Source organism: Talpa occidentalis, unplaced genomic scaffold (assembly GCF_014898055.3).
Source record: "Talpa occidentalis isolate TD23 unplaced genomic scaffold, MPIMG_talOcc4v2.1, whole genome shotgun sequence".
In the NCBI taxonomy this organism is placed as follows: Eukaryota; Metazoa; Chordata; class Mammalia; order Eulipotyphla; family Talpidae; genus Talpa; species Talpa occidentalis.
The window spans coordinates 152,755,682-152,823,566 of record NW_026555331.1 but is presented as its reverse complement, the minus strand read 5'-3'; the positions used below and the strand labels follow the sequence as shown (position 1 = coordinate 152,823,566).

The 67,885-nt window shown below is 57.8% G+C and overlaps 3 protein-coding genes across 9 annotated transcripts; 1 reads left to right on the top strand and 2 right to left on the bottom strand.

Annotated features, from left to right (window-relative positions):
* Positions 1-23,592: 23,592 nt before the first annotated feature.
* Positions 23,593-30,073, bottom strand: AOC1 (amine oxidase copper containing 1). Its single transcript, XM_054691928.1, is given in 6 exon segments — positions 23,593-23,881; positions 24,108-24,240; positions 24,558-24,843; positions 25,085-25,498; positions 25,501-26,677; positions 30,044-30,073. Coding segments are annotated over 6 exon segments (2,307 nt in total). The 3' UTR covers positions 23,593-23,614.
* A 14,482-nt stretch (positions 30,074-44,555) lies between these two features.
* TMEM176A (transmembrane protein 176A) lies at positions 44,556-49,276 on the bottom strand. 3 transcript variants are annotated; one of them, XM_037515534.2, is made up of 7 exons: positions 48,921-49,276; positions 48,324-48,518; positions 47,688-47,798; positions 47,498-47,554; positions 47,114-47,332; positions 46,434-46,563; positions 44,556-46,085 (listed from the first exon to the last, which is right to left on the bottom strand). In XM_037515534.2, the coding sequence occupies exons 2-7, from the start codon at positions 48,513-48,515 to the stop codon at positions 45,838-45,840; spliced, it is 957 nt and encodes a 318-aa protein (XP_037371431.1). In that variant the 5' UTR covers positions 48,516-48,518; positions 48,921-49,276; the 3' UTR covers positions 44,556-45,837. The 3 variants fall into 3 exon arrangements, with proteins under 3 accessions (XP_037371431.1, XP_037371439.1, XP_037371444.1); XM_037515542.2 differs by having other exon boundaries at positions 44,564-46,085; positions 49,035-49,193; XM_037515547.2 differs by having other exon boundaries at positions 46,008-46,085; positions 46,434-46,544.
* On the top strand, positions 49,262-55,225 carry TMEM176B (transmembrane protein 176B). Of its 5 annotated transcripts, none has more exons than XM_037515668.2 (7): positions 49,262-49,438; positions 50,774-50,982; positions 52,347-52,457; positions 52,776-52,832; positions 53,069-53,242; positions 54,029-54,148; positions 54,469-55,225. In XM_037515668.2, exons 2-7 carry the CDS (start codon positions 50,779-50,781, stop codon positions 54,553-54,555), a joined length of 753 nt encoding a protein of 250 aa, XP_037371565.1. In that variant the 5' UTR covers positions 49,262-49,438; positions 50,774-50,778; the 3' UTR covers positions 54,556-55,225. The 5 variants fall into 5 exon arrangements, with proteins under 5 accessions (XP_037371565.1, XP_037371550.1, XP_037371558.1 ...); XM_037515653.2 differs by having other exon boundaries at positions 50,771-50,982; XM_037515661.2 differs by lacking the exon at positions 49,262-49,438 and adding an exon at positions 49,656-49,788.
* The last annotated feature ends 12,660 nt before the right edge of the window (positions 55,226-67,885 follow it).

Here is a 67,885-nt window from a genome sequence, read left to right as displayed (position 1 = left end):
CCCCACCTGGCATGCTTGCCCAGTGTGGCTCCCCTTATTCTGCAGCGGCAATACGAGGCTTTAAGGCTGCCCCGGCTGCAGGCTCAGGTGTGCTCCAAATCCAGAGCAGCCCTGGCTCCCAGGTAGAAACAATCAAACGCAGCAAGTGGAAAAATGATGCTATGGAAGTTGCGTGCCTGCTCTGACGTAATCTAGGTCACCGTGAGTCATGTGATTGTTCTCTGTGGGTGAGTTAGAGGTACCCGATGAATCACACAAAGTTGTGGAGCAAAGTTTCCAAAAGGGAAGCAAGGCAGACAGTGTGAGGGACATTGGCTCCTGGCCGCGTCCTTACCCCGAGGTCTCACGGCCTGAGTGCGTTCCTCTTCCTCTTTAACCTGATGCCTGATTCTAGCTGCTCATGTTATAGTTCTTGCTGTTAAATATCCTTTAGTCCTGATTTTACCCAAATAACCACGGTCAAGAAGTAGAACTCGCCTGCTCCCAGGAGCGTCCTGTGGGAAGCTTCCTAGTCATGGCCTGTGTGTGAAAGACCCAACAAGAAAAGCTTCCTGAAGTTGGGCGGGGGTGGGGGGGGGAACTGGAGGCACTGACTCTGCAGGAAAAGATGACTGTACCCGCCTGCACTGAAACAAGAACGTCTGTTTATCAAGAGCCACCTTTCGGGAATACTAAAAACACCCCTCAGTGGTGGGTCGTGACAAGGCACAGCCAGAGCCGCCAGCAGCTCTCGTGGGAACCAATGAGTCGACAAGGAAGTGGTGACGGGATGGCATTATAATGTAAAGAATAAGATGTGTATCCATGAATCTGAAATAAATGATTGGATCCATAAATAAAAGGGGAGAAGGGACACATTTTCCATATGAAGAATTCCAGTGTTGGCCAATACTGCCCTCTCCAGAAACATGAGTTGGAGAAGATTTGCAGCTTAATGCCTTGGTTCTCAAAAACAGAAGATGGAAAGGGAAAAATAATAACACGACAGCAGAGAAACCTTAAAGATCGCACCTTAACCAGATGCTCAAGGTTAATAATATGGTGCTAAGTCATGAGATTTTATGCCTACGGATGTGGGAAGGGTATTCACATCTGTGATACCCTCCAAGAGATATCTGAAATCTAGTCATTCAGAGACATCCAACAAACCCAGTTGGAGGGACAGTCTACCACATACCCTACCGGTGCTCTCCAAAAGTGTCAGGATCATGAAAAAGAAGGAAAGACTGAGGAACCGTCACCCCCTGGAGAAGGCAGTGGAGACATGATGCCTGCACGAGCAGTGGGTTCTGGGTGGGTTTCCAGAATGGAAAAAGAGTATTAGTGGAACAACTGGTGAAATTGGAATCAAATCTACTGTGCCATTGATGGTGAGGTAGCAATGTCAATTTCTTGGTTTTGACAAATGCACTATGGCCACTTAGGATGTTGGCATTAGGGGTGCAGATGAACAATGGTGAGACTCTCTGCATTGTCTTTGCAATTTTTCTGTAAAATCTAAGATTATTCCAAAATAAAAAGTTTATTAAAATGCATTTTTAAAAGAGTAAAAGACTAAGCCACAGAATGGAAGAAGATATTTGCAGTGTATATAAACTACAAAAGATTCACATTTAGAATGTAAAAAGAGTCTTTACAAATCAATGAGAAAAAGGCAGACAAACCAATACAAAAATGGGCAAAAGAACAGAACAAGCTCAGTACAAAAGAGAAAAGTCAAATGGCCAAAGAAGAGACCAAAAAAGAAGTGTTTTATCTCATAAGGAGAATGCAAATGGATTATTTTTTAAAAATATTTGCTTCATTACTTTCCTCTTCTTCAGACACTCCAATTATGCGTCAGTTGGCGCTCTTACCCCTTCAGTCACATCTGCCGTTTTCTCTCTTTACTTGTTGTTCATTTGACTTGCCTTGCTGAGTTGTGTCCTCTTTGTCCCTTTCTGTATTCATCAATGTCTATTCTCTCTTCTGCTGCTTCCATTTTTATCTTCATTTCTGTGGTGATTTTATTTTTGATTCTACTCTTTCCTGATTTTTGCCAGCCTGTTTTTCATATCCTTCTGTTTTCTCACCATCTCTTTCTTGAGCTGTTGCTTCATTAAGTTTAAAAAATTCAGGGCAAAATATTTAGATATGCTTTTCATCTTTTCATTGTAGTATATTCCTTGATGACTTTTTCACTCTGTCATTCTTTCATTTTAATGCTGTGGTGTTGTGTATAGGTTTTATAGAGATCTAAATATTGCGCTTATTTGAAGCAAGCAAGTCTTCCTGACCAGATATTTCCAGGAGGTTCGTGGGGGGTTAGCATCTAGGACTTTTCCGGGTTGGCAAAAATTAATTTTCAAAAGTCTTGAATTTGTTATAACTTTTACTTTTCCTCACTCAATGGAGAAAGGAGGGTGTGGAGCTGGATTTAGGGGAGGAGCGGGATCCCCTAGCAAGCCCAGTCGATTTAGAACTGCCTTCTTTTAGGAAAGTGAGTGGTGAAGACATTTGCTTTGGAGTCACACAGGTTTGGGCTTAAGTACATATTCCAGTACATTGGGGTTGTGTGAACTTGGAGACATTGCTTACAGACTCAGAATCTCAGTCACTACATCTATAAATTGGGGGGGTGATATCGCCTCCCCAGAGGTGGTTATAAAATTTAAAGCGTATGTGGAAAAGGCTTGGGAAATCATTAGTACAATTAGACAATGCTAATTGCCAGAGCAGGCAAACTTCAAAATCTCAGAGGTTTAATGTAACCACGGTTTATTCCTCATTAGCGCTCCCGCCGGCGGCTCGGCTCCACGCTGTGAGTGGGATCAAGGGCAGCCCAGGGAGTTGGAAGATGCACCTGCTCCTGGCGCGAGGACGCAGCCGTCGCGTGGCTGGGCCCAGTGCAGGGGAGGCGGGAAACTGAGGGCACACAGCTCCTTGGGGAGCTGTTTATTTTCACACATCTCGGTTCTCTAGGCCATCCGCATGATGCCTTTTTGCCTTTGAATTACTATCTCAGAACAATTCCTTCAGTGCAGACAGTATTGCCTCTGCTCTAATTTCGGGAAAGGAAGTGTTCACACCTTCAGACTCTGGCCAGGACTGGGGGAGGGTCACCTGGGGACGGATGGGAAAGTGACATCCTGAAGTAGATTCCTAAATATCTCAGAAAAACGAAAGGATAAGAGAGGGTCAGAGAAAACTCTGTGGGGAAGAAGCCAGGTAGTGGAAAATCCAACTTCCTGGGTGTGATGTGGTGACAGCATCTGGAGAGGTGTGAGCCTGCGCCTCTGAGTCATATACACTGTTGTAAACTGACACGGCCTGGATAAAAAACAGTACTATAAAAGGAATATGAAATCGCAAATACAATAAAATAAGCATAAACGAGTCTGTGCGTGTGTGTGCGTGTGTGTGCACACACACGTGCATGCACACATACACACATACAAACACACACACACACACTAGCTACATGTCTTTTCCAGCTCCGTAGGCAGGCTTCCTCATGCCTACTTATTTCCTCCTGGTAAATTTAGTAAAATAAAAGATCACATGTTTTAAAAACCCAGTCACATCATGAATAACACCCAGAAAATTGCCTTGCACACGTGGACCATTCCATGGGCATTTGTTAGATTGAGTTCTTATCTTGTAATAGAACAGAGATTTCTGTTTCCTCACCCATGGAAGACAATAGAATTGACTTCGCTTCCTGTGTTTCCAGATAAGCTGCTTGACCTTGTCCGTTTCCTTAGTTAACAAGCGTAAGTAACATCAAAACGCCCAGTTTTGAGGGCAAAACAAGTTTTTCAAGCAACGAATGATTATTAGACAATAAATATGTATTGAGTTTAACTGTCTTGTAACGGATGACCCCACAAAAGCCATGCTCACAGTTCACGCCTCGGTAATACTAATGAGTCATTTTAAGTGTTCTTCCTATTTCTTCATCATTTCTCACAAGATTCTGTCATCTTTATTTTATTTTATTTTTTTAAGATTTATTTATTTATACAAGCACTGGGTATAGTCAGAAGTATGGGAGGGTGAGAGAATTCACCAGAGCCAGTGGGTTCTGGGTGGGGAACAGAACAGGCAGACTGACAAAATACACTGCTGAGGGGAGCAGTGGGCATGGCAGGAGAGGTCTGCGCACCATGTGGGACCCTCAGCTGGCTGGCTGGGATCGAACTGGTGCTGCAGAGGCTGCAGGCAGCTTTGCAGCCCAGTGCTCAACTGCTGCGCCACCAGGGCAGGCCCTCTGTCATCTTTATTTTATGTCATGTGAAAAATAGAAATATAAGCAACAGCAAAAAAGAAAATGTAAATTCCTTAGTCTTGGATTCCCACTGGATTTGTACAAAACAAAAATCCCCTCCAGGAAGCCCCGTGGCTGGACCTCTGCCCCAGAGGGTGTCGGGCCTCCGGTCAAGCCTGCCTTCTGGCAGCTCCCACCCACTGGCCTGCTCTCCTTTCAGCTGCCCATGGCCCACCCGCCGTGGTGACGCAGAAATGCAGCTGCTGCCTTTCGCTCACCCTTTTCTTCTCCAGGTGAAACAGTGCCTCTGTACCTCACCCCTTCCTTGTGGGGTGCAGCCTTGAGAGGCTGACAGCGAATGGCAGCCTCCCCAGTCGCCCAGAAGTCACTACAGAGCCACAGTCCTTGGCCCTGGAGGGAGAAATAGGGGCACCTCAAGATTTCAAAGTTTGATCAATAAAATTAATGCAAATAGTTAGAGACAGAGCCCCTCTGGCCAGACACAAACCCGGGGGTCATTAGCCAAACGCCCCTGAGGATGTCGTTAGTGGGGCCAGGAAGGATGTGACAGGAAAGGGGGTTGGGGCACACATGCACTGCAACTCGGGGAGTTGGAGACAGGAGCTGACCGGTCCATCCAGGGCGGTTGGGGCGGGGATGTCACCTCTGGGTGGTGTGAGTGATGGGGTCCCGGAGACCGGGCTGCTGGGGGCTGTCACCCCTTGTCACAGCTTGGGTCCCGTCCTCTAACGGCTCTGTCTGCTGGGAATGACTCCCCGTTCACCAAGCGGGTCAGAGGAAGCCTTTTATTCTGGGGTCCCTGGTACTGGGAAGGAGAATGTTCTGGTGGGAAACACAGGGATTCTGGGCACTGGAATGGGGTCCTGTGCGCCGAGAATGGCTCTTGTGTCTGGTGAATTTCTCAGTCTGTTGTGAGCTGGAAAGCTCTTCCCTGTGGATGATCCTGGGAGTCGCTGTGTGGTGACAGCTGCCATCCTGGCTCCTGCCCATTCTTCCTTATCAGAACCCCACGTGTCCACATAGGGACACGCACTTTTCCAGAATTCTTTAAGCTAAAGTAGCCATGTCCATGGTCTGGCCAGGGCCGTGGAGAAGGCAGCCGGGTGCATGTGCTCTTTTTCTGGGTAACAAGGGTAAAGCCCTACTAGGAAGAAGTGTTTTTCCCTTCCCCTTCTTTCTACCTGGAGCTTGGATGTGAGGGCTGGAGGCACAGCAGCCATTGTGTGACGAGGCCAAAAGGCACACTCAGGAATGTCAGAGAGAGAAGAGAGCGGCCTCTGGCTCCTTGATGACATCCTTGAGCCGCAGCACCTGCCCCAAATGGCCTTTCCCCGAACATTGTCAGGACATTCAGGCCATCGCTGTTTAAGCCAGGGTTGGCAGGGCTTTCTACTCTACACGGAAGCACAAATTATTCTCTGACACAAGTTCTAAGTAGAATCTCAGCGCTAACAAACTGAGAACAAGGCATGAGAGTGTGTTTCATTCACAAGGTGAGGCTTGGGGCTCACTCTCGGGGATCCCGCTCACTTTTTTTCCTGATCGTGAACATAACTCCTATATGTTGAAAAGATTCAAATGAAGCAGGAAATCATGAAGAATAAAGAAAAAATTACTCTAAAGTCCACCACCCAGCGCTGAGGGTCGAGGGGAGTAGTGCCCTGCCGTCCACGCCGCCATGTGGACAAGCGAACGTCCGTTCTACGGTCTGATTAAACATAGACCCTCTGGACACGACTTACCTTCAAACTAACTTCAGCTATTTTAATATGTAGACATTATTATTTAATGAAGCGTGCTATAACACAGCTGGCCAGCCCTCAGCTGGTGTCTAATTTCTGCTACTGTGGACAGAGCTAAGGCGAAAGGTCTTGGAACTTTTTTGATCATCTCCTAAGAAGTCCCTAGAAGCAGGGCTGCAAATGTGCCGGGTCTCGGTCACTTCTGTGCTTGAATACACGCCCCACGATGGCTTTGGAATCTCACCCCATTTTTAAGCTCCTATTACGGGCTGGATGGTGCTCCCCCCGCCCCGCCCCCTCTGCCATTAACTGTTAAATTTCTAAGCGCGCCTGGTACTCAGAATGCGGCAGTGTTTGGAGGGAGAGGCTTTGGAGAGGGGATTGAGACAATGAGCTGTTTGTTCTCTGAATGTCACTGTCACCCAGTCTACCTGTGCCACCTACCACCATCACAACAGCTTCCTGTTCATCACCTGTGGCGTCATATCAACTCCCAGCAACCTCACAACAACCTTCCCGCCTCACGCCACTGCCCAAGCGAATGGGACAGGGACCTCGCCAGGAGACATGAGGGCACAGACGGCAGAGGGCGGACCTGCGAGGACACAGGGAGGCGGCGGCATCTCCATGCCAAGGAGGGGAGACTCGAAGACCCTCCTGCCCCCCAATTGTGGACTTTTCCGGGTGTAAGAAATAGAAATTCTGGCCATAAACACCAGTCTGTCCTAGGGGGCCCCTGGAGCCCCAGGTGCACCTTCTGGAAGCTCTTGGGGGGACGTCTCCTTCCTTGTAGGCCCAGCTCTCTCAGCCAGGCGGGGGGCAGAGTGGACTTTCTTAACAAGACCCCTTCCTTTTCCAGTAGAGAGAACGGGAATCATAGCCGGCAGCCCCCCCAACTCTGTGGTCATCCCAAAAGACCCTGAACTCCATCCCCCACCCCCTCTGACAGGAGCAGACAGAAAGAGGCCAGCGAGCCAGGCATGGCCCAGCCACATCACTGCCACCCCCTCCCGCCTGCCCCTCCTTTCTGCTCAAGCTGACTGACAGTGAGGAAAATGGGCCTCGGCGTCCAGGTCCTCATTAGGGGCGCTGAGAAAAGGGCTTCCTCCGCTCTCCGCAGAGATGCTGTAAAGTGGCTGTCCTGCCGAGCCCTCTTACGAAACAATACAAGACATAAAAAGCAGAGAACATTCTGTGCTCTCTTCCACGTGTGCTCTTGCAAACTGCATTAAGTACCTTGGGGGCCAGGACACCCTAGGCCTCAGGGCTCAGTCCTGTTAGTGCCGCGTTCCACGTCCCACGCGGGTGCAGGGGGCATGGTCACCCCCAGCCCTCCACTTCTGCCCGAGGGTCCGGAGGTGCCTGGCACAGCGGCTTGCTTCATTTCCTCCTGGGTAACGGGAAAGGGAGATTATTTATTTTTTTTAGTTTTGTATTTTTTTCTATTGAAGCATTGTGGTAAGCACACGTGCCATAAGAGTGAACATTTGAACATGCTACGTGTGCAGCGTAGGGACAGCAGGGACAGTCCATTTGTTTGTTGCAAACCATCACCACCCTCCACCCCAGAACTCTCTCCACCCTGTCAGACTGAAACCCCAGCTGTTAGACCATAACTCCCCACCCCCGCCCCGGGAAACTGTTCTGCTTTAGGGGTTTATGGTTCTGATGACACTAAGCAGCTTGTAGGCAAGGACACACACCTCTTTGTCTCTCGGTGACCGACATTTCACTTGGCATAAAGTCCTCAAGGTCCACCTGGTTGCAGCACACATCAGCCTTTCCTTCCTTTTCAAGGCTGAATAATATTCCATCGCATGTCTGTCCCACACTTTGCTTATCTATTCATCTTGATGGGTTTGGGGTTGCTTGCACATTTTAGCTGTTGTGAATAATAACGCTGCGAACACGGGTGTGCAAATGTCTCTGAGATCCTGCTTGCAATTCCTCTAGGCATATACCCAGGAGTGAAGTTACTGGATCACATAGTAATTCTATTTTTAGCTTTCTGAGGAAACACGAAACTGTCCTCCACAGCAGGCCCATCTTTTTCACACTCCCACCAAAATGTGCCAGGCTTCCAGTTTCCCCTCTTCCCCCAACACTTGCTCTCTCCTGGTGGCTGTGAGGGGGCCTCTCACAGGGGCTGGGACCTGCTCTTGCCTGACGGCTGGTGACACACGTGCTGTCGTCCGTGTGTGAGTCTCCCTGGGCCGATGTCTGTCCAAGTCCTTTACCCATTTTCGAATCAGTTTGTTTGATTTTTGGGTTTCTAGTTTCAGGAATTCTTCCCATATTCTGGGTGCTGGTTGTGTATCAGATCTATTATTTACAATTTCCTCCCATTCTGTGGGTGTCTCAGTGTCTTTTGATGCACAGAATTTAAAATTGTTGTGAAGTCCAACTTGTCTGTTTTTTTTCTGTTGTTCCTTTTACCTCGGGGTCATAGCCAAGAAGCCACAGCCAGCCGGATGGCGAAGGCTCCCCAAGCTGCTCACTGTCTCCGTCACCTTCTCCAGACCCTCCTCTAGTTCTCCAAGCATCTTTATTTTTTTTTCAAAGATTTTTTTATTTTTGCATACAAGAGCTGGGGTGCAGACCAGAGGTACGGGGTGGGGGGTGAGAGACAGTGGGGAGCAGAACAGGCAGACTGACTGAAATCCACTGCTGGGGGAGCAGTGGGGAGACAGGAGAGGTCTGCTGTGCCATGTGGGTTGCTCCCTGGCTGGGGATCGAATTCGTGCTGCAGAGGCTGCGGACAGCTTCACGGTGCTGGGACCCAACCCCTTGCGCTCCAGGGAGGCCCCTCTTTGAGCACCGTTAGGACGGTTGTTTCAAGTCTTGGTCTGGAATGTTTGCTGTGAGGTCTTTTCTGGAACAGATTCTGCTCAATAATTTTTCCCTTTGAAGGGACCACATGCTCCTGCTTCTTGCTTCTTGTGCTTCTTCCTTCCTTTTTTTGAATCCTGGGCATTAAACCTAACGACGTGGTAACTCTGGGACTCTCCCTTTCCCCCAGGTTTGCTCTTGTTTGTTATTTTTGCTGTTAAATTTTGATAAATCGCCGTCTCTGTGCCAGAGCCCCCTGAAGTGCAGCCGCGACGCTCTTAGCTTCTCGCCTGAGCCTCCTGTGGGCGCGAATGGTCACTTGCTAACTTGCCCTGCACACGCCGCTGTTTTCGAGTGCCTGAGTCTTTAATGTCTGATTGCTGAAAGGGGAAAAGGTGAAAAATAAAGGTGAGAGGAAAGGGTTGGCAGCCCTTAAAATCCCTGAGAGTTGCTAAAATCGGGGTGAGGACCCTCACAGGTGGGGGAGGCACAGCCATAATGGCCGCCGGCCCCGGCCCACCCCGATGTGGTGAGGACACAGATCCCCAATGTTAGGGCACAGACACCTGCACTCGGCGTGCAAGCTCTCCAGGAACGTGGGCACCGCTGCCTGCCCCGGGGCGAGGGTGGAGGATGGGGGCCTGGGCACAGGTGCGCTGTGGCAGGAGCTGGAACGGATGGATTCAACCACCATTTTCCAAGTTTCCCTGCACACCGCGGACAGACCCTGCGCTCGCGGCGTGACCTCAGGCAGCCCCGACCCTGCCGTGTCGATGTGGAGACGCTTCTTGGTGCCCCCGACCTGCATCTGCCCAGAATCCTCTCTGAGGAAAGGGCCGTTTGATTCCTGATCTCCCCAGGTCTCTGGCAGGTGGCGCTTTGTCCTCTGCTCATCATTCTGTTTTCCTCCATAATGAAGCCCCTCTCCACAATTCCTCCCTCCCAAGAAGCCTGCCCTGGTCCCCAGCCTTGCTCTCTGCTTTCTCCACTGGCTTCTCCAACAGGGAGTTCACACACGCTCTTCTCACACCTGCCCTCCCGTCCAGCGCTGCCGGCTGCCGCCCCTCGGACTCCAGGTCGCAGTGAACACCCCCTTGACGTCTGAGGCGATGGCCATCCCCCCTTCCTCCGCGCGGGCCACTCTTCTGGCTCTCCTGCGTTGGCTTCCCAGGCCTCCTTCCAGAAAGGGCTGCTGCTGCTCCGCGGCTTAGTCTGTGTCTTGAGTTGGTTCGTGTCCTCATGTCGCGGGAAGGTCTCAGTCACTTGCAGATCTTCCGAAAGCATTAGTGTGAGCACAGTTCTCTAGCCCGCGTGCACACGTGTGTGTGTTTGCCTGGGATGGAGCCACACAACTCTTGCCTACTCTGTTCCAGCTTCTCGCCATTCCAAGAGCAAGACAAGCCCCTCACCTCCAGACTTCTGCGTCTGCGGGTGCTCCTCCCTCCAGGCCTCTCCACGACCCCTTTCCTCACCTCTTCAGGTCTCTGCTCAGAGGCCCCTGTTGAGGACTCCCCACCTGTGTAAAGTGGCAGCCCCACCACGTTCCTTTTAATTTTTCTCTATGAACTGAGGCAGAAGCTCCAGGGACACGCCACGCGCGGGCAGCAGGTGTAGCCCAGGAGGTGCGCGCCTCGGTCGGGGGCAGGAGCGGGGGCGTCACTGGGGTTATCGGTGGCGAGTGATGGAATCCATCGGTCTGATTTAAGAAGAGATTTGCCGAGGCCATTAGCTACATGAGGGACTCCTGGTGCTGGGAGGAAGCAGACTCGGGAACGAACTTCTGAGGACGACTCTGGGGTCACGCTGCCATCGCGGCCTCCATAAAGGATCTCTGAGCAGGAAGCGCCAGAAGCCGCTGGAGGCCACTGCCAGGCCCATGTGTACCCCCCCCCACCCCGGGCGCCCCACGGGGTGTCCCCACAGGCATCCCTGCCACCACCTGCAGCGGGAGCTCTGCACGTTACCCCCCACCCCCCACGACCTCGTTCTCAATCCAAGTTTTGAAGGGGCGTCCTTTATGAATTTTAGAATAAATTGGAGTTTCAAAAAAAAAGTAAGTCGAATTTCATTAGGATTCATGAAACCGTGGGAGAGCTCGGACGGACTCACAGTCCACGCGGGGCTGCCCGCGCTGCAAGATGCATTATTAGATCTCGTTTACCAGAAGGCGGAAATCTCCCCCCGGGAAGGAGGCACCTCCGTTCCATTTTCAGGTATTGGATGACCCTCGTCGCGCCTGTAGGCGGCAGCCCACGTCCCGCTCCGCAGTCTCGGTGGTCGGAGAGGAAAGGCCCTGATTTTCGCGAGTCCGTCTCCCGCGCGCCCCGCGGTCCGGAGTCCCGGTCACCTGCGTGTGGACGGTCAGCCTCTCTGCAGACCGGGCATCCCGTCTCTTCCCTTCCGGCCCTGCTCCTCTCACTTCTGGCTCTTGCTTGACGAAGGACGTTCTTCCGTGTCCCCTTGAGGCACGGCATTTGTGGGGTTTTGACACACAGCCCCTAAAAGCTGAGGCGCTTCTTTCCCAGTGCGAGTTTTCTGAGTTCCCCTGGGGTCTGAGCTGGGACAGACCACCCTTCCCCGGGCCCCCACACCCTAATAGTTGACATCAGCCGTCACTTCCCGACTGAAAGCGTCTTACGTCACACGGCCTGTTACAGACAGGATGTCCCCCTCACAGGACGCACCCTCGTCGCCGCCGTGGAGGGATGTGGCCCAGGGGATGATGTCTCCTGCCCCACACCCAGACGCCCTGGCGCACCTGTGGGACAGGAGGGGGCCTGGACCAGGGCGTCCCAGCTGCACCCTCGGGCCCTGCACCCTCTCTCGGCCTCAGCTTCCTCACTTGCGCAGGGGGGAGATACCCGCGTCTCCTTGCCAGCGGCGCACTCAGGGTGCTCACAACTCGCTGCACCCCCACTTAGCAGCGGGAACTGTCAGTGGCCCACGAGTGACCCCAAGGGAGTATCATGAACACATTAAAGCCGTAATTTCGCAGACACTCTGCCGATTGCAAAACGCTCTTGATGAGAGGCAGAGAACACAGGCCCGTGCTCCCAGGCTTCCTTCTGCCTCAGCCGCAGGCTGGAGAAGCAGGGCTGCCACGAGGGACATGGTGGCGGTCAGTGAACCCCTTTATTTTCTGGGGTTCCCGACGTCCTCTGCCATGAGCTCACGGTCCCTTTTATGGTCATTCCAACAAAGCCCAGGGTGACTCAGTGGCCCGGAGCTCGGCCTCCGGCCACACCGGGGCAGGCGCTGGGGCCTGGCCGGGAGGCTGCAGCCTGTGTTTAGCTCCGGCCGGTAACCATGGGGACCTTAAATGTCACAGCCGACAGGAATGAGGCGAGCGTGTGGAGGCCTCAAAACCTAGAGGCGGACGGGGGCAGAGAAAGCCGGCAGGAGGGTCAGCGGCCGGGAGAAGCAGAGGGCCCCCCTCCCAGTCAGGTGGGGTTGGGGGCCAGGAGAGGAAGCCAGAGACAGCACGGGAGAGGGAGAGAGTCAGGCACAGAGAGAGGGAGGGAGGGAGACAGACAGAAAGGGGAGAGGATGCCAGCTTGGGGTGAAGCTTCTGCGGGGGACAGGGCTGCCTGGAGTGTTCTTGGGGGCCCTGCCCTTCCCCTTGCAGCTCCTGCCCGCCACCCCGAGGGCCGCTGACTGCTCTGGGCCTTTACAACCAGGCACGGGGCGCAGAATGGCTCCAGGGGCTGCCGTGGTCTCTCCTGCATGGAGAGACCTCCCTCCAGGTGACAACGGACTGGACCTCAGAGGCCTCAGGCGAGGGCCCAGGCGAGGGCCCTGCGCTGGCCTCTGGCAGCAGCTGGTCCTGGTCCGGCTGCCCCCGAGCCCCGGCGGCTGGTCCTGCCCAGGGTTGGTCCCTGCGAGTAACGCGAAGGGCCGCTTCGGTGGTGAAGAGCTGAGACGAGAGGCTCCGACGGTGACGGGAAGGAGGCAAAGGGCGTGTCCCCGCGGAGGGACGCCCGCCCACCCCCGCGTCCCGGCGGCTCTGGCTGCCCCGTCTCTCCGACTCGGTCTCTCGCTGTTTCCTTCCCTCTTGGTCTCGACCCCGCCTCTCTGTGTCTCTGTCTGACTTTCTCAGCTACAGTCTCTGGCTTTGGTCTGTCGTCAGGAATGCACCCCCGGCTCGCCTGCGCCCCACGTCCACTCCGCCAGCGCTGTGGCCCCACCGCCTCCCCGTCAGTCCTGGCCCGGAAGCCCCGGCGCTGCTCCCTCTCCTGCCTTCTCGGTAACAGTCATTCCTCAACAGGGGCCTTTATCTCCTGGATTATTCTGGAATCTGCCTCTCCTCGCTAACCCTCCCACCCCTGCCCTGATTTAGTCTCTTATCTCCTCTTGCACGAGTATTTCCAGAGTGTTTGGGATGGTCTCCTTGCCGAACCCCCCCTCCTGGCCGGCTCCTGGCGAACAGACACTCACAGAGGCCCTGGGGAGCCCGGCCCAGCTGGCAGCCCCAGTCACTCCCAAGGCCGAGGGCGGGGCCTCCTGGACTTGGGGGGCACCGGCCCCTCCCTCTGCTTCAGCAGGTCACAGGGTAACTCAGCCCTGCAGGGGGAGGCCTGGGGCTCTCTACCCCCAGCCCACTGGGTCCTGCCCTCTGCGCCCAGCCCCACCCACGCGTTCCCACCATTTCTTAGTTGTTTCTTTTGGACTTCAAGTGCCCCACGGAGCCATGCGGGGGTGTCCGCTGCCCCTCTGTGGTGTGGCCCAGAGATACTCAGCAAACGTCCAAGGAGCCGGGGCTGGGTGTGTGGGGGCTTCTGGGGGGAGCCGGGGAGGGGGCTGGGCCACCCTGGCCACACCCGGGCGCTTCTGCCTCCTCTGGGTGCTGGGGCGGGGAGGGGACCAGGGAAGTGAGGGTCTAAGCGCCCCGCCCCTCCCGCCCCACCTGGGAGTCCAGGCAGGTGAGACGCTCCCTCGCACAGCAAGGGGGGCCTTTCCCAGCAGGACATGGGACACGGAGCCCCCACTCAGTTTGCCGAGGTCCCCATGTCTCGCCACGTTGGCGCGGGCCCTGGACATAGAGAGGAGCCCCCGCTTCCGTCTAGCAAGGCAGGCAGGTGAAGGGGCGGCGGAGACTGCGGCGCAGTGAGCCCCGCTGGCGCAGGTGCGGGGGTGCAGGGGGCCCCTCTCAGCCTGAGGTCCAGGCTGAGAGGCGTGGACGGCTGCAGGGACGAGGCGAGCCGAGGGCATGGTGAGCTGTGGGGGTGTGTGGTGCTCCCTCGAGGAAGCGGCAGGGGACTGAGGCCCAGAGCCCGGGTCAGAGGCAGCTGTGAAGGCGCGCGAGGCGGCTCAGAAGGAAGCAACGGGGATGAAGGGCCGGGTGGACACGGCTCCCTGCAGGGTCAGCCAGCCCAGCCGCAGCGGGGGGCCCAGGGCCGGCTCCGCGCTCACGCTCCCGCCTCGGGTCTCCGGGTGGCGCCCGTGCCCTGGCTGCGGGCGGCCTGCTTTTGGGTTGGGGGAGGGCACGTGGGCTCGTCCTAGGGCGCAGGCTGCAGGGCCCAGGAGGAAGCTCTTCTTACCCTGGGTTTCCAGGAGGCAACAAGAAGCCCCCAGCAGCGCTGGGCGCCTCCTGCTGACCTCTGTCCACAAACGCCCGGCTGGCCACAGCAGACTGGCCACAGCAGGTCAGGCCAGCGTGGAGGGTGGGGAGACGCATCCTGGAGGACCGTTACTCTGCTCAGCAATAACCGGGTGTCACCTGCTCCCCGAGCCTGACTCGCCCTAGGGCGAGAGGGAGGAGTTAGCCTGTTAGCCTGTGAGAGGCAGGGAAAGCGGGGCTCCACCGGGCTCCCCAAGAGCTCCATGGGCCTCCCCAAGGCTGCCCCACAGCACAGCAGGCAGCCAGGGCAGCCCGCCCCGGAGGTCTCCACGAGCCATACTGAAGAATTCGGAATTTTAAAAATAAGAACAACGGGAGCTCGTGGAGCTTGAAGCTGGAGGGTGGTGGCGTGACCTGGCCCTTAGAGAGATGCTCTGGGGGCACATGGAAGGGGTCTGAGGGGGGTGACTGGGCATGTGTGGGCGGGAAGCCCGGGGGGAGGGAAGGGGCTGATTCAAGAAAGGCTCAGAAGTCTGCGGGGTGAGGAGCGGGGGCAGATGTTGGGGGAGAGGGGCCAGGAGATGGCTTCTTGGTTCTCCCTGGGGTGTCCGCCAGGAATCACAGGGGGCAGGTGGGTGGGGTCTAAGGGAGGGGGAGCAGCTCCCGACTTGTTGATGGAGACGCTTGGGGGAAGCTCTGGCAGACAGGAGGTCTTGGAGTTGAAGGGAAGACCCTGACATGGAATCATTTTGGGGTCATATCCACTAAAGATGAGGGGTCCACAGCACCCAGTCCCACTTTTGGAAATCATGCAGCATGAGGGCATTTTCAGAGGCGTAGGACAGTGTGTGGTGGTCATGCCAGCTTTGGCCCTCCGTCCCACCCTCGTACCCCATTATTTGTGGGTAGTAATGCTCCAGGAAAAGATGCCGGCGCCCCGTCTGGCCAAAGAGCTGCGCACAGGAGAACCCTGGGGAGGTGCCGGCTTCCCTGCCTTTCCCTGCCTCTTCTCTGCCCTGCAGCTGGGACGCAGAGGGGACGACTGGAGCTCGGGCAGTCACTGTGGACCAGGAGGCTGAGGGCCACGTCCTGGGTGGCAGCATGCAGAGGAAGGAGGCTGCACCTGCAGTCCTGGGCTGCGGCCATGTGGAAACCAGTAACATTTTTCTCCTGTGAAGCTACTGGTGTTATATTGTTATGACATTATTTATTATATTTGAACTGAGCGCAAAGGAAGGAAGGATTCTGCACTATTTGGTTGAGCTTTAGTTCAGACCTGGGCACGTTTCCAGTCTCCGCTGGTTCATCCCCGGTGAACAGGGACAGACCCTCCGCCTTGGGGGCCGACGGCCCAGGTGCGCGGCGCCACCTGCTGGACCCGCGGCTGACAGCGCACCTGCCCCGAGGGCCAAGCCGGCCTGGGGTTGCTGTGGCCACCCGCCCAGCCCCCAGACGCCTCTCTGCAGGCGCCCGCACCCCGGCCTGCTCATCTGGCCTCACACCCGAATCATGTGTGAGCCGGTGTGCTCCGGAGGCCTGGGCCCGCGGGCCTCCCAGGGCGGCAGGGATTTCTACTGCTCCGCAGCTCAGGGTGTCTCAGAGCCCCCGGGACTGTGTCTAGCTGTCCTGCCGGCCGCGCCCCTCCTCCCCGGGGCCCAGAGCGGCTGCACTAAATAAAGGATTCCACGTGACCTCCTTCTGCAGACGCGGTCTCAGAGCACTCCTTGGAGCAGGCGAGGAGGAGGCAGCTGACTCACTGCCCAGCGGGACTCATCACTAGGGCCTCACCTGGCGCAGCGGGCAGACATCTGCGGACCTTTGAGCCACGGGCGCAGTGGCCCGCCTGGGTCGGCTTCCTGAGGCTTCCTCCTGCCCGCTGCGGCCCTCACCCCGAGGCCCCAGATGTCCAAAGTCGAGTTCACACGACAAAGAAGCAGTCTCAGGGGTTAGAAATGACAGAGGTCCTCTGGCCAGAACCTGGGGGCAGAGCCTGACACCCCAAGTACCGTCACTGTGTACTCCGCCGCCCCCTGGGCCCGCTGCCTGTGGCACGAGCATCTCTCAGCCTCGACGTTGTCTCTGCTGGGGCCTCTGCAGTAAGCGTGGCCCCAAGTCCTCAGCAAGCGGGCGTAGGCTGCGGGGGAGACGCACAGTCAAGGAGCAGAAGCGCCAAGTCCACTCCCGGCGGGGGCAGAAAGGACTCTCCAGTGTGTGGGGGAAGTGGACGGTGCCTGGGAGGGTGGGGCTCATGTCAGGCTGGGGAGGGGGCTGGAAGAGCAGGGGGCTGGGCTGGGAGCCCAGAATCCAGAAGGCCAGGCCCCTGGCCTCCTAATTCTTTATCCTCATTATACTTAAAATGACAAGATGAGAACATTGTTACAGAATCCCTGCGGGCTCTGAGACAGGTTTAGAGGGTTTAGAGGTGTGAGTGAAGAAGAGAGCCCCAGGGCTAGATGAGGGGGTGGCTTCATGCCACCTCCCTGTCTCCCCAAAGTTCCTGCGGGGTGTGGCTGCCCCTCCCAGGAAGCAGCAGGTTCTGGTGTCCCTGGATGTCGCTTCCCTGTTATGTAAAGCAGCCGGATCCAGCCCTGCCTTTGCGTGTCCCTGCTGGGAGGCCTCAACACCTCTGGAGCCTGCTGGGCCGGTCAGGAGGTGGGGGGCGGGGGAGGATCCTCCTTTTCACTCTTCTGACATCTCTTGGTGGGGTCGCTGGGGTCCTCTGCAGTGAGGGCCTGGGGGCTGGGGCAGTGGGCCCAGCTCTGACTTCTCTGACCACCGCCCCCAGCCTGGCCAGGTCTGGCATAGGAGGGTTGGAGCCTGGACTTCAGTCCCGTCCTGGGGGGATGCACAGGGGCCAGTCCCGCCATCCCAGGGCCCGAGTCTCCGGCCAGTGCAGGTGGGGGGTGGGGATAGCAAGGCTCTACCTCCGGCACGTCTGTCCCCCCAGACAAACATATACAAAGTCGTCCCCGGCAGCCGGGAGTGCCCTGTCGCTGCCCCTGTATCCTGGGGTCTGTTTGCTGTCAGAGGACTTCGGGCCAGCCTGGCCACGTGGGCTGGACGTGCCACGGCCCCGGGTGAGTGGTCTGCCCAGTGGGGTCTGGTTAGGAATCCTCCTCCAGTGACTGGACGGGGCCGCGGGTCCCCACCGCCCGGTCGCCTGTCTGAGCACCGCTCCTGTTTCCGGGGGGCCGACGTGCCTTGAGTCAACGTGACGAGCAATCCGTGATGCGGCACAAAGTGGAACCCCGCCCCCTGCCCTTGCTGTCTCCCCTCGCCGTGAGGGTCCTGAGGTCTGTCCTCCCTCTCCCCTCGCTGTCTGTCTCTGGGGCCTGCACACCAGGAGCGCTGATTTAGTCTGTGTCCAGCACACCACAGCATTTAGGCTGTGTCCAGCACACCACAGATTCCCCCGGGGCGGGCCTGGGGGTGGAGGGAGGAGGCTGGTCTTCTCCCACCCTCTTCGGCTGTAGGTAGGCCCAGGCGTCCAGCAACCCTCCCCTCCCCAGCACCTGACCCTCCAGGTGCCTGGATTCGTGTCTCTGTGCAAGGACCCCAGGGTCCTGACACCAGGTCTGGCTGGGCCTTCCCTCCAGCCTCAGTGGCAGGGTGGTGGGGATGGGGTGGTGGGGGTTGGGGGGGTGGAGGCCTGTCACTTCTGGTGCTGTCTGGGTGCTAAACAGTCCTCTTAAATTCATTTAAAGCCCTCATCTCATCCCACATCAGCTCAGTCTCCCTTCTCCCAGTGCAGCCTGACCTGAGGGCCAAGGTCCTGCCCTGGGGAGGGGCAGCCTCTGCTTTCTCCTCCTGCTCCCCCAGCCCCCCCTCTTCTTCTGGGCTGCTTCTGGGGCCAGGCAGAGCTGGTAGGGGCTTGGGGGAAGCTGGCCCTGCTGGCATGGCCCTCTTTCTGCCCTGGTGTCCGGGCTGGCAGTTTGGCAGGTGAAGGAAACCTGTTAGGCTGAGGACCAGGTGGAGTTCAGGGAGCTGTGAGGGGCCCTCTCCTGCTCCGGGCGGGCGGTGGGGGATATATCTGGAGAGGGCGGGGAACTCATGGTTGAGCCTGTGGGGCTGGGTGAGCTTGCAGATGTCAAGGCAGCACATGGAAATTTAGGGGTGCTGTGTGTCCAGTGACTCTGGCTCTGGGCCTTACAAAGGCATGGGGAGAGTCTCGTTCAGAAAGAAATCTGTTGCCTTTTCCATCCTTCTTCTTAACGAGCTGCCCGGCATCTGCTCAGGCGCATGGTCAGTCCGAATCTGCTCAATTACTTCTTGGCTATAACTTGTTCCTGCAGTGACTTGACATGCACATCTGAAGCCTCCTGCCGGCCGGCCGCTCTCTGCGGGGAGGCCAGCCGCCGGGTCCAGCCAGGTCGTCTGGCTTTGGCTCCCATGCTGAGCCTCCTTCCCTCCTGCGGACATCGGTCACTCTCGCATCAGAGCCAGGAGCTCCAGGGTGGGCGCGGAGGTCTCTCTTCCCTCTGCCTTTGCTTGCTTTAGGGTGACTTTGTTCTTCTAGTGACGCAGCTGGGAAGGTTAGGTTCCTGACAGGGGATTTCTCCTTCAGGCATTATAAGCACAAGCCTCGTGGAAGCACTGCTTTCGCGACACCCTGTAAGTTGCGGTAAACACATCTTTATTTTCATTCTTTCTAGAGAATTTCCAATTGCCCCATGACTTCTTCCTTGACCCACTGGTTCTTTAATATCCACATATTGTGAATGTTGCAAATTTCTGTCTGTTATTGATTTCATTTCACGGGGTCAGAGGACATGCTTCGTTTGACTTGAACCCTGTGAGCTATATCGAGGCTTGTTTTGTGACCTAGAGAATGGTTTATCCTGGAGAGAGTTCCATGTGCATTGAGAATACAGGCTCTGCTGCTGCTGGGTGGAAGATTCTAGATATGTCTGTTAGGTCTTGTTGCTTAGTAAAGAGTCTTCTGGAGCCTGGTTACTTTCTGCCTCATTATGTCCTTATTGAAGGTGGGCTACGGGAGTCTCCCACTTCTGTTGTTACATTATTTATTTCTGTCCTTAATTCTTTCAGTTTAGTATCATGTATTTTTGGGTTCTATTATTAGGTGGACATACGTTTATAATTATTATAACTTCTTGATGGATTGGTCCTTTTATCATTATAAAATATCTCTTCATGCCTAAAACATTTTTGATTTAAAATATATTTTGGGGGACCTCGCCGGTGGTGCAAGCAGTCAAGTCTCAGCACTATAAAGCTGTCCGCAGTCACTGCCGCATGAGTTGGATCCTCGGCCAGGGAGCTACCCACAGGGCGCAGCAGACCGCTCCTGTCTCCCCGCTGCTCCCCTCAGCAGTGGATTTCAGTGGATCCACCTGTTCTGCTCCCCACTCTGTCTCTGGTGATTCCTCTCACCCCCCACACCTCTGGCCTGTACCCCGGTTCTTGTATGCATAAATAAATAAAATAAATCTTTACAAAAGTCTGTTTTGTCTGATGTTAGTATCGCTACTCTGATTTTCTTGAGGCTGCTGTTGAATGAGATCATGTTCTATTCTTTACTTTCAACCTATTTGTATCTTTGAATCTAAAATGCATCTCATAGAGACAGTGTATTGTGTATCTTGCTTTTTTTAAAGTCCAGCCTGACAATCTCTGCCTTTTCATTGGCTTAATCATTCATATTTAATGTTACAATCGATATAGTTGGTCTCCCATCTGCTGGTTGCTATTTGCGCCCCCCCACCCCGTGTTCCTCCGTTCCTGATTTTTTTTTTTTGCATTAAGTGGCTATTTGCTAGGGTAGCTTTTTAATGATTTTTGAAACTGGTTTCTTGGTTATTTTCTTTCCAGATATTTTATGGTTTACTATATATATCTTAATTTATCAGAATTTGCTCCAGATAGACTAACTTGATTCCAGGGAGTGAAGGAAATGGCATCTGGCACGACTCCCAGGGCCCCGCCAGACCTCCCGGTGGGCAGCGGCTTGGCCACCCTGCGGGGGGTGGAGCCTCCCCGGTGGGTGGGGGCAGAGTCGGGAGCTCCATCCTCTCAGCTGTCCTTACCTGGCCCAGGTGCGCTTGGGGCTGGGGAGCCCTGGGGCCGGCCCTGCTGGGGAGCTGCTGTAGCTCTTGGCTGGGCTCTGCGGGGGGCTGGAGGGAGGGGAGCCAGGGGACCCCGGGTTCTCGGCTCTGTCCGTCCCGAGCGCGCCTTCTGGCAAGCCCGCTGCTCGCCCTCCCGGGTCAGAACGGAAACCCCGCGGGCTGAGCCGGGTCGGGGGCCGGGAAAGAAGCCGCGGGCATGTTCGTGCAGACCCCGGAGGGGGCGCCGAGGCCTCCCGGGCGGTGGGGGGTGAGATTCAGGGACAGACCCCGCGAGTCGCGGGTCTTTCGGGGAGACCCTCCCCGCGGGAGGGCGGAACCTGGCGCTGCGTCTTCGGCCCCCGCCGCCTGGACCCGCGCCGGGGCCCGCGGGGCAAACGCGGGCGCGCGGGGCGGTCGGGGGCGCAGCAGCGCAGCGGCGCCATCTAGCGCCCGGGCCGCGCCGGTGCCGCTCCGCGCCCCGAACCCGCAGAGAGGGGGCGCAGGGCCGGGGGCGCAGAGAGGGGCGCAGGGCCAGGGCGCGGGGCCGGGGCTCGGGGCGGGGCTCGGGGCGGGGCTCCGGCGCCAGGGCGCCCCTGGGCGGTGGGGGCACCAGGGCGGGGGCTCCCGCGCGCCCCCTTCTGCCGCCTGGCGCCGCGGGCGAGGGTGCGGCACAGAGACCCCCGCGCCGCCTCGGGGGTCGCGCGGCGCCCCTTCCCCCGCGGGGTGTCCGGCCCGGGCAGGCGGCTCCTGCTCCACGGCTGCCCGTGGGGGGCTGGCGGGGGCGACGCCCCCGGAGTGACACTTGTCCCTGCCGGCCCGGCCAGCGCCGCCCCAGGCGCAGGAACCCGAGAGCCGCGCGCCCGACCACCCCCCGCTCGGGGGCTGCGTGTGTTTTTAAAAGTAACCTTGTCTTGGAGAAACTACAGACTCACGCGAGGCAGCAAAAATACTAGAGCGAGTCCACACCCCGTCACCCCGACTCCCCGGGCAGCGCCTCCCGCGGCTGTGACTCAGGAGCAAACCCCCCGGCGCCCCTCCGCGAGGCCGGGCCTGAGCCTGTGCTCGTCCACCGTGCGCGCAGGTGCGTGTCAGGTGCGCGCAGGTGTGTGTCAGGTGCGTGTCAGGTGCGCGCAGGTGCGTGTCAGGGGCTATTCTGTTTCATCTCAGGTGTGGATTTGTGGAACTGCCGCCACAATCCAGGCGCAGAGTCTCCATCACACAAAGACCCTCTTATCCCCGCCCCCCCCCTCCCGGTCCATCCTCCCCTCGTGGTGGCTTCTGGCTGGAGCGCGGCCCGCAGGAGCGCAGGAGCCGTGGGGGCCGCAGCGCTCCGGGACTGACCTCTGCTGGAGACGCGGGTGCGCGGCGCGGCTCGGCCCTCACCCCCCTTGCTGCTCGTGGTTTCTGTCCCTCCAGGCTTGGCCCGGCTCTTTGTCCACCGAGGGCGCGGGGCTGCTTCCTGTCGAGGAGGAGATGCGCCGCGGACACGGTGAACAGGCGTTGGTGTGGACAGACGTCTCCGCTCTCGGGGATGCCCACCGGCGGGACTGCGGGTGCGGGGGCGAGGGCGCGGAGTTATAAGAAACTCCAGCTCCTTCCAGAGGAACTGCTGCGCCTCTTGCCGGGAGCCTGTTTCTCTGTCTGCACCAGCACTGGGCATGATGACCACGAGCCAGCGCAGCTCTCCTGGCTGGCGGGTTGCGATGCCGCCGTGGCTTTAATTCGCATTTCCCTGAGGGCTTGTGTTTTAACTTGCTAAGTAATGTTGTGCCATTCCTGGTTCTCTGGCTCACACCCCCCACCCCAACGTTCCTTCTAAACATCTCCGGAGGTAGCTCTCTGCCCCTGTGTTCATTGCCTCCGCCTGTGGGGGCCTGGGGAGGTGGCACCGCTCAGGCCTCTTGAGGAAGGGGCTCTGCCCAGCTGAGGGCGTGTGGCCAGCGGATGCCTCAGCTGTCGGCTGCTTGAGGCTCAGCTTCCGAGCGAGGACACCCACTAATGTGGGAGGTCCCGGGGCAATGACGGTGCAGGTCGCCGTCTGAGGGCGGCCTCCCGGCCCGGCGGGACTCCGCCCGGCAGGCTTCGCTCCTGAGCTCTTCGCGGGATGACAGAAAAGGTCTGATGAGGCTGTTGGCTCCTTGTGCCCAATTCTCTTTCCTTCTTTCCCCCCATGATGAAATTCCCCCCAAAATCTCACTCCATCTCAGCATCCTAGCACCTGCTTCCCAGGAGCCCAGCTGGCGTGGCCGGCGCCGGGCCCTGCGGACTTACCCACCCCAGGGGTGGGCGTGGAACTGGCCCCAGCTCCCCGCGCCCACGGCAATGCCGTGATGGGCTTCTGTGCCCATCTCCTCCGCCTACTCTTGGGGGAGAAGGTTCCCGAGGGGAAGCCACAGAATGGACTTTCTGAGTCCCGAGCGACAGGCACGTTCAACTTGACCAGGCGCGTCAGACCCTCGGACTGTCCCCGCAGGCTCTGCAGCCGCTGCCTCGGCGCCGCCTGCCTGGTTCCCGCCCCAGCTGTGTCCACCGTGCCCACCCCTCCGCCCTCACACGCTGTGCCCGCCGCCGGCCCCGCGCAGACAACGCCCTCTCCCCTCCCTCTCCTCACCCCTGCGCCTGCCCGGCGTGGCGGGGCCTGGGAGATCCGCCCTGCCCGCTCTCCCGGGAGGTGTGACGTCTCCGGCCTTTGCTATCACAAGCGACACCGCAGGCCCCCCCGCCCCCCTGCACGCCCGCCCCGTGTTCAGGGGCAGCTCCACAGAAGCCCTCGGGGCCATGTCGGCATCGGAGGCTGGAGGCCTCGCAGCTTTGCTGGCTCTTCTGTCTCCCTGGGGCTGGTCTGGGGCGCGGGCTTGGTCCCCACGGCCTCCCCGGGAGGGAGGGGGCTGCCAGCTTCCTTCTAACCAACGGGCGGGGGCGGGCCAGCCTGGCGTTGCCCTGCCAGAGCCGCTGTGCTCAGACACGCCTTTCCGGGGTGCGGCCGGCCCAGGAGAGTGGCGGCCGCTCCAGGTGCCCCGGGTCATGTGCACCCCCACACGGCTGGTGCAGGTCTCACCGCCACTGTGTCTCCCCCAAGAAGCAGCACACGGCGCCGAGCCCTGCGGCCTTTATTGTCCCTCTCTGGGTGCTGGGGCTCCTGGGGGGGGCGGGCCCCTCACACGGGCCTGTAGGTGCCATTGTAACTGAAAGGCGGGGGCTTCAGGCAGTCCTGGTCCTCGGGCATCCAGCGCTGGACGAAGTTGGGGCCGTGGTCCCGGGGCCACACGATCACTGTGTCTCTGGACGCCACCGACGGGTCCTCTGGGAAGAAGTTGTAGGGCCGGAGCAGGAAGCCCACGGAGTTCCCGGGCGTGGCGGTGTTGGGGATGTCCTCGGAGTGGGGGATGTGCAGGAAGCCCACCGTCACCCAGGCCACCAGGTCCTGCGGAAGAGAGGGCGGGGGCTCAGGGGGACGGTGGCTTCCGCGGGCTGGATGGTGCCTCTGCGGCCCCGACATTCCCGGCTGGGTCTGGGAACTTCCTGCAGCCCCTCGGCCCCCGCTTTAAGGAAGGCAGCTCTGGGGACTGCGGAGCCTGCCCCCGGGGGGTGGGAGGGCACAGATCCCTCGTGTGGGGGGCGGCTGGGGCTGGAGGAAGGTGGGGCCGTACCTCGTCTTCAATGTTCTCGTTGTTCTGAAGAAACTCCTCAAAGACCACAGGGGGATCCCAGGGGTCGTTCTGGTTGTAGATGCTGCTGCTGCTCAGCTCAGACTCCCGGTACTTGGTCACGGCCAGGGGGTACCTGCATGCAGAGGAGCAGGTGGCCTTGGGCCCGGGGTCCTCCCAGCCCCCTGGGAATGTCTTCAGGGTCGGTGACGGGGAAGGTTACCGCTTCCCCCAAAGGAGAGCGCGCCACCTGCGAGTCAGCAGCCCTGACCACTGGCAGCTGAGGCTCCGGGGCTCAGCACACCTCCCCGACACTGGGGCACACGCCCGGGCACGCACGCACACAGGCACCCCGACACACAGCGCAGAACCTCCCGGCAGGAGCGCAGACACACGCACACGGGAGCCCTGGGACGCGGGAGGAGCCCCTCCCCAGCCTCCCGTGCCCCTCACCTGGCCCAGGTGACAGCTCGCTCCTCCTGCCAGCCCGGGGGCAGCACCTGGTCGGCCATCGAGTGGATCTGCAGCCGGTAGCTGCGCTTATGGCCCCAGCGGTTCGTCTGGGGGCTGGTGAAGAGCAGGTACTTGGGCAGGGGCTTTCTGAAGCGGAAGGCCGCCTGGCGCTCCCGGGAGTAGCCCCTCTGCTCCAGAGTCGGCTGCACCAGGCGGTGTCTGGGGCTCCAGGGGTTGGTGATGTTTTCGAGCTTCATCTGCAGGGTCTGGAAGCTGTTCCTGGAGCCTGCAGGTGCGTGAGAGAAGGACGATGAGAGCCGGGCCTCCTGCTTGGACGGGCTCCCTCTAGACAGCATCCCAGAGCAGACGGGGCGCGGTGGGGCTGTCGGGGGCCACAGAGCTAGCTGTGGTGCGGAAGGCGAGTTCTGCCCCTCCGGGAGATTCAGTGCAGTGTCCCGGGGAGGGGACGTTACTGCTCAGTAAGGAGGTCTGTCTGGAGGGCTGTTCCCGCCCCCCTCGGGTCCTACCTGCCACATCCAGGTCCACGCGGTAATGCACCAGGTGGGTGTGCATGTTGCCAATGAGGTGCGTGTGCAGGCGGGTGCCGTGGCGCAGCCCCTCGGGGGTGTAGAAGGTGGCGTGGACGTAGCCCGTGGCGTGCATCTTGGCCTCCATCACGCCGCTGGGGTAGAAGAGGAAGTCCCAGATGTAGTCGTAGTTGTAGACTGTGGAGGTGGTGCGCAGCACCAGCACGCGGCCCGGGAGCCCAGCATAGAAGTTGAAGCCCCCGCTGAAGTTGGAGTTGAAGTGCCGCCGAATGGGCACCCCGGTGGGCATCTCGAAGATGCAGAGGGCCCGCGGGTAGCGCACGGGGCCGTCGGAGTCGTAGTGGTGGAGCGCGTCCCGGAAGGTGGCCGTCTCGGGGCAGTCGATGCCGGGGCTAGCTCGTGGGTGACGCTGCCCAGGCCCCAGCCCACGTCGATGTACTTGGTCTGCATGCCCGCGGGCGTGTGCCCCCCGTACAGCGCCGCCGCCTCCTGCACGCTCACCTCGTAGGCCACGCGCTCGCCGCCGAAGCGCACGTTCAGGACCTGCAGCCCCGAGGAGGAGCGCAGCCGGAAGGCGAAGCTCCAGCCCCCGTAGAGCACGACGTTGCCCTCCAGGCGGTAGCGGGGCCCTTCGGGCTGGACCTGGCGCGGGCCGGGCACGGCGATGGGGCTGGGGAAGTCCCCGCGCACCTGGTAGGAGGAGAAGAGGGGCGGCTCCTCGGGGGTCTCTCCCACCTGGCCCATGGTGCTCACGTCCTCCAGGACCACGGCGTCCACCTGCCCAGCGTGGTACTTCTGGGCCAGCTCTTCTGGGCTCCCGTAGAACTTGCCGTTGTACCAGACCTGCTCCACCGCCCAGGCTCGGGCGTCCGTGCTCCTGTGATCCACCAGGAGCTCCAGCCCCGTGGGGTGCAGGAAGAAGCCCTCCACGTAGCGCTGTAAGATGAACCAGGTGCGGCGCTCCCCGGAGGCCAGGCCGCGCGGCGCCACGTCGGTGAAGGTCAGGCAGCGGGAGCTGCAGTTGAGCAGCGAGAAGCCCGTGGTGTCCAGGAAGAACTGGTGCAGCGGCCTGGTGGACTCCTGCAGGACGCCGTACAGGAGCTCGGTCTCCACCTCCCCCAGGGGCCTCCCTGCCCAGTGCGCGCGGTGCCCGGGCCTGGGCGGCAGCTCCCGCAGGTAGTAGGGATGGGGCAGGGGCCCCACGGCAAACTCGGTGACATTGGGGTGCGCCTGCGCTCCGAAGAAGATGATGGCCCGCGCTTCCCGGACGGGGGGCCTCTGCCCCTTATCCAGAAACCCCAGCACGTGCTGCTTCTTGGGCAGCAGCATCTCGATGAGGAACACCGAGTTCTTGGCCACCGTCTGCACTTTGGAGGACTCCAGCCGCAGCTCCTTCCGGGACCAGAGGAAGCTGCGCACGGCCTTCAGCTCCTGGGCGCTCAGGTCTGCGAACACCGCGGCCTGGCTGCTGGCACTCGCCGCCTGGGAAGGGCGCTCTGCTGCCGCCAGCATCTGCAGCGCCAAGACGGCCGCCACCGCCCAGCCCAGTGCTGGGCGCTCTCCCCCATGGCTCTGGAATGCAGCAGAGATGCCAAGTCAGTTGGTTTAGGGGAGAAGGGCTTCCACCGGCTGGTCTTGGACCAGGGGGCCTCTCAGCTTGAGGTTCCCTGCGGCCCCCGTGCCTGTCTCAGAACCGTGGTCTCCCTTTAAAGCTGTCGAACTTGACCTCTCCAAGGTGCTGTCTGCATTGGCCTAACTCAGTCACAGCTATGTGGGGGCCCCTGGTGCTAGGATACCAGCCTGCACCCCGACAGGCAGCTCTGGGCGTGTGCATGGGGGAGGTGTTTGCCGGGTGCCCTCTGTCAGCTCATGAGATACTCAGCTCTTCTCTGCTGGGTCTCTGCCCTGCGATGGCTGTGGAGATGCATCTAGAATCCTCCCCGCTCTCCCTCCTCCCCTGAGGGTGCTCCCGCAGTGGTGGCTTTGTTCCCTGGACAAACGGACATGGCCTGCCACAGGCCCTCCCTCTGCCTGCCTTGTCTGTCTCCCTGGCTCTGGCGGGAGGCCCAGGCACCCACATGCACTCGAGCAGGAGATGGGGGGCAGATCCAGAGCCAGCAGGAGACTCTGGGATGAGCACTTATTCTGCTAGCACCTTCTGGCCAAACCTCTTTTTTTTTTTTAAAAGCAAGCAAATACTGGGCCTCCGGTGGTGCAGCGGTTGAGCGCTGGGTTGCGAAGCTGCCTGCAGCCTCTGCGGCGCCGGTTCGATCCCCGGCTGCTCCCCGGCCACCGGGGAGGGTCCCACATGGTGCGCAGACCTCTCTGCTGCCCGCTGCTCCCCAGCAGTGTACTTCGGTCCTTCTGCCTGCTCTGCTCCCCGCTCTGGCTCTGGTGAATTCTCTCACCCTCCGCTCTTCTGACTGTACCCAGTGCTTGTAAAAATAAATAAATAAATAATAATATTTAAAAAAAAAAAAAAAAAAAAATAAAAGCAAGCAAATACTTTTCTGACCAGTTTTAGATTCACAGCAAAAATGAATGTGGCCGCCGCCTGCCCCTGCTGCGGACGTCTGCCCTGAGCGGTGCGCGCGACACCCTGAACCCCGGTGACATGGCACGATCCCAAAAGTCCAGAGTGTATGCGCGGTCACTCTGGTGCTGGGCCGCCTGCGGGTCTGGGCACCCTGCATGTTCTCCTCTGGCCCCAGCAGCTTGTGCCTGGAAGCGGCGGGAAGGACCGCCTCTGGGCCGGGCCCCTCGGCTCCCCCGGGGCTGTTTCCTGTCCTCCGCCTGCCCGCCTCGAGTGTCCCCGCAGGACCTACCTGTGTGCTCTGCTCCGGGTTCGCCTCCGCAGTCAGCCTTTGTCTCTCACCCTTTCAGCTTTATGGCTGCACAGTCCCCGCCCCGAAGGCAGGGCCAGGGCGAGGCTCACTAGGTGGGGACCTGGGGCTCAGGGGCTTCTCTGGAGGGCAGTGGCTGGAGCCAGTGCAGGGGACTCTGGTGGCCCCGCCTGGAAGCCTCCTGCTCAGGACCCACGCTCCCAACTCCCCTCGTCTTCCACGCGGCCCCTCCTGCGTGCCCAGCAGCGCACATGCCCCGTCCTGGGGCCTGGTGGCCTCCTGCAGCAGAGGCGCGGGCCACGGAGCTGCCCTGTGTCGCCACGCGAGCTGCAGGGCCACTCTGTGGAAGGGGCGGGGACTTTCAGAGGCTGCGATGGGCCGATGGGACACTGAGCAGTCGGGAGCTCACGGGGCGGATGCACAGACCAGGCAGGGTGGGGGGTACAGACGCCGAAGGCAGAGTTTGCCCCGAATGGAGAGAAGGGAACTTGAGGCAGAAGAGTTTGGGGAGACACCCGCTAGTTAAGACTCTAGAAGAAGTCTTAGTAGCTGTCCTGGAGACCCGGCCAGGAGTCAGAGAGGAGGGAGGACTCGGAGGAGAGAAGGGGAGAAACCTCGGGGCTGCTGAGGGAAGGGGTGGGGAGAGGCAGCTGGGAGTGGGGGGCACCTGTGCGGGGAGCTGCCAGTGTGCCTTGGTCAGATGGAAGGGCAGCAGGGCCGCGGGAGGAGCTCCTGATCGGGGTGTGTGGCTTCGAAGAACCAGAAAGTTCTTAATGCCCGTCACCAAGTCGTGATAGTTTACTCTCTTGTTATGATGTGACTTCTGTACTTCTGGTCATTATCTTCCTGCTACTTCCTGCACATCATTTCAGGGTTTATGGGCAGTTAGATAAAGGAAGGATAAAATGTCTGGTCAACCTGACCTTGTCTGCAACCCCGGAGGGCCTTTGGGAGCGAGGGGATTAGCTCTAAATGCTAAATGATTGACAGATGACTGCCTGATTCTTTACCCTGTCTGGCCTGAAGCTTTTTTTTTTTTTTTTTTAAAGATTTATTTATTTATACAAGAGCTGGGGTACAGCCAGAGGTGTGAGAGGATGAGAGAATTCACCAGAGACAGAGCAGGGAGCAGAACAGGCAGACTGATGAAGTACACTGCTGAGGGGAGCAGCGGGCGAGGCAGGAGAGTCCTGCCATGCCATGTGGGTTTTTCCCTGCCTGGCTGGGAATCGAACCTGCACTGCAGAGGCTGCAGACAGCTTCACAGCGTGGTGCTCAACTCGCTGCACCACCGGGGAGGCCCTGGCCTGAAGCTTTGAGCGTCGATTAGTCTGTCTCTCTTATGGGCTCACAGGCTCCGTGGAAACTTGAGAATTTGGGTCAAAGAAAGTTCTAGAAACAACCTGCATTGGGAAAGGCAGTCTGGTTCTGTTCCGCAAAGGACATCATAACTGAGTTAACAGGGTGAGCACAGATTGGGAGAAGATACTTGGCATGGTGAGCGACAAAGACCACACACAAAAGGGCGAAGCTTGCCCCTAGCTCACACCCCCACAAGCACCTGCTCAAAGTGGAAGACAGACCTAGAGGGAAACATCAAACTGCAAATGACCCGGAAGGAAACACAGGCGTTTTATTCTGTTTCTTAACCTTGGGTTCGTCGTGGGATTCTTAGCTGTGACCCCAAAGCACAAGCAACCAAAGGGAAAGAAAGTGTTGCTGGTGTCCTCAACATTGTAAACTCGTGCACCTCAAATACACCACCAAGAAAGGAAGAAGCCCACAACCGGGGGTGTACTTGCAAATTGTGGATCTGATACAGGATACATAAGGAGCTCTTGCAACTCAGTAATCAAAAGGCAATTTGATTAAAAATATGGGCAGAGTCCCGGGCTACCACTGAGGGCCCCTCTGGCCCCCCTGATGTCCTGGCATCTGCCAGAGCTTCTCGATACAGGCACCAGGCAGAGTTTAACCACCTTGAAGTCCTCTCCAAGAGGGCCCCGGTGGTGGTCACGTGTGTGGTGTGGGAGATGAATTGGGTCTTCCCAGGAGAGGGACTGGCCAGGAAGGGGGGGGGTCCCAGCACCCACACCTGCTGAGGGGTGATCTCACCTGCGGGCATCTTGCTGTAGTTGGTTAACTGCCCCTCCTGGAAGGTGGCGCCCAGGCTGCAGGAAGCCTCCGGGGCTGGTGGCTGGAGACGTCAGCCAGCTTGGAGTGATGACGACGGGCCGGGCGCTGGGCCCACCTCTGAAAAGAACTGTCTCTGGCTCAATTCTGGGGAGTAAGTTTAATTTTGATCCCTTTATGTGGGTGAGTTGAAGCCACTTACATTGTTTGAGAAAAACATCAGGCCCCACTTATGCTAAGCCCCCCGCAGCAAACCTACAGCGAGTGCTGAGCGGAATGGCAGTTTCCCAGAACGGGACTTAGATCCGTCAGTCAGAGTCACCTGGTTGACATGGCGAGGTGACCTGCCAGGTAGACGCTGCCCCTCCCGAGCAAGGTGGTCTGACCGCCCCGCAGCCCGCTCTGTGGTGCAGCCTCCTCACCCTGCTCTCTCTCGCGCTGCCTACAGACGTCCAGTCCTGGGCAACGCCGAGCATCTTCTCTCTGCTGGATGGGAAGCCGCCTGCTTCACGAGCCACTGAATAAAACCAATAAGATCCTGAAAAAAAAAAGAGCAAATGTGTTTTTCCACAGAAAACACACAAATGGCCAATAAACTCATGAAAAAGTGCTTGACATCGGCAGTCGTCAAGGAAACGGAAATCGAAATCCCAAGGAGACACCTTCCACACGCACTGGGTGGGCGAGACCCACCAGATAACAACCAGCAGGGGTGGCGCAGCCCGCCCGGGAGGGAGACGCGCGCCGCCTCTGCGCCCCACAGACCTTGCCTCGGACGCTGAACCTGAGCGTCTCGCTCTTTCCTCCTGTTCCGAGGACGAAGGGCCTCCTGCAAAGACCAAGCCCCTGCAGGCCCTGGCACAGACAGAACCGAGACCGCCAGACGGTGACGAAAGCCGGCTGATGCCAGCCGGGTCACCAGGCCCCCGTCACGGGACGGGGCGCTGCCCCCCTCCCTTCCCGGTGCGGTGCCACGGGTTAAACCCCCTGCTCTCTGCTGGGTGGGCCGCGGCCTCAGACCCGGGCCGGGCCGACAGATAAATGAAGCCACTTTCCTTCCCCTCCAAACTCTGTTCTTGCCGGCGAAGGGAGCCCAGGGCAGCGATTCCGGGACCAGAGCTGGGGAGGCCGGAACCCGGAGCGCTGCTGTGGGGACGGAGCGGGCCGGCCTGGGGAAACGGGCCTCAGGCGACTGAACAGGGAGCTGCCTCGTGGCCGGCGAGGCCCTGCCTGAGTGAACAGCCCAGACAAGGGAGACGTGGAGGGCATGAATATGCGCCGCGGCTGCCCAAGGACAAAGGTGGAAGCAGCCCTCGGTGCCCAGCAAGTGCCCCGCTTCGGGGGGCAGCCAGGGTGCGTGCCCGCTGCGGGCGGTTACTCCCAAGGAGCCGGGTGAGTCACGCTCCGGCCCTGCACACGCGGCGGAGCCGCAGGGAAGGGGCCCTCGTGCTGCCTGACGCCCTTCTAGGACCGTCCAGACAGGCAGAGCCGCAGGGCGGAGGTGGATTCGGGGTTGCCTAGGGCTGGGGTGGCGGGGGGGCCGGGTCTGCTCCGCTCACCCAGTTGTTCACTTTAAATGTGCGTCAGGGCGTGTGAGCGACGCCCCAACAGGCTGTTTTCTAGATGGGGACAGGAGCTAGTGTCTCAGCGCACAGGATCCCCCACAAATGAGCCAGACGAGGTTGCCCTCCCCATGGAAAAGCAAGTAAAGACTCAGTCTCGCAGCAGGGGAGACGGAGGCCGCGCGGGCTGGGGCGAGCGGTCACCCACCAACGCTGCTCAGCGAAGCCGCGGCCTCATGCCCGGTGCTGCTGAAGTGAGGAAGCCGGACGGGCCGATCGCTGGCAGAGATGGGGGCCAGGACCCTGAGTGCCGCTCGTTGGGGTGCTGACGAGCTCCTGGGGTGGGCGCAGCCCAGACTGGTCTCCTGCTTCTGGGTGTCCCTGATGCTCACCCAGATCCTGGTGGCTCCCCACACCCGAGGCTATGGGGATGCAGCGCTGAGGCAATCTGGGGGCTGTGCTGGGCGCCAGGAGCAGATGCCCACACAGCACCTCACCCGAGCAGTGCTGAGGAAGGTGGAGAGACCAGGGTGGGGAGAGAGCACGCCCCACTTCCTTGGGGGAATCACCTGCACACAAGCCGCCGCCACCCCAGACACAGGCAGAAGGTTGTACAGTCACACCTGGGATGGTTGCACGTGTACGGGGGGACTTCAGGGGCCGTGGAGACGTGGAGAAAGAGCCGCCTTTGAGAAAGGACCCAGCTCACACGGGTGAACGGGGCCCTGGGGCAGAGGCGCGGGGGAGCCCGAGTTCTGACTCGGGGAGGACACAGGTGTGACGTTCCGGAACTGGAGCCCCTTCCCCGGCTCATCACGCTCTGCATTCCATGCACTGGTCCCTTCCCAAGGTAGGGGACCTTGATTTCTGAGGCGTGGTCCCTCCTGTCGTGGGTTAATGATTATTGACAGATAATACTTGGGCAAAGATTGTGCCTGTTAAGTTCTGGGCTGCCCACTTCTCTTAAAGGGGCAGCGGCTGGGGGTGAGGACAGAAGATGCTGAGAGCCCCAGGCCACATCTTGAAGTTCAGAGACGATTCAGAGGACCCAAAGGGCAGATTATCTCCCTAGAACCCCGGGAAAGAAAGGGTCCCCAGATGCTTGCCCTGGAGGCCTTGAAAGTGGGCCAGCGGCCTCACCTGGTCATGTCTCTGGCTACTGAAATCTAACACCAGAGGCCTCATCTCTGATTTGGGAAGACTGGTCTGCAAAGAAAAAGTTCTAGCATTTTCCGAAAGCAGGGCCACCAGCATGACTGCTATGCTGAGCCCGATGCTCCTTGGTAGGGTCTGTCTGTGCTTTGTGGGATGTTTAGCAGCGTCCCTGGGCTCGACTCACTAATACCTGCTCCCTCACTCCCCAAGTGGGACGGCCAGAATGTCCTCAGACATTGACAGCTGTCTCCTGGGGCGCTGACAACACCGTCCTCCTGTTGAAGCCACCTGTAGCTTGCAGCAGAGACCTGGATGCCAGTGTGGCCAGAACACAGCTGGCCCCTGAGGTTCAGCCTGGTTACTATTGCCCAGCTTTATCGAGATATAATTGACACATCACATGGTAGACAAGGTGCAGACTTGATACACTTGTATGTTGTAATATGGCTGCCACCCTGGCCTTGGCCTACATCTCCCAACTTCTTTTTGGTGACAAGATGTTTAATGCACATTCTTGGTGTCTTCAAGTAATCACCAGGCTTTGCACTAAATCCTCAGAACGTATTCACCCTCTCACTGGAAGTTGGCACCCTTTAACCAAGATCTTCCCCTGCCGCCAGCTCCAGCCCCTGCTACTACCTTTCTCCTGTTATCGTGCCCCGTTAGTGAGACCGTACTGTGTGTGTCTGGCTCCACCTGACTTATCACACTCAGTTAAGGCCCTCAACGTCCATCCATGTCGTCACACACGGCAGGATTTCCTTTGTCATGGTTGAGTAATACTCCGCCGCCTATGGAGCCCACATCTTTATCCATCTGCCTGTTGATGAACATTTAGATTGTCTCCCTATCTTGGCTCTCGGGACTCATGCTGCAGTCAACTTGGACGTGCAGATACCTCTCTGAGACCCTATTTTCATCTCCTTTGGATTTATTCTCAGAGGTGGGAAGCCGGGATCATATGGTTGTCGTATCTTCAATTTTTTGAGGCACCTCTGGACTGTTTCCATGGCAGCTGAGCTGATTTACCTTTCACATCCTCCCCAACACTTGCTCTTGAATCTTCCGGGTGACGGCCGTCCCAGCAGGTGTGCGGGGTACCTCAGGTGGTTTGGGTTTGCATTTCCCTGATGATCAGTGACGCTGGGCATCTCCCATGTTCCTGTGTCGACGTGTCTGCTTTGAAAAATTGTCTGTTCAGTGCCTCTGCTGGTTTTTAGCCAGTTTGTGCTCTTGCTATTGTTACTTGGATATTAACTAACCCCTTATCAGCTGCATGACTTGCAAATATCTTGTCCCATTTTATGAGCTGCTTTTTCCCTTGGTTGACTATTTCTTTGGCTGGGCAGTTTCAAGTTGTTCCTCCATCAGGTTCCTATGAAGATCCCCACTTTGTTGGGGGGTGAATGGTCAGCTGCCGAGGAGTCTTTATAAGAGATCTTGGGCTCCTGAGGGCAAAGACAGCCGAGAGGGTCTGAGTCAGTTTGGGCCTCGAGGGCGTATACTCTGGGTAGTGTCCAGGCCGCAGAAAGCTCTACCCTTTGTTGAATGCTCTATTAACCACTGGCTGCCTTGAAGTTCTTGAGTTCTGAGCAAGGGGCCTCACTCTTCATTTGAAACTGGGCTCTGCAATATGTAGGCCGCTCCTAGCTTTAAGGCCAAAGAGGGGCAGGGCAGGGAGGCAGCCCACTGGAGTGAATGAAGGTAGATGAACAGGGCTGATAAGAGAGAGGGGTGAGGCTGAATTGCAGGGGACCAGGCCAGGTGTCGGAAAGAGGCTCTGGGCGGATTGGTAACAGGTAATTGAGGTCAAAGTCTCAGATGACTGATTCTGAGCTTAACCCTTGCCGGCTCCAATTCTTTAATTCTCTGATTTGCTCTCCTGGCGCCTTCCTGATACAGGCCCCTTGTGGGGGAGGAGTCTGGACAAGGGCTTATTTCTCAGACAGTGAATGCCTGTTTGTGATGTGCCAGCGCTGGGTCTGGAGGGAGGTCCAGGGCTGCAGGAGTAAGACTGAGGGTCCTGTTTTGAACCAGGTCCGCTTGGCACTGGCATCGGTGGGCATGAGGAGGCCGCCGCTGGGCCGCGCCACACGCCCCCTGCACCCTGCTCCGTGAAGGACAGCCCTCGGATGTGGAGGCTGGGCCCCATGGGCCCCTTCTTCAGCTGGGATGTCTTCGTCTTCCATTTGCTAAAACCTGTGGGAGCCTATAAATAGCGATGAGACAGACATACGTGTAACACCATGCTTCACCCACATCAGCGCGGGAGCAAGGCCCCGCAGGTGGCCGGGTGAACAGGCAGAGCGAGGACTTCGCAGGGAGGGGCTGGGCCGGGCTGAAGGACATAAGCCAAGCGGCTCCGGCAGTGACTGCGGCTCGGCTGCTCCCTGGCCTGCACCCCCCATGCTGTGCTCCTTGCTGGGTGGGTGCAGTCTAGTTCCCCAAGGCTCAGGCCGAGTGAGTGGTGCTAAGGGAAGCATCCTCCCTAAAGGGAGGGGGAGCGCACAGGAGGGGGGTCCCAAGGAGGACAGGCCGAGACCATAGGTCAGCTCTGTCTCCCCGACGCTGGGAGGGACCCTTTCACATGGGTGGGCGGTTCTGGCTTTGTGTGTTGCCCACAGCTCTGGGGGGCTGGGGTTCGCCGTGCCGCGGCCCCATGCACATGGTCTTGCTGAAGCCTTGGGCCGTCCCGCACGCAGGCCCCTCAAAGGCCTCCCAGACAGCAGCGGGGTCTCTCTGGCTCCCAAACCCACAGCCGCCCTCCAGGTTGTGGCTTCTGGGGCAAGGAGGTGTCAGAGCCCCAGGAACATGAGCCCTGCCCAGAGCCCTGCAGAGGGGCGTGGGCAGCCCTCCGTGTGGGGGCGCAACCGGCTGTGAGAGGGGGCCCAGGGCGCTGGGAAGGACGCGCCTTTGCTCACGCTTTAGAGAAGCTTTAAGTACGGCTGACATTGATATCCGTATTAAAGCTCGAGCATCTCTGCTTCAGCAGCAATCTAGAGTCCTGGAAAGCAGGGCCAAGTCTGAAAGCAGCATTTGGGGGTAGGGAGTAGTCCCTTTTTGCACCTAAATAGGAGCTGAGTCTCCGATTTTAAGCTATCGGAACCTCTGGAGAAATAACCCGGGTTCCTGGAATGGGGCCCTGCGCGGAAGCTCCTGGTCCCCGCGCTGGATGAGGCACTCTGGCAGCCAGCCGGGGTTTGTGCTGCCCCGCACACCCAGAAGGTTCCCATTGTGTGAGCTACTGGACTCCCTAGAGGGATGGGCTGGCCTCCCAGGGGCGAGCAGGATGCCCACTGACCCGGTGGGCATTCGGGGGGTGAGCGGGCTACCTTAGCCTTGGACACTTTGCAGGCCTCCGTGGGCCTCCTGGGCTGGAGACTCGTGAGCGCTCAGGAGAGGCCTCTGGGCCCCACACATCCAAGTCTTGGCGGCACCTGCCTGTGGTTCCCGGGTGGGCTCCCCCAGGGGGGCTCTCGGGCCAGCAATCTCTTCCCAACTCTCGACTCTCTCATCTTGGAGTTCGTTGGGGCTCAGGGAAGGGGGTCTGTCCCCCCTCCCCAGCCACAGGTGATTCAGGAAGCTCAGAGCAACTCGGGGTCCTCGCTGCTCTTGGGCTCCGCGAGCCTGGCCCAGGGCTTTGTCCTCCAGAGTCCTCAGCATCTGCTCTTGAGGGCTTGGGGTTGCAAGCAAGGCAGTCATAGCCTGGAAGTCCTCTGGTTCCAGTTTCTGGGGAGACAGTGGACGAGGGTGTCATGCAGCTCCTGACACCACATTTGGGTGGACCCAGGAGCCTCGCAGCATCCTGCCCAGGGGAGGTGCTGGGTGGCAGCACCTGGAGCTCTGGTTGTGCTGGGGGAAATTGGCTTTGTGGGGGCACGGTGCTAAGGTCCCCTCATGTTGTCCACAGGGCCCCCCGTAGCTGGACCAACCATTACCACCACATTGCAGCCAAGGAAGCCAGAGCTGGGGTCTGCACCCAGGCTGCACTGGCCTTGGGTGCACCTTGTGGCTGGGGGTGGAGGCCCCTGATCCTGGGGGTGATACCAGGGAGGAGGCTGACCTGAGACAGCAAGGGCCACACAGCAGCCGGGCGTGGGGACTGAAGTCTGGAGCTGCACCGAGGGGGCAGTCCCCCTGCCCAGGGTGGGGCAGCAGTTCACGAAATGCTCCCCGAGGCGGTGACCTTTGCACTGGGCCTGAGGACTTAGCCCACAGAGATGGTGAGTGCGTGACCCGTGCGGGTGGCGGAGGTTATTCCAGACCTTTGGCAATGTCAGCAGCTGGCCCAGAGCGCAGAGAGATAGAAACATGTGACGGGGTGGGCTGTGCGAGTGTGGACCCAGGAACAGGTGGACAGATGAGCCGCCGTCGTGGTTATGCAGACAAGGAGCTGCTGCCCAGGAGCACGAGGAAGAGCGGAGCCCACACATGCACCCGGGCAGGGGCGGGTCTCAGGTCATTGTGTGGAATGAGAGAAGCCAGGTGCAAAATGAAGTGCTGTGTTATTCCATTTATAGAAAGTTCTAGAAGAGACAAGAATTCACAGCAGTAGCTGCCTCTGGGCAGGGGAGCCGGCAGGTGGCAGAGTGGCTGAGTGGGAAGGGGCAGGAGAGCATTTCTGGGTCTGCTGGAAACGTTCCCACTCTGTGGGCTCAGGTTACCCAGCGCTCTGCCCCTGTAAAAGTCCATTCCATGGTGCATGCAGCGGGGGGCTAAATTATAACTCCCCAAGATGACTCCGTCCTCATCCCCAAACCCAAAAATAAATTATGTCATGAAGGGCCGACACAGATGTGAATAAATTAAGGACTGTGAGATGGGGGGATTCTCCTGGATTATCTGGGGGCCTCTCAGAAGCTGGGGATCAGGATGAGTCGTAAGAGATGTGAAAGCCAGCGGTTGGGGTGACTCCAGCAAGGGGTCATAAGTCAAGGAACATCCAGAAGACGAAGCGGGCGAGGGCGCGGTTGCTCCGAGAGCCTCCAGAAGGAGCAAACTCCGCTCACAGCTGGCCCGTTGCTCAGACCCATTTTGGACTTTGAACCCCAGCCGAGACTCTGTCCCTGCTGTTTACAGATGCTAAGCGTGGGGTGATTTCTCACAGCAACGAGAAAACAAACACTGTCCGGAAGGCGTGAGCACTGTGTTGCGTGCTGACTCTGCTTGAAGGGAGACAAGCGCTGACGACTCCTGCTCACCGCGCGTGTCAGAAGTGCCTGGGGCCGCGGGGGGCCACGAGAGGCCGTGGACAGCTTACCCGGCAGGCATGGGGACAAAGTGGACGGACAGGCAATGAAGGAAATACAGCCGAGCTCCATCATTGGGTCTGGGTGGACTTGTGGGCGTTTGCTGTAAATTCCCCCCAACTTTTCTGTACGTTTGCACATTTTTATAGTAAAGTGCTGGAAGGCAGAGGCGTGGCCCTGGCTGCGCGTGGGAGCCAAGAGCAGCGGTGTGCAGTGGGGGCGCTGGGTGGGGCTGGGGGTAGGCCAGGCAGCCAGGAGGGAGCCTGGGCCTGTGCGGACCTCGCGAGGATCCCAGAGGAAAGACAGTTTTCAACTGGGAGTAACAGAACCGGGTTTGCCTTTTCTCCTCTCAGGGCAACTGACCGCACCAGGCTGGATTTTCCGAGCAGCTGTTTACTTGATGTGAACCGCTGATCTCTGAGACGGGGTGGGGGTGGGGTAGCCCAGTCAAAGTTCCCTTCCCTCCCCTTCACTCTAAGAGGCCCCCAGATAATCCTGCAGCTTCATTCACTCTGCAGCTTCATTCCTAGAAGATGGGAGCCAAGCGCCAGGCTTTCAGGAACAGATACAGACTCGAGAGCTGGCACTTTGCAGAGAAAGGGCAGTTAATCCTGCCCTTATCTCTAAGGCCTGCCTGTTCTTGGAGGTAAACAACATAAAGAAAAAAATCTTCAAGGCTGCTATCGATTGAGTAACCGAGTGCTCATTCTGCGAAATGATGAAGCAAAAGCCCAGTTTATTCAGGAGTCGGACTGTCTGGATTCAAGTATCAGTAATGACACTTCCCAGCTGTGGGGCCCTGGGCAAGTGGTGTGACTCCTCTGAGCCTTAGTCTTCTATTCGTAAAGCGACGTCGATACCAGTCAGTGCCTTACATGTCGAATTAAACACCCGGAGGACGACGGTGTTCTTCATGGATACCTGGCTCGGCGGCCCGCATGTCAGCGTCCTCGTCTGTTCGCTGGAATAAAGTCTCGGGGAGCCTGAGACAAGAGTTTACTAGACACAGGGCGAGGATCCCAGCCCGGGAAGCAGCGCAGGGTGCTGACGCGTGGGAGCTGCGCAGCGAGCAGCCGCGTCTGAGCTTAGAGAGTGTCGCTGATGTAACAAATGCCGTCATTCTCGACGGGGCGGGGACTTCTGCTTTTTGTCTGTTGGCTCAGATCTTTCAATTTCCAAAGTTTTCTTGGCGAAAAGATGTGTCGATACTACTAGGCACAGAGGCAGCAAGGCTGGGGTTTAGTCGCTTTCCTGATTTCTAAAGACTCGTGCTGCAGGCTCAAAGGCTGGGTGCCCACCATGCGAACCTTCCTGAAGGCTCCTCGGTCATCGGTGGGGGTGAAAGGCTGGTTTACCTGCAGGCTGCAGATTTGGGCAAGTGGCTTCACAGAACAGGGCGGACCCTGTTTCGACAACTCTATGCAGATGGTTTGTCTCCTGCCGGCTAGACAGGATGTGTGTGTGTGTGTGTGTGTGCGTGTGTCCCACAACACTTACAGAATGTCCACAGTTCAATGATCTACTCCTGGACAGATGGCCCGGGGGAGGACACTCAGTCCAGTCACTCCTCTGTGTCTTTAGGACTGTTGGGGCCTGTCCTCGGTGTAGACCAACCCGAGCTCCAGCGACCTTCACTCGCTCACCCACAGGTGTCTGGAACCCAAAAAACTCCAAGCAGAATACCTGCCCCCTGCCCCCCTGCTCTTCGTCCTAGGAATGCCGCCTCTGTCCACCCAGATGCTCCAGCCAGGCCTCCCGAAGGGGCTGCATCCTCACAGCTTCGCCCGGCGGCATCTACCTGTTTGCATGACCTGCTGCATCCAGCCCCCCCTTCCTGCCATTGTCCTGAGTCAGCCTAACTCCTGCAGTGGACTTTCGCTGGCCTCCTGGCTCCATCACGTACCCCCACCAATTTGTCATCCCCAAATGGCCTTTTCGCAATGGGGACAGGCCAAGACCTCCTGAGCCCCCATGGGCTGGCTCCTGTCAGCAGTGTGGCCTGACGCCCGGGCTCCCACAATGCCCAGCGCCCGCCCTCACGTCTGCATGCTACCCCCCTTTCGGGACCACTTCATCCCTTTCCCCACGTCTGCCCTGTGGCCTGTGGCCTTTGGCTGTGATGTGCCTGGACCTTCCCGGGCTGTGCCCGCCTGGCGCTGACCTCCAGTACAGTCCTCTCGTGTGATGACTGATGCGACCTTTGTCTCCCGTCTCCGCATCCCAGCGCTCACCTGGCGCCTTGCAGGTGCTATGCTTGCTTAGTGAATGAAGGTGATTCCAGGGTGAAAGCAGAGTGAAGCTGAAAAAAAGGAAACCCAGCACGTCAGTCAGGGCCTTCTCCGTGTTTCCAAGGGGGAGTGAGGCGCGTTTACAAAGGTGAGGCAGGGTGGGGGTGGGAAGCACCGAGGCCACAAGTCACTGGACACCATTTTTACCCCTGGACATGAAAGGGCAAAGGGACGGGTGGTTACCGAGGACACTGTGGGACAAAGCAGCTGACAAGGTCGTGACCTTGGAAGAACACTGCCATCCCAGCTGCGGTTGTCTGAAGGAAGCCAATCCCTGGGTGTCACTCCTGGCCAGGTTCCCTGCAGGTGGCCCAGCCCCCACAGGGCTCTGAGGAGGCCTGAAGGCTGACTGCAAAGGCACTCCGCCCCCCTTCCTTCTCAACCAGAGAAGCCTTTGTGGCAGGTGCAGAGGTCCGGACCTTTGGCTGCTCCTGGCACAGCAGAGTCACCAGCCCGAGGGCAGAGTCACCAGGCTGAGAGGCATGATTCCTGGCTGTCCTCCATGCTGCTCACTGGGCTCCCCAGTGCTGAGTAGAAAGCAGACCAGGCTCTGTTGCTTGCGCCCCAACAGTCGCCTCCAGCCCCCGTCTCTTTGTCCTCTGGTCTGGTACCTGTTCTATAGGAAGAAGCCCGCAGACAAGTGTCAAGGGTGGAACCAGACTGGTTTTCTCAGTCTCTGTTCTGAGCACCCAAATTCAACTCCCCGCTCAGGCCTGCGTCCTGGGCAAGAGGAATCTGAGATTTGGGGTCCCTAAGCAATGTGGTGCCCACCTTCCCTGGGGACGGGGGTGATCAGCTGGACACCCACACGCTATTCCGAAGAGGGAAGGGGAACCATGCGCGGGACTGACACCCTGAGCCGGTCCTGACTTGGGCTGCCATCTGGGCGGGCAGGGGGGGCAGCTGGGGAGCTGAGGACGGGGCCTCCGATTGCGGGGAGTCGATCCACCTGGGGACGCGGCTCCTGGTCGCCGCGGGGTGCCACGGAGGTGGGGCGCAGGTGACTGCACCTCTGGGCTGAACAGGGGTGTCTGGCCCTTCTCCGACCGGACCCCAGGTGCTCCAGGAAGTGGGGGGCTGGGCTCCCAGGGAAGCCCTTGGACGTCCTGCCGCAGTGGGGTGCGGGGCGCCAAGGCGGGGGGGGGCACGGGGTGGGGTGCCCCCTGGGACCACGTTCCGCGCCGCCGAAGAGCCATTGCTCAGCCCGTCAGCCGCCCTGACCCAGCCTCGGCTCCGACGGGGCCCGGGGCCTGGCTCCCCTTTCGCAGCCCGGGATCCCCGCGGCGCCCCTCCCGCCCCGCGCCGGGGCAGTAGCCTCAGCTCCTCCTCATTGGCTGTCAGGCTGTGAGCGGCAGGCGGGCTGTCCACTGGATACGAGGAGCGGGTGGGGCCTGCGCTCTAGGCCCGCCTCCCGGCGCCGAGGCTGCGGACAGCGCCCCCTGGCGTCCCGGGCCTGCAGTGGCCGGGGCTGGAGCCGCCCTGGGGATCGGGGCGGCACCTGCGGGGCGATTCTTCCCTCTGCCTTCCTGGGGGCCCGGCTCGGCTTACTGCCTCCCCAGGTTTGTCCCAGCCGTGGGACGCCCGCGCCCCCTTCTCGTCTCAGACAGGGACTTTATTACTTAAAGGAGGCGGCTGCTTGGCTGTCTCGTAGATCTGGGCCATGTCGCCCCGAATGTTCACGTCAGGCTGTGAACCCCCCAACCCCGACACGCGTGTCCCGAAGGTTTGTCTGAAGATCTTTGAGCTCGATAGAACTGCTTTATTATTCTCATGCATGCTAAGATATGACATAGATACACGTGGACATTAACGTGTGAACTCAGCTGCATGAACGGTTATAAAGCGGATTTCTACACCACATCGCAAACAGGACACTGCCCCCCAAGCACCCCAGCCCCCTCCAGCCACCCCCTTTTGTCCCTTGCTCCACAAGTGACCCAGAAACGCTCTTGTGCAAATCATTTTTTGGCTTTTCTCCAGGCGAGCGTTTTGCCATCTCTGCACGCACCCCGAAAGGGTAGGTATTATTTTGCCTGTTTTGGATTTTATATAAATAGAATCTCGCTGAAGGCATATTTTTTGGTGTCTTGCATATTTTGCTCAATGTATGCAGTGTGTCCTGTTTAATAAATCCTTCATGTCTTCTGTGTGGAAGGTGATGGTGGTGCCGGGAGGTGGGTGGGGGTCGCCAGGTGAATGCTTTGGGGTCACACTGTCCTCACGGAGGACCGGGCAGATGCCCCTGGGTGCTCAGCCACCACTCTGTCCGGGCTCTGCCAATATAGAGTCCGTGTTTCCAAGGACGGACGGTTCCCAGAGACGGTTCTCGCCCTCCAGTGTGTGTGGAGGGTGTTTGCCCTGGGTGGGCAGCCCTGTGTCCACCAGGCCCAGCTGGGGCAGGACCACCCGACCTCTCTGTGGGCTGCCACAGGGGCTGCCCGCTCAGGACTGGGGCACCTGCTTCCTGAAGAGTGTCCCAGCACAGACGAGGTGGCACAGGGAGAAAAACTGGCTGAGACCAGAACAGTGGGGACACCCGCCGCCCCACCCTCTATTCTGCTGGCCCCTTGGCACGATTGTCACCGGTTGTGTGAGGTGGACGCCTGTCGGAGGTGGGAGGCGACACGCAGCCTTGGCCTGTACTCCCTGTTGTCACCCAGGCTAGGCCGGGCAGGGGCAGCCACTGTTCACAGGTCCATTGCCAGGACCCACAGTCTTCACCACAGGGAGGTGTTGGTAGATGTCAGTCAATTAATAATTTTCCAAGAAATGCCTCTAGAGTGTTCTGGGAGCCCCTCCCTACTCTCGCCGACCCGAGGGTAAAGATGTTGGTGTAGACTCAAAGTCTGAAACAGCTTTGTAAAATCTACTGCCGGGTTGTGAAACATCTTTCCAACCCCCACCAAGGACCAAGGCGCAGGATCAAGGAGGTGCAACACGGGGGCCGGTCTCTGTGCCTCCTCGGGGCTTTCTTCAGAAAGGAAGGGAATAACCCAGCACCACCTTCTCTGCTCACCCAGCTTCAGAGCATCTCTCATATTTAGTTCACAACAACTGAGGCCAGAAGCCCCTGTGTCGGGAATAATCACATTTTTGACGTCAGTGACTCTCTGTTCCTCCCACCATAAACTAAAGTTAAACTTGCGATTGTTGGAACAGTTCTCTCGGAGTAAACACTGTTGCACTGCTTCTGGTGTTCCAGTGTTCATTTTTATTATCTAAGAAATTCTTTGCTTAATATCATTGAGGCTTGTATTCCAATAAGTGAAAATGCACACGCACAAATTTGTTTTCTGTTTTTTCTTGAAGACTTTTTTGTAACCACTAGGTGGCAGGGCTAATCACATCTGGATTGAGACATGGAACTCGGAATTTGAATTTAAATTCAGTCTTGTTTTAATTCTATCTTTGAGCTTGTTAAGCATTAAATTTAAAAACATATTGTCATTTTCAGGGTAAATAACGACTCTGGTGAATTAGTTTCTTCCTTAAGCTAAAGATGGTATCAATTGCTCTTCTACACAGTGTCTCTAAATCAGTCCTTTTATGGCCTGACTGGATATAAAATTCTTTCCATTCGTCATCCAGATAAATGAATGTCAACTTGGTTTGTCCTTGGGCTCAGAAGTGGTCTTTTGCATCAGAATCTGGCAACCTCCTCTGTTTGTTGCAGCTGGCTGGTCTGCTTCTTTGAGAAAACAGCCCTCCTCCACATCCTCCTGCAGCCCCTCCTCCGTGTCTGTCACTCTTTGCAGCCCTATCTCCTTCCCAACAGCCTCAGAGAGTTCTGGATTTCATTTTCCTCTTCTGCAGAAAATCAGATGTCACACCAACTCTACCTTCTGTTGATAAAGTAATATTCAAGAATGATTGTGTATTTGAAATAGAGCTAAAAGCCTTTTTTTAGGGTTGCTTTTGCAATTTCAGATCTTTCATGATTCCATATAAATTTTAATATTTTGTTCAGTTTCTTTGAAATATGTTGCTGGTGTTTTGATGGCGTTGCATTAAATTTGTTTATTATTTTAGGCAGGAGAGTCATTTTGACTATATTGATTCTCTCTATCCATGAGCATGGGATATCTCCCATCTCCTCTGCCGCTATCTAAGTCATTTAAAACATGACGTCTTATAGTTCTCATAGTATAGGTATTTTACCTCTTTGTTAGGTTGATTCTGAGGTATTTAATTCTTTTTGGAGCAGTAATAAATAGAGTTCTTTTGCTTCTTGTTCCTTGTTTGCATATAAAAATGCTGCGGATTTTTGAATGCTGGTTTTGTAAACTGCCACTTTGCTATGTTCATTTATTGTTTCTCATAGCCCTTTTTTAAAAAAGATTTATTTATTTATGCATACAAGAGCTGGGGTACAGGCCAGAGGTTGGGGGTGAGAGGATTCACCAGAGACAGAGTGGGGAACAGAACAGGCAGACTGACTGAAATACACTGCTGAGGGGAGCAGCGGGTAAGTCAGGAGAGGTCTGCTGCCCTTTCCAAGGCCCTTGGCTGTCTCCTTGGAGTTAGGCTTTTGAAATATTCCTGCTCAGATAAGCTTGTTTCATCCGCATGGAGTATGAGTTCCACCGCATCAGCTTGCCTGGACTGTTTGTGCAAACAACGTGGGTGGATGCCGGCTTTTCTTCTGGATTTGCTGCCATTCTTCAGGCAGACGGGGCACCCACGTGACCAGCCCCCCTGAAAACCCTGGGCTCTGAGTCTTAAATGGACTTCCCAGGCCCCAAACACTGCACTCATGTTACCAGTTACCATGTGGCCCTTCCTCGTGGGAGAACAGGAAGTTGGCACGGATTCCTCCAGAGTCCACCTGATATGTGTGGATTCTGCTACATACCCCTTTGCTGTAATGAAACTTAGCGGCCAGCCCAATGATATGCTGGGTCCTGTGGGCCGGTCGGTGGAGCCAGTGACCACCGGGTGGCCATGGGATGACTCAACAGCCAGATACTCCTTCCAAGATTCAGCTCTCTGAATTCCTACTCCTAATTTGAGGGTTTCCCTCATTTTCTTGACAGTTTACTCATGAATTAAAAAATACGATTCACATTTTACCAATTTTGGGAGTACAGCTTCATACCTTCACAAGTTTTAGGTGTTTTATTCATGAGACAATTACTCAGGGTTTCTATTTCAGTATATTGTTAGAGACCTTGCTTTTCAAAGGATGATTGCATCTTAGAATTATGTTATCTATTAAATAGACAAACCAAAAAACAATTCAATTGTCAAAATATCTGTCCTCTTAAATCTAAGTTATAGGAAGCGGGCTCCGAGTGTTAGCCGTCATTATTCTTCCAACCCTGGTGTCTGGAACGACAGTCCCAGGCCAAAGAATCAAAGATGAGCAACTCCCGGCCCAGATGGAGATTGGAAGCCACAGGGGCAGCATCTTAGGCCCGAATTGGCCCATGGCTGCTGCCCCAGCCAAGAGACGGCCCTGGAATAACTGAGCAGGAAGACCAGCCATGACACGTGAGTTTATTATCATCGGCGCTCAAGAGGGGGCGTGAAGCCCAAGCAGGTGGTGACAGTGAGCAAGAAGTGGGCACGGCTGCTGTGCCAGGGTGGGGGGGCGGGCTGGGCCATGGCTGTGGCCGTGGGGTGGGCACTATTGGAGCATCTCTTCTTCCAGGTGCCAGATGCAGGGACACCCAGCGCAGAGGGCGTGCCAGGCCTGCAGGACAGGCAGGCTAGATTCCACTCTCTCCTACCAGTTTCTTCTGGTCTTTCTCCTAAGGGAGAGGGAGAACAGAGACAGCCCCAATGGGGAGAAGAAATTCTCTTCTCCAGAGCAGCTTAATTCTGGAGCCAACCTGGCCCAACATTATCCTTACAGCACCTGATGCCAAGAGCCCCAAAGTCTCACCATAGATGCGGACTCCCCTGCCTTCTGGGGTCTGGCCTAGAGGCCACTCAGTCAGAGACAGGAGCGCTTTAGGCTGGGCTGTGACTAGGGGCCATACCCCCTGGGACTCACTGTAACGGTCCTTTTCTCCTCCCCAAACCACCAGCTTTCCATTCCTGTCTCCCCTGGACGACCCCACCCCCCACACATGTGCACATGTGCGTGAAGGCCTCACCTTTATGGAGCAGCGTCTCTTCTGGAAGTGCAGATACAGGGGCGTCAGAGATGCCAGGAGCAGCAGAACCCACACCCCCAAGAGCATGGACTCGAGGCTTATGAAGAAGGCCTGGGACAAGGGACCAAAGCTGCAGGGGGCGGCGTGACTTGCTGAGTGTGCTCTGTCCCACGCCCTTCACCCGTGGGCGTCCCTCCCACTCATCACCCCACCTCTAGCTTCTGGAGAGGGCAGAGGAAGGAGTCCTGATGGGGGCGGGCAAGGCCCAGGTGCAGAGTGCAGCAGAAAGCGCTCTCGTCTGGAGGGGTGGGGCCTGGGCTGGGTTCCCCAACAACCGCCACACTTGAGAAGTTGAGGGGACTCTACCCCTCTCAGCTGTACACCCCGTGATGCTGCCTCATCTCATCCTTTCAGTGCTGGTGTCTCCCCGTCTGTACACCCACTGCAGGCAGTGCCTCTGGTTTGTTTATTGGGGGGACACCAGTCCACCCCCAAAACCCCAGTGCCAGTGGCCCATCACCACACCTCCCTCCAGTCTCTGCCCCAAACAACCAGCATAGATTTCGGGGTCAAAGTAATATTTTTGCAGTGTCTCGCCAGCTGTTTCCTCTGGTCAAACTCTGTTTGGGGAGGATGGCCTGGCTCCTGGCACCGAGCTGGCCGGCCCGGCCTGCCCCTACCTTCCCCATGGCCACGTAGTAGCGACACAGCTGCATCCTTTCCTCCTCCGCCGGGCTGTCTGTGCTGGGGCTCTCGGTGGGCCAGCCCCTCCAGGAGTCCCTGTAGCAGAAGTCCCCTCTGTAGAAGTAGACGTAGTCTCGGAAATTCGCAGAGCCGATGGCAATGGCGGTGATGGCCGTGGTGAAGGCCGCCAGGGCGAGCAGGGTCCTCAGGAGGGCCTGGCGGGGAGAGGGGCGGAGGGAGCTTGGGGCTCAGACTCTCCTGGAGCCCAGCCTGGGATCAGAGATGTGCTGGGGCTTTGGGGTGGCCTCCAGCTTCCGGGCCTGGGGTCCACCGCTGCCCTGCCCCCAACTCACCCAACAGATGCCCTGCCCCAAACTCACCCAACAGATGCCACCCCGTTTCTCATAAATGAAGGCGACAGCTCCAGCCAGCACGGCCTGGGGGGAGCAGAAGCAGGTCAGCCCGGGGCAGGAGGCCGGCTCCTTCCAACGCGAACGCACCACTCCGGCTCGCTGGCGGATGCTCTGTCACGGAGCCGGGGCCACCCGCCCCCTTGGGGGACCCACTCACCACGGCTCCTGTCCAGATGGCAGCTCCCGAGTCACGCACTGAGGAGTAGTGGCCGAGGTAGAGGAGCCCCCCCAGGACCCCGCTCAGGATCCCCAGCACGATCTGCACCACCTGGAAGATGAAGGATTCCAGAGTTGGCGCCATCCTGGGCCCAGGGGCAGCGGGTGGAGGGGGCGAGAGGACCTGCCGGCCTTGAGGTCACTGGGGGCGTCCTGAGCTTGGGGAGGGGAAGGGAGGAGAGAGAGAGAAGGGGAGGAGGGTGAGGGGAGGAGAGGAGCAGCAGGGGAGGGGGACTAGGAACACTAGAGGGGGACAGGAATGGGGGGGCCTCAGGGAGGAGGGGGCCCCGGAGGGGAGAGCAGGGGCCGGGGGTGGGGAGAGCCAGCCACATGGGGGCTGTGGAGGGGGCCTCAGTCTCCACCAGCTGGAGATGGCCCCCTGCGCCCCGCAGCCCTTCTGCGCAGCCTTGCCTCCTGGCTGTTACTGGGGACCGAGAAAGTGAGGAAGGGGGCAGGACGGGGTGGGAGAGCTTGATTTCTCGTAAGCAGAGAAATCTGGCTCAGTGTCCTGTGCAGAGAGCAGGAGAAGGGTGACCCCGCCCCGCCCCCCGACATCAGGGCCCCAGAGGCTACTCACCCATGAGGCCACCAGCAGCCGGCCAGCCGGGGAGCGGCGGGGGGCGCCCGGGGCTCCGGGGCTCAGCAGGGAGCACTTGCTCAGCAGGAGCTTCACCCCCGACTCCTGGTGCAGGTGCACGTCGATGTGGGTGGGCTGGGGGGCCACGGGGGCTGCCTCGCCACCTGCGGTGGGGCCCGCGTCTGAAGCCATGGCCTGAGGAGGGGAGTGGCGGGGGCGATGCGGGCAGAGCCTCTCAGGTTGGGCGCCTGGTCACAGAGCAGCTGCCCGGCCAGCTCTCGGGGCGTCCCCCAGATCTGCTGACCCCATGCTCCTCCTGCGACCTCCACCGCTCCACACACCCCACTTCCAGCCCATGGGGCGGCCAGACCCCACCCTGGCTCTCACCCCCCAGGACCCACCCCCACGACGCACTGCCCGTTGAGCTTCTGTAGTGGCCACAGTCCCTTGCTGCACCCCAAGACACCTCGCGGCCCCTAAATACTGTCCTCTCCACCACCCGCCCTGAACTGCCCAGCCCAGCTGCCCCCCGCCCCCCGGTGGGCTGGGTGGAGGTGGAGGTCTGGGGAGGCCCCTGGGCATCACGCAGGGACGCACCCGCTTCTTGGCCGCCACCTTCCCAGAGAACAAGGTCTGTGTGGTGCTAGGGGACCCCCCCACCGACCCGCTGCCTCGCTGGTCCCCCAAGTGCAGAGGCAGAAACGCAGACACCTGTGAGGAGGCCGCTCGGGTGGTGCCGTGCTGGGCTCTGGGTAGTGCTTGTCTCCCCTGCTCTCCTTGGCCAGGCTGGGCAGGGCAGGAGGGCCGGGAGGGCTGGGCTGGAGGAGGGCAGCAGAGCTGGCGGGGAGGCAGGGAGGAAGTGATGGAAGGGGAGTGTCTGGCTCCAGCAGGCTTCCCGGCAGACAGCAGGCCACAGGCCAAGGGGCCTCTGCAGGGGCTTTCCAGCGGCAGCGGCAGCGGCTCTCTGGCTGCGGCCTGCCAGACGGCAGGCGTGAGGTGAGGCGGGCGGCCTGGGGACTGCGCTGACCAGCCCCGGACACCCTGAGGCTGCCCTCGCCCCTGCTCACCGGCCCCTGGTTTCTGAGCACACCTCTGCTGGGTGTGCCAGGGCGCAGGTGAGTGTGCAGGGTATGTGCCAGGGTGTGAGTGTGCGGGGTATGTGCCAGGGCATGAGTGTGCAGAGTGTGTGCCAGGGCGTGAGTGTGCATGTGGATGCCCGTGTGCCCTGTGCCTTCCCTGACCACCTCGGTCATCTCAAAACCAAACCCCCCACATGGGGCCCCTTGGCTCCATCTATTTTCTGGGAAGTTTTGACACTGCAGGTCAGGGCCTCTTCCCTCCATCCCTCCCCTCTGCCCTGCTCCCTCCCACTGCCAGAGCCGGAGCTGGGGGCGTCCTCAGCTCCAGGTCTGCTCCTCCCAGACCCAGACCTGCGCTCCTGGCCGCTGGCTCCCTGGGACAGCAGGTGAGCAGGGCCGGGCCAGGTGGTGCCTCCCAGGGGGTCAGCACAGGCTCGCGCGCTCTCCCTCCTCAGGACTGGCCCTCCAGGCTCCCGTCCCTCTTGCTTGATTCCCAAGGGCTGGCTCAGGAGGGAGGATGTGCGAGCAGACCTGGCCTGAGGCCCAGGGCCAGGGCGGTGGGGATTCTCCATCTGTAGCTCCAGGGACAGTGGGCGCAGCTGGGCAGGGGACAGCGTCCAGGCCAGCGGGATGGGCCCCGAGCCTGGAGTCGGAGTCTTCATCGGCTCTGATCTGGGTGCAGGGGGTGGAGATGGCCTGGAGCTGGGCTTGTGTGTGGCAGTGAGCAAGCCGCTGCTCAGCACCATGCCGGACGCACGTCTGTCCTTCTCACCTCAGAGGAGGCCAGGCAGGAAGCACGAGAGCTCGGGGAGCACACAGGCACTGGGACGATGACTCTGCTCCCTCAGGGTCTTCCAGGGACACCACCCACAGGGACCGCATGGAGGGGATTGTTTTGGTGCGAGGCCAGGGGTGCTGAAGTGCCCTGGAGACGTAGTCCAGCTACAGCCAGAGAGAAGGCAAAAAAATAACCGAAGGGGTGGTGAAGTGAGGAGATGTTGGGGTCTAGACTAGCCTCTCACACCTGCGGGGCGGGTGGGGCTCCCTAGAACCACCTGCAGCACGGGGGAGGGGCCGTCTAATTCCCAGAATTCCATTTTTGCTCTGGGGAGCATTTGAAAACAGACTCCTTCTTGGTCCAATGTGAGTCCAGATGGTGTCAGGCCCTCCTGGGCGGAGCCTGAGGGGATATATGGAGGGAGATGCTCGAGGGGGTCGGGATTCCAGCCCAGGCGAGTCACGTGATGCCGGTGCGGGCAGCCCTGAGCAGCGTGCTGGGGAGACTGCTCTCTCTCCCTCAGCCCTGCAGTGTCTGTGCTTTCACCCTGCCCGCCCTGCCGGCCTCACCTCTGTGCACTCTCGCTCCAGCAGGCGGGATGGAGCAGAACACGGTGACCGTGAACGGGGTGGAGGTGACCTCGACGCTGTCCCAGCCGACCCACATCAACATCCACATCCACCAGGAGTCGGCCCTGGCTCAGCTGCTGAAGGCGGGGAGCTCCCTGAAGGAGTACTTCTCTCGGCCCACGGACAGCGGCCCTTCCAAGGCCGGCATCCGCTCCAGGCAGCTGGCCCTGGGGGTAAGAGTGGGCAGCAGAGGGCACATAGCCGGTGGGGACGCGCCTTCCCTCGGAGGCAAAAAAGGGGTAGTGGGTGGAATCCTCAGGACTCCCGACTTACAGCCCTACTTGTTTTTGAAAGAAGGTTTGGGGAGCGCATCCCCAGGATGGGGAGCAGCCATGGGCCTCGTCTTTGGGGAAGGAGGGGTTCCGGTCAGAGGAGGGGGTGGGTGGCAGGTCCCCTGGAGGTTGGGGGTACTGAGGGTCTGCAGGGCCTGTGACAGGCACTTTTGGGGAAACCACAGAGAAAACCCCAGGGGCGTAACCTAAAAGTCCTGGGCATCCTTCGGAGGGACCGGGCCACTACATCGAGGCCCAGGCAGACCCGCAGCGTCCTGCAGGTGACAGCTTCTGCATCTGGGGTGGGGAGGGGGTGGCTTTACACAGATGAGGTGAAAGGGAGTACAAGACGGCAGGATGAGAGGCTGGGGGAGGCAGCAAAGAAGCGGGAAGCAAGGGCCAGTGGTCAGCGCAGGGAGCGTGGCCCAGGCTGGTGGGATTGGACGGGCCCCGGGGCCGGGAGCCCCGAGTGGCCAGGCTGGAGTCAGCTCCGGCAGGAGGCGGATCCTGGGCTGGGCCTGGCCTCCCAGCCCCGGGAGGCTGCCTCAGAGCCCGGTGGGTCTGGGGGAGGGGTCTCGGGGGTGCTGAGCAGAGGAGTCCAGACCCTCTGGATGGGGCTCCAGGACGCAGGGGTGAGTGGACTCGGGGTGCAGGGTATGCAGCTCGGGTGTGATGATCTGAGGTGGGCGGCACAGGCAGGCTGTGATGCCAGAGGGGCTGGGACAGTCTTGCTCTCCAGAAGGCCAGTGCTGACTCGGGGTTCGGGGTGTCAGAAGTTTATTGGGGACACTCTGAGAAGGAAAGGAGGTGCAGGATTGGCTGGGGGCCTGTCAGACAGATGCTGGCTGCCAAGGGCTGTCGGTCCAGCTAAGGTGCCCGTTGTGGGGTGCATGGGATGTGGAACTAGCCCTGTGCTACCACCATGCCCCCCAAAAGTGTGCTCTCGGCCTGAAAGGTGAGTGGACCGTGAACGGCTGGCCTCTGGGGACCGTCACCCACCACACTCTTCTGTGGCGCGTCCTGGGGTGAGCGAGGGGGAGGCGGGGTCAGCAGGCGCACGACCAAGTGTAATAAGTGACGAAGGACAGATGTGAGCCACCTCGGGGCACGGCGGGAGCCAGGGCCTGCTGCTTCGTGGGTGTAAAGGGGAGAGAAACTTCCGGAATCAGAGATGAAGGGGAAGAAAAACGCCACTTGGTGGGAGTGGGGCGGCTGCTGGGGGCCCCGGGCTCAGAGCTGGATCTGACTTTTCCTCCATCTTGCAGGTGACGCAGGTGCTGCTGGGCGCGGTGAGCTGCATCCTGGGGGGCTTCCTCTACATCGGGCCCTGGATCCAGCTGCGCGCCACGGGCTGTGCCTTCTGGGCAGGGGCGGTGGTAAGGACCGGCGGGGCTGAGGGGGGCGTGGGGACGGGCAAGGGGAGGTTCCTCGCAGCTGGGGTCAGGAGTTTGAGGACCTGGAGGCCAAAGGCCCTTTGCCTTCAGGAAGCTGCCTTAGGGGGTGGCAGGACCCCACACCCCCTGTGCTCCCCACAAAGGGCCAGGCTGGGAAAGGTGGGCGGCCACGCTGGCATGTCCACCGGCAAGGTGGTCTGTCGCTGGGGCCCCCTTGAGCTGACGGTGCAGGGCCTGTGGGTGCGGTGTCGGGCCGTCCTGCAGGAGAGTAGCTGGGGTCTCTTGGGGTCTGTCTCGCAGGCGTTCGCAGCAGGAGCTGGGACCATCGTCCATGAGAAGCGGGGGCGCAAGTGCACCGTGAGTCCGGCCTCCTGCCCAGCCTTCCCCGGGGCCCTCCGCAGCTCCGCTTTTCCCTCTGCCGTCTTGCTGTTGGGTCTTGATGCTGTGAGCTCTTTCCTGGCGGCTGGGGAGGGTTTCCGGGGCCAGCACAGGGTGGGGGGCGGGTCGGAGAGCGGCCCATCCTGGGGGTGTGGGCTCAGAGGGGGTCTCACCTGGGTTTTCTCAGAGCGGCCTCTGAGCCTGTCCCCCCGCAGGGCTGCGCGTCAGACCTGCTCACCATGGCGGCCGTGGCCACGGCCTTGGCTGCTGCCGTCCTCTGTGCCATGAGCTTCACCTGGCAAAGCGACGGCTTCATGGACTCCCTGTGTGGCCTCCAGGGCTGGGGCTGGCGCGAGGAGCAGTGCCGGGACTACATGCAGATGCTGCTGGTGAGGGCCGGCCGGGCCGCGGGGCCAGGTGGGGCCAGGCGGGCACAGGGCGGGGCCCGAGGTCTTTGCTTGGGGGGGAGGTTTCTTCACGGCTTCAGGGAGGGAGGCTTTCTTCATGGCTCAGAGATCCGTTAATCAAAGAGGATGGAGCAAGGAGGAGACGTTTCAGAGTGGATCTGGGGGTGTCCTGGAGGCCGTGGCTTAAAGCCACCATTTATTAGGGCTCCTGACACCTCTGTGGGTGGGGGGCTCAGAGGGCAGATCACACTTGGGTTTTCTCAGCGAGCCTAGTCAGACGTCAGTGGGGTGACGTCATCCGAAGGCTGGACGGGGCTGGACGTCCAGGACAGTTTGCGACACGGCTGGCGCTGCGGGGACTGCAGCTGGGGGTGGGGGGCTCTCTGCCAGAGCCTGTGTGGCTTCTCCACGTGGCTCAGGCTTCTCCGACCTGGCCAGCTGGGTCCCCCAGGGGTGTAGCCCACTTGTGAGCATTTCAGGAAGCTGCAGGGCCTGGGAAAGGCTCCCTTGACCTTGGCGTCACCAAGAATTTTCCTGGAAATGGCCTTCACGGGTCCTGGCCAGGGGTGGAGAAATAGGTCCCAGCTCTCCATAGAGGTGAGGTCTCCCTGCACGCAAGACAATGGGGGACGCTGTGACCCCCCTCAGAGCTGGTGCAGGCAGCCTGCTTTGTGGGGCAGGCAGCTGGACAGTCTGGCCGAGCTGGGAGGGGGTGAGCAGCACCCCGGCCGCGGATCCTGACCATCTGCTTTCCTTCCACGCGCCCAGAACCTGTTCCTGGGCATCCGCGCCCTGCTGCTGGTTGTCTCGCTCCTGCAGGGCATCGTCTCCTTGGCTTCCCTGGGCGTGCGCTTTCGAAGTGTGTGTGGCCAGAGGCCTCTGCCCCTGGTGAGTGGCCGGGGGGTGCTGGGGGTGGTGGGCCTGGGGGGAGTAGGCGGGCCCCTGCTGTCAGAGCTCCTGGGACCCCACAGTTCTGCTGGCAGGAATCCTCCAGCACTTGCTGGCCCTTTCCTTCCAAGTCTGGGGAAGGGGACCCATTCTCTGCCGCTTACCCCCTCCCGTGCTCCCTACTCACCACCACCCTCTCCTTCTGGCCAGGACTTTTGTCCCGGGCCCCATCCTGTCCGCTCTTTCCTGAATTCAGGTTCTAGACAGCTGGCTTTGCCCCCACCTTTTCCCTCTAATAACTGATCCTCTGTTTTTTCCAGGACGAGGAAGAGACAGAGAAGAAGCTGCTTGCAGAGAACTCAGTGCCTCCCTCCCCCTGCAAGGAGAAGGTCCCCTTGGTTCTGTGAAGGGGCAGAGACCCGCCCACCTGCCTCCCTGCACGCCGGGCAGAGCCCAGGGAAGACCCCGCTGGGCCCTCATGTCCCCGCCAGTGCCGCCAGGGCCTGTGGGAAGGACCGTGCTGCCTTCCAGCGCCTCCCGCGGCTCTCTCCCCTGGCCGTCCCTCCGGCCACCATGCAGCCCCCTCACCCACCGCCCACCGTCCTCACTCCAGGTCCTTGAACGCAGTGAACAGCTACGGTTGCATCCCCTGCTGAATAAAGAGAAACAATCATGAGAACAACCTTGCAGAGAAGGGCGCGGACCCTTTCTTCACGCACAAGGGCTGGACCTTTGTGTTTGCGGGAGTGGGGTTAGAAGGGACCTGACTGATCATCCGGGGAGACGAGGGCCCAAGAAGCCAGATGCAACCGCCTCCTGCTCTGCAGCCCAGGTGGCAACACCCCATTTGTGGTTCAGGGGGCAGGTGCCTTTGACCTGCTGAGTTGGCCTCTAAGCATCTACAGCTCCCACCTGTGGGATTTCAGATTGTGTGAAGCAAGTGAGGGACAGGATGCTTCCACCCCCCCACCACACTTATTATTCTTCAATTAATTGCAAATGATGCCATCAATTTAAAGCTGTCCCTGTGCACATATGAATACGTAAGACAAGCATGCACCCTTGAGCTTCCTGGAGACAGGCGCACAGGCCTTGGTCTGCAGGGCTGAGAGCCGGGTGGTTCTGGCTTCTTCTGATGTTCTGCGTTTCCAAGTGACTTTACCCAGGTCCGTGAGGTCGGTTTTGTTACTGGGAGGATCTGGTCTGCACAGCCAAGCACCCCGGCTCAGAGCACCCCTCTGTCCACTGCACGGCGCCCCTCACCAAGCTGTGCTGAGCGGGTGGGAGCTGCCGAAATGAGGGGCCTGCGTGCCTTCCCCAGGGCCCTCATGGCTGCACCCTTAGAGATCTGTGAATTCATCAGCTGGTGGGAGGGCAGGTCAGCGCTGAGACCAGCCACGCAGTGCTGCCGGCCCAGTAGGTGCGGCTGGCCCGGCAGGTGCGGCCTGAGCTCCACGCCCCCCTTGACGCCTGTTTCCCAGGATCCAGTCTGCCGGGACAGCTCAGTTTGTGTGCTGAGTCCAGAGGGCCCAGCTGAGGAGTGGTAATGGAGAATGAGCTGCGGGGTTGGGGTCCATGAGGAGGGAGGGGCAGGGCTGGGTGTAAGGGGGCCCAGAAGCCTCTGCAGATGCCATTTTTGGGATGGTCGCAGGAGGGAGGGAGGCAGGCAGGGAGGTAGCAGATATCTTAAGCCTGAGAAGCTGTAGGGGCATATTCAGGGGAGACACTTGGGCCCTGAGGGGTGTCCAGGAGCAGGTGAGGCGCAGCAGCCCCAGTGGCTGGGGCAGGGGCAGGGGTGCAGAGGCCGCAGGCCCAGCGAGGCATCTGGCCTTCCTCCCGCAGCCGGGGCTGGGCCAGTGGTTGGCCTGAGTGGGAGGGAAAGGGAATCTGATTTTATTCTCCTCTGTCGGGGATGGCATATCGCACCCAGCAGCTTAACGCATGAATAATAGATGTGGAGCTGCACTCTGCGCGCTGGAGGGACCGCATTCTCGTTAGCCTCCCAAGCCACCTGGGCCTTCAAGCCCACGTCCCAGCCCATAAGCCTTTGGCTGGGAAAGCTTGTGCCCAGAACCCTACGTTCCCAGGGGTGACTGGGCCTAGTTCTCTGAAGAACAGGCGGATGCAAAAGCTCGGCCTGGCCACGAGCCCAGAAGGGCAAGGTGGGGAGTGTGTAAGGACACCCATTAGCCCAGAGGCTGATAAACCACCCCCGCGGGCGCCAGCAAGATGAGCTCACTGAGAAATGACACGGTGCCTCTCCTTGGTCCTGCGTGTGTCTGTGTGTCTTGCAGGGAGGGGCTGACTGCCCTGGTCCCTGGCTGCCCTGCTCCCCAACTATCCAGCTCCCCAACTGCCCTGCTCCCCTACTGCCCTGCTCCCTGACTATCCAGCTCCCTGGCTGCTCTGTTCCCCGACTGCCCTGCTCCCTGACTATCTAGCTCCCTGACTGCCCTGGTCCCCGACTGCCCTGGCCCCAAATGCTCTTCTCTCCAACCATCCAGCTCCCCGGCTGCTCTGCTCCCCGGCTGCCCTGCTCCCCGACTGCTCTGTTCCCTGACTGCTCTGCTCCCTACTATCCAGCTCCCTGACTTTCTTGGTCCCCAGTTGCCCTGCTCCCCGACTGCCTTGGTCCCCAAATGCCCTGTTCCCCGACTGTCCTGCTCCCCAATTGCCCTGGTCCCCAAATGCCCTGTTCCCCGACTACCCTGGTCCCTGAATGTCCTGGTCCCCGACTGTCCTGCTCCTCAATTGCCCTGGTCCCTGACTTCCCTGCTGTGCTCCCCAACCGCCCTCCTCCCCGACTGCACTGCTCCCCAACTGCCCTGCTCCCCGACTGTCTTGCGGGTGGTGTCCATCCAGCCCGCAGCGGGAGGGTGTGTCCCTCAGCAGACGGTGAGGAGGTCTATGGCCGATTAGAAAAGATTCCAGTCCTCCCTGGATAGGCCCCACATTGTGAGTGGGTGTCCCTGGCGCTCCTCCCCGCCCTGTGGGCAGGGCTCGGGGGCTCCGCTGACACGCTCTCCCGTCCCCGCTGTGCAGAGCAGCCGTCCCCGGTCACGCTTGGGGTTTGTGGCGCCTACGGGCACCACGGACCGTGCCGCTGACCGGCTCCCGTGCCGGGCTGTCCTGGACCAGGCCCTGCTGGCGCGCGGCTTCCAACACATGGCACGCGGCGGGGCCTGCGCGGTGTGCGCAGCCCGTGACAAAGACAGCGGGTGCCTCGATTTTGTTGTTTTGTGATTTTTAAGCCATGGAAGGAGCAGGGGGGCAGGAATATTAACAGGGCGGAGACAAAGGAGAAGAAACCCAGGGGGAGGGGCGCTCTGAGGCTGTCGTTGGGACTCCTCACACCCTGCTCTTCCCCCCACGTCCCGTGACTCCTCAGGCCACTGTCACACAGGGCAATGAGTCCCCCCTCGCGCCTCTCCACTCAGGCTGGCCCGTAGACATTCAGAGAATCCTCCCAGCCTTTTGTTCTCCTTGGAGGCATCTCTCTCTCTCTTCACGGATGTTCCCGGCACAACCTCTCTGGCACGAGGTCTAGCACCAGCTCACGGTGTTTCCAGCACAACCTCTCTGGCATGAGGCCTAGCACCAGCTTACAGCATTTCCAGCGCCACCTCTTCCGTGAACTCAGATGCCGATGAGGCAGGAGGAGCAGACTCTGGTGCGCCTGCGAGAGGCCCACTTTCTCCTGAACCACCTCTGCATTGAGGCAGAGGAGGAGCTGTGACAGCAGGGACTGTTTACATCTCCCACAGCTTTCCTGTTCCACTGTCCTTGGGTGTCGGGGTTCTCTATTCCTCGTGGGTGCCCTCTCCCCCAGCAGGACCCTCCTCTCTGCCCCAAGACCCCACCCTTTTATTTCCTCTTGGGGCAGATGGCTCTGTGCCCCAGCGTGGGCTTCGCAGGAGCCGCCCTCCCTCAGCGGACCACGCCCGCTCCTGGGCAGCCCCGGGGCAAGGAGGGAGAGAGCGGCCGAGGGGTGATGACTAGCGCCTGCCCCTTAGTTAGGAGGCTTTGGGGGCAGGGCCAGGTTCTCTGCAGAGAGAAGACGGTCCTGGGTGCCCAAGAGCGGGGAGTCTGAGCGGCTGGCTGGGAGGCCAGCAGGGCTCCGGACCCACACCCTCATTTCCTTGGTAGGGGGGCAACTGGGCTGCTTTGCCCCCAGACTCCTGGGCGACGTCAATGAGTAGTCACTCAAGAAGCAAACGCGTGTTTTCGCGACTGGGAGAGGCTGGTTTCCCTCTGCTGTCCTGTCTGGCAGAAGCATCTTGCCACCGTGTCCTGCAGCTCGCGGGAGTTTCTCTGGCTCCTGGAGAGCTTGGGGTGGAGATGTGGCCCACCCCACCCCCCAGGCCTGCGGGATCAGGAACGGCGGGTTCACGGAGCAGAGGTGGGGGTGCCGGTCATGGTGGGCAGCAGCAGGGGGCACAGGGCCTGAGTCGGGGCCGGGCGGGGAGATGGCGGTGCTGGCCAAGCCGCCTCGAGTTCTGTCTCTGGGGTTAGCTGTTTTCTGGGCGTGGAGTCTGGGGCGAGAACCCCAGCGAGGAGCAGCACGCGCAGGCCCAAGCAGGACGCGGCCCTTCCTTCCCCAGCCTGAGAAGCTGTTCAGTCCCGCCCGGTCCTCGGACAGAAAGGTCTGGTCAATACATGTCCGTTCAGCCTTTTTCCTCTTCCTTTCTCCATGGTCACTGCACGCAGCGCTCGCTCTCTTGCTGCCGGCGCCGGCCGCGTCTCTTTCCCTCAAGTTCCTGAGTCTCTATGAACAGATGTCCCCCCTCTGACCCCTCGGCCTCCCATCCCTCTCCTCCGTCCCGGCCTGTCCTGCTCCGCTCCCACCCGCAGGCCCTTGGAGGTTTCTGAATCTCTGTTTTCTCTTCTGCAGGAGAGCAGATGCCAGGCCCCGCTCCCCGGCTTCTGTTTATTTAGAAAAACCAGCCGTTGTTCGTCTGTTTGCACAATTCCGTCACGGATGACCCCAAGACCTTGACCTGGGGCGGGCAACAGTCTGAGCCTATTTATTTGCATTTTTGGAAAGAGTAAAACCAGAGTACAAGCAGGAAGTGCTTCTAGTTTCTTCGAGCCACTGCTTTTTTTTTTTAATCAGTGCAGTTGGACAGTTTATTTTTTTCTTTTCTTTTCTTGTATATATTTTTTACATCATTTTTCATTTTTGCACAATGCGTGCATTTTCATCTTGGTTAGAGTCCCCGGACAATTCCCACCCCCCTTGTTTTGATCCTACTCCCTTCTCCGCCCCCCCAACCCCGTAGTGTGTCTGTGGTATGTAGCTGCTTGTTGATTTTGATTTTTACTCTATTACAATTAGTCTTAACGGTGTTGTCACCTCCCCAGGGCCCCTGCGCGTTGGCTCCTTGAGCTTCCACTCCAGGGTCATTCCAGACTGCGTGCTTGACCTTCAAGACTCAGTTCTCTTCATTTCTCGAACTGCAGTCATGGGCTCTGGCCCCTCCCAGAGCTGGCCGGGGGCTTGGACAGGCGGGGCATGGACAGGGGCTACTCCAGGCCTCTCCATGGCTCCTCCCTCTGGTCCCGCAGGGGCAGGGAAGGGGCACAAAGGGCGGGTTTTCCTAAGCGAGGGCTCAGAAGGCCATGGAGGGGGCATTTTGCTGCTGCCATGTGGGTGGTGTCTATTCCTTGCTCAATCTGGAAGGCCCCTGGAATTCCCCTGCGTCCTCTGTGGGCTGCCTGGGTCAGTGAGGGGAAGTGTCCCAGCGAGAGCCCCGTGCCATGGCAGGAAGGGGTGGGGCGGCTTTCCCTGCCGCGGGGATTTTATTGACTCTTTCGAGGCCCAGAGACTCTTCTGAGATGTTTTGGCCAACAGGCCCCAGGCCTCCCGCCCTGCAGAGACGGAGCCTGGGCCTCACCCAGACCTGCTTTCACAAGAAAGGGGAATTAGCTTTAGAAAAAACTTGATTCAAAAAATTATGAAAATATTTCTTGACACAATCCCTTCTGAAGTAGGAAGGAGACAGCAATGTTCGTTTCCAGCACCGGGTGGAAACTTCTCTGGCTTCACTTACTGGTCCAGCTGATGATTTACTGTCTTCCCCCAATCCCAGTCCTCAGTCAGCTGGATTTCTGCCTATTTTTTTAGTGAGTTCCCTAGAAGTCTTTTTTAAAAAGCGTGTGCATTTTGTTGAACAGATTCTAGAGACAATCAATACCTTGAGCCTCTCTCTGCAGAATGTGATGCCTCTAGAAGGTTCTTTTTTTTTTTTTTTTTTTTTTTTTTAAAAAACATCTTCAATTTTGATATGAGATAATTTTTTTTTTTTTTTATAGAGGCATGTTTTTTTTTTTTATTTATTTATTTATTTGTTTGTTCGTACATGCACTGGGTACAGTCAGAAGCGCGGGAGGGTGAGAGAATTCACCAGAGCCAGAGCGGGGAGCAGAGCAGGCAGAAGGGCTGAAGTACACTGCTGAGGGGAGCAGCGGGCGGCAGGAGAGGTCTGCGCACCATGTGGGATCCTCCTCCGGTGGCCGGGGAGCAGCCGGGGATCGAACCGGCGCCGCAGAGGCTGTGGGCAGCTTCACAACCCAGCGCTCAACCGCTGCGCCACCGGGGAGGCCCCTAGAAGGTTCTTGAGAGGATATGCCTGCCAGGAATTGTAGTTCTAGCTGATTTATTTTAACCCCACAAGTGAGAGATTTTGGTTTTCTCATTTGTTCAATGTTTGCTTCAACTTACTTATTTTTTTGAAAAAATGCTCCTTTTCTTCCTGCAGGCCCTGCCTACGCTCTTTTCTTCTTTTTTTTTTTTTTAAAGTTTTTATTTATTTATTTTTAAAGATTTATTTATTTATTTATTTATATAAGAACTGGGGTACAGGCTAGATGCGCAGGGCGGGGGGGCGGGAGGATTCACCAGAGCCAGAGCAGGGAACAGAACAGGCAGACTGACTGAAACACGCTGCTGAGGGGAGCAGCGGGCGTGACATGTGGGACCCTCGCCGGTCGTCTGGGATCAAACCCACACTGCAGAGGCTGCAGACAGCTTCACAGAGCGGCGCTCAACCATCTGCGCCACCAGGGGAGGCCTCCTGCCTACTTTGTGATATCATTTTTCTCTTAAGAGTCATCCTTTTAAATTTTATTTCAAATGAAACCCTGGTGGTAAACTGGGTTTTATTTATCAGATTTTTTTTTTTTAATCAGATCCAGCTCAGGATGGCTGTTCTCACGGGCTATGCAATTCTAGCTTTAGTTAAGCATTCCGTAAATATTTAGTAAGCATTCTTTTAAAATCATTTCCCTGTCTTTGGTGTTTTGAAGATTTATTTTGAAATGTGAGTTTAGGGCCTCCCTGGTGGTGCAGGGGTTAAAGTCTCAGTGCTATCAAGCGATCACCAGCCACTGCGGCCTGAGTTTCATCCAGGCCAGGGAGCTAGCCCCCACCCCCCTCTGTCTCTGGTGAGTCCTCTCACCCCCTACCCTGTACTCCAACTTTGTATGCATAAATAAATAAATCTTTTTTAAAAAGTGAATTTAATTTCCCTTGAAAATTCTTCCTGACGAATCTTTTTAAAGCATTCTGAGTTTCAGAATCCATGCTTTCCCTTCTAAAGTCTGGAAAACTCTCTGAATCAGGCCTTTGGATGGTTCCGTCCTGAGCTGTGTCCATGTCTCCTCCGGGGTTTGTGCTCAATGCGCCTGTGACCTTCTCCCTCGGCTTCCTCAGCTTTTACCCCCCTTTCAGCCTCCATTTTAAAGCTTTCTTTCCACCTGCTTTGTTCTGGCTACATTTTCTTAATTACTTACCAAGTAACCTGATTTTTGCCTGAGTTGTGTGCAATCTGCTTTTAAACACTCTATTAAATTTTAAAATTCCATTAAAAATTTTCTAGGCATTGTCTTTGCTTCCTTTTCAGCTCCTCCTCTTTCTTGTTTTGGACACTCCCTGTTCCCGTCATATCACTGATGATCTATTTTATTTGTTCAAACTTACTACATTATTTATTTTATTTTCTGTAGGAAAGCTGCCAAATTGAGAAGTAGTTGTGATTTTTTGCTACCAACTCATGAGTGACATCTTATTTAGGGAACAGTGAAAGGGGAAATGACATTTATGAGTGCCATTTGCCTGCCGTTCTTAGGTAAGAAAGGGATCATTTATTATTTCTCTCTTTTTTTGAAGATTTATTTTTTTATGGAACTCATGGTGTCATTTTTTTTTTCTTAAAGATTTATTTATTTATATTATACAAGCACTGGGTACAGTCCGAAGCGCGGGAGGGTGAGAGGATTCACCAGAGCCAGAGTGGGGAGCAGAGCAGGCAGAAGGACCGAAGGACACTGCTGAGGGGAGCAGCGGGCGGCAGGAGAGGTCTGCGCGCCATGCGGGACCCTCCTCCGGTGGCCGGGCAGCAGCCAGGGTTGGAACTGGCGCTGCAGAGGCTGCGGGCAGCTTCACAACCCAGCGCTCAACCGCTGCGCCACCGAGGAGGCCCTTTTTTTGAAAATTTATTTACTTATTGTAGGGTAAGGTAAAAGTATCAGGCTTTTCTGCCCTCCCGCCATCAGGATAGATGAGGAAACCCTGCGGTCCTGAATGCATGCCTGATGGCGGCACCTGCAGTGGGTGCACCTGGGCTGAGAGACTGAGTTTATAAGGGCGGCGTCAAGGGGACGCAGCAGAAGCCAAGTACAAATGGAAGCCGAGAGAAGAAGAAGAGAAGCAGAGAGAACACCAGAGAGCCCAGATAGAGTGAGGATTTGCTGGGGGCTGGGAGGACAACCAGCCTCCCGCCCCCAGTACCCCTGCCTGCTGTGTGCCTGGTAAATCTAAATAAAAGACCCGCAAAAGCCACTGAGGACTCTGACTCCTCCTTTACCTGGTCTGCTGGATCAGAAAACCTGCTCAGTGCCCTGTTCCTGTCCTTACACTTATGCATACAAGAACTGGGGTGTAAGCCAGAGGTGCGGGATGGGGGAGCAGAACAGGCAGATCTACTGAAATCCACTGCTGAGGGGAGCAGTGGGGAGACAGGAGAGGTCTGCTGCACCATGTGGGTAGCTCCTTGGCAAGGTCTAGGGGTCGGACTCGTGCTGCAGAGGCTGGTGATAGCTTGATAGTGCTGTCTTCAACCTCTGCACCACCAGGGCCTTCTCGGGCGAGCCCCGCCCTCCCCGGAGAGCCGGGACCCCAAGGCAGCGGGCCCTGAAGACGGGGTCCCTTTTCCAGACGTCTGGGGACTGGTGGCCCCTCAGTCAGAAGGCAGCGTGGGAGGAGCCCCCGAAGGGCACACGCCGCGGGCCGCCTGCGCCCGCACTGGAGAGTGACCGCGAAGGCCCGACCCGCTGCGGGAGGGGGAGACGCTGGGCGCCCCGGAGAGAGACCCCGGGGAGCAGCCGGGACACCTAGGCCCCCGCGCAGGCAGCCGGGGAAGCCGGTCCGCGGGGTACGCGCGTCCACACAGGCCGGGAGGGGCGGGAGCTGCCCGAGTAGCCGGGTGGGCGCGAGCTCACAAAGACGCCAGAGAAAATCCGGGGGAAACAAACAGAGAGGCCTGGGGTGCGGATGACAAGGCAGGAGACAGGAGAGAGCGGAGCCCGGGGACCCCCGAGGTGCAGTCCTGAGGACGGACACTGCCCAGGGGCCTGTGACAGAGAGGGCAGGGGAGGGACCCGGGAGGGCTCGGTGAACACAGCCTCGGGACGCTGGGGGCAGGACCCGCAGGTCCACCTGCTGGAGGGGGACGGACTCGGCAGCCCAGGGCGGCCCCTCTGCTCCTGGCCTTCTTGGAATTGCGTTTTCTAGACTGTGCAAGTGGAGTCACATTGTGTGTGTTCATTTATTTTCAGTCTGACTTCTTTCCCTCAGCACAACCATCCTGAGGGCCGTCTACACTGCAGGCATCCTGTTCGTTTCTCACTGAGCCGTGGTGACGCCACCGTGTGAACCTTGGCTTCCCACTCCCCTGTGCACAGAGTTTTGGGTTGTTCCCGATTTCTGGCTCTTGCACATAAAGCTTCTGTGAACCATCAGGTTCTTCTTATCTATTTAAAGATTTATTTATTTATGCATATGAGAGCTGGGGAATAGGCCAGAGGTACAGGCAGGGGGGTGGTGGTGAGAGGACCCACCAGAGACAGAGTGGGGAGCAGAACAGGCACATCCACTGCAATCCACTGCTGAGGGGAGCAGCGGGGAGACAGGAGAGGTCTGCTGCGCCATGTGGATAGCTCCCTGCCCAGGGATTGAACTCGTGCTGCAGAGGCTGCTTGAGGCACCAGGGAGGCCCCACATCAAGTTCTTGATGACCGTGCACATTCTCCTGCTGTGGACAATGCTTCGGGGTGGGGTGGTTGGAATATATCGGGGACTGTGTCTAGTTTTTAAGAAACTCACCAACAGTTTCCAAAGGGACGGTGCCCTTTTCCATCCCCACCAGTTTCTGCACATCCTCGACCACATGGTGTGGGGAGTCTGTCGAATTCTAGTGCAAATAATCCTTTTTAGTGACCGCACCATATTTCCACAAGATTCTACTGATGGACATTGTCTCCTGCCTTTTTGTCTCTGGAGACTGAGGTGCCTGAGCTGCAGTGCTGGAGAGTTTGCTGCTGCAAGATGGAGTGTCTGGAGTAGGGTGGCTGCCCTGGAGGGCATCAATATTTTAAAAGGAAATAAATATTATTAGAGCTTTCCAAAAAGACTGTAATAATTTACATTTCACCATCAGCGCATTAAAGTCTTCTTGCTCCCGAGTCTGACCACCATAGTTTGACAGTACTTTCTAATTTTTGCAAATTTTTATTTTAACTTTAACCTGAGTATGTCTTATGTTCCCCATCTTTCACTTGTGTATTGCTCTGTATGGTTCACCTCTGAGCAGTCTACATATTTGTTGCACATTTTCTCTTTATTTTTGTGAGCTCTTTTCACAATATAGATTTTAAATTCTTATCTTTTGTTCCAAATCTATTTTTAATCTTTAACTTTATATATGGTGCCTGTGCCGTCATAAAATATTTACAGCTGTCTTTCCTTAGGTAACTTCTGACCTGATGAGTGTCTTGATGAAGACGTAGACCTGCAGAGTGAGTAGAGTTTTCTCTATTTTGGTTTCAGATTTTTATTGCTTTGTTTGTTTACAGACAAGAATGAAATCTGTGAGTTTTTATAGAGTGTGAGGAAGGAGCTCAGTTATTTCCTTCTAGTTGGGAAACCACTGGCGTTTGCACTACTCACTAAGCAAAGCAATGTTTTACTTCCTTCGTCACATCCTTAAATCCCTTTCTTATTTGGACCCACTGGGTGCTACACACGTTGTCCCCCTGATTTGCTTGTCTGGTCTTTGTCCATTGATTAAACTCAGGCATCTTCAGCCTGTAGGAGCCTTAAGAACGTAATATTTAATTTCACACACAAAAAGCTGACATTTCAATTGGAATTAAACGAAATAGATATCCACTTTGCAAGAATATACATGTTTATAGTAGTATTTTCATACAAAAGCTTCTATCTTGCATCATGTTTTTCAACGTGGTGACATTTTGTAGCTGAGCCGCCATCTATGAGAGGGCACAGACCAGGTACCCCTCATACAGCGAACACTCAACTTAAGCAGCTTGGCCCGGAAGCTCTCACGTCACCCTGAAGTCCCCCATCGTCGCTCTCGCCAGGACGTCATCGCCTCCCCACTCTTCCTGTCACCCTTCCCCTGCCTTTCTGTATAACTTCTGTCTGTTGGTGTTTTGGTTTTCTCCCTTATCAACCTTGTCACACATGAGATCTGCTCTGGGTTCCTCTGATAGTTGCGTCTCCTCAGTGCATGCGACATTTATCCACGTGGATGTGGTCACCTGTATTTTGTCCATCTTGACTGCCAAGTGGGCACTTGATGATTTCTCCAACCTCCTGTGGGTGGATGTTGGGGTCACTACCAGCTTTTCCTGTCGTGATCTCCCTTATAGAAATACCCTCACGAATTGAAGCCCGGTTCAATTTTAATACAAGTTTATTTAAGACCAAATGCTGAGGGAAAAAAAAAAAGAAATACCCTCACGCACGCCTGACGGAGGCCCTGGGACAGTGGAATTCAGCTGTTTGCACTTGTGTATTCACGACGTTGTTTTGAACAATCTCGGTCTTCTCGAGCATTTGAAACAAACTTCCAAACATTTTTCATCTTGAATGTTTGTAAAGACTACAATTTCTAGCATATTATAGACAGTAACATTTTGAAATAAAATTACTACTTCTTTAAAAAACAATATAAAGGGCCTCCCCGGTGGCGCAGCGGTTGAGCGCTGGGTTGCGAAGCTGCCGTTGGCCTCTGCAGCACCGGTTCGATCCCCGGCTGCTCCCCGGCCAATGGAGGAGGGTCCCACATGGCGCGCAGACCTCTCCTGCCGCCCGCTGCTCCCCTCAGCAGTGTACTTCGGTCTTTCTGCCTGCTCTGCTCCCCGCTCTGGCTCTGGTGAATTCTCTCACCCTCCCGCGCTTCTGACTGTGCCCAGTGCTTGTATAAATAAATAAATAAATCTTAAAAAAAAAAAATCTTAATAGCTTTAAAAAAATTAAATAAAAAACTATATAAATCACATGGATGTTGGATCCCACCATACACTGTGTAAAAAATGCACACGCTCCTCCTCACAGCCAGTTAGCAATATTTTGCACCATTTCATCCTCCTTGATGCATCTACCCCACAGAATTGTGTCTCACTGTAGTGAATATTTATGCTGGAAGATCCTGATCCCCTTCACATTTTTCTGTTGCAAAAATGTCTGAAAACTGAAAAAAGATCTCAGACCATAAAGCTTTAAGAGGGAAACATTTCTTTTGTATTTAGTAATTATTAGTGTCATTATTCCACAATTAATCAGTACGACATAACAATGTCACAATATTTGTAAAATAATTATTTAACAGTAGCTTTTATTTGGAAAAACATCTTTCAGGGGCATGTGTGCAACTTTCCCCATTATCCGACATGAAGCTCTGACCATCACTTGAAGGTGGAATGAGGTGATGTTCAGGTGATGTTCAATTCCTTCCTCTTTTTTGGCGTTAGCCGGGGCCAGCCCTGAGAAGCCTTGTCCACATAAATAATAAATGGAAATGGAAACAATTTCGTTGTGACGGTGGCGCTCAACTCTTTGAATTCCTTCCCAGATAAATGCCCAGAGCCGCAATGCCATAGCGATGCATGGTTAATTTTTAATTGCCTATTAGTGGGTACATCTGCCTTCCTTTTCGTTGAAAACAAGAGCGGAAACTGCTTGACTTGCAAAAGGACTTTCTAGCCAAGCGTCGAAGGCCGTGGGCCTCTGATGACTGGAAAGTCCATCACACGCTGCCTGTCGAACAACAAATCACGCCTCATCCTTTCCCGGAGAGGCTGGGGGGTGTCCCGCTTAACCCCATGTATCTGAAATATTTGAAAAAAATAGAAATAGTGAAACCTGATAAACATTTTGTCAACATTTTTGGAAAAAATTTTGAGTGGAGCCGTCTGCATACAGAGAAGTGTAACGGTCGTGCCCTGAGCCCAGGGACCCGTTACTAGGCCCCAGCAAAGATCTCAATTGCACCGTCTTGTCCATCCAACCCCGCATTCCTTCCTCACCTGATTATTTGAAAGTCAATCCTAAATATATCGTCTCATCTGTAAACATTCCAGCACATAACGCTAAAGCTGTGGGACTCTTCCTTTTATTATCACGTCTAAAAAAGGAACATTCAGTGTTAAATATCC

What these genes read in the sequence shown, in the direction of transcription:
- TMEM176A (XM_037515534.2), bottom strand. Translation starts at nt 48,515, where the DNA reads ATGGCTTCAGACGCGGGCCCCACCGCAGGTGGCGAGGCAGCCCCCGTG. An exon ending in GGCTGCTGGTGGCCTCATGG is followed by an intron (nt 47,799 to 48,323) that starts GTGAGTAGCCTC and finishes TTCATCTTCCAG; the next exon opens with GTGGTGCAGATCGTGCTGGG. An exon ending in ACTACGTGGCCATGGGGAAG is followed by an intron (nt 46,564 to 47,113) that starts GTAGGGGCAGGC and finishes CGCCCCCTGCAG; the next exon opens with CTTTGGTCCCTTGTCCCAGG.
- TMEM176B (XM_037515668.2), top strand. Translation starts at nt 50,779, where the DNA reads ATGGAGCAGAACACGGTGACCGTGAACGGGGTGGAGGTGACCTCGACG. An exon ending in CCAGGCAGCTGGCCCTGGGG is followed by an intron (nt 50,983 to 52,346) that starts GTAAGAGTGGGC and finishes TCCATCTTGCAG; the next exon opens with GTGACGCAGGTGCTGCTGGG. An exon ending in CCTTCTGGGCAGGGGCGGTG is followed by an intron (nt 52,458 to 52,775) that starts GTAAGGACCGGC and finishes TCTGTCTCGCAG; the next exon opens with GCGTTCGCAGCAGGAGCTGG.